Source organism: Thermobia domestica, chromosome 15 (assembly GCF_964235325.1).
Source record: "Thermobia domestica chromosome 15, izTheDome1.hap1.1, whole genome shotgun sequence".
NCBI classification, from domain to species: domain Eukaryota; kingdom Metazoa; phylum Arthropoda; class Insecta; order Zygentoma; family Lepismatidae; genus Thermobia; species Thermobia domestica.
In genome coordinates, this window is record NC_137468.1 from 88,110,830 (window position 1) to 88,182,918 (window position 72,089).

At 35.6% G+C, this 72,089-nt stretch overlaps 1 protein-coding gene and 3 non-coding genes across 4 annotated transcripts; 2 read left to right on the forward strand and 2 right to left on the reverse strand.

Annotated features, from left to right (window-relative positions):
- Positions 1 to 10,793: 10,793 nt before the first annotated feature.
- LOC145671555 (facilitated trehalose transporter Tret1-like) lies at positions 10,794 to 40,668 on the reverse strand. The gene is made up of 3 exons (XM_081740743.1): positions 40,618 to 40,668; positions 19,780 to 19,915; positions 10,794 to 13,687 (listed from the first exon to the last, which is right to left on the reverse strand). Exons 1-3 carry the CDS (start codon positions 40,666 to 40,668, stop codon positions 12,339 to 12,341), a joined length of 1,536 nt encoding a protein of 511 aa, XP_081596869.1. The 3' UTR covers positions 10,794 to 12,338.
- Positions 33,500 to 33,590, reverse strand: TRNAY-GUA (transfer RNA tyrosine (anticodon GUA)). Its single transcript is given in 2 exon segments — positions 33,500 to 33,535; positions 33,554 to 33,590. It is a non-coding gene; the product is annotated as a tRNA-Tyr (tRNA).
- On the forward strand, positions 34,358 to 34,448 carry TRNAY-GUA (transfer RNA tyrosine (anticodon GUA)). The gene is given in 2 exon segments: positions 34,358 to 34,394; positions 34,413 to 34,448. It is a non-coding gene; the product is annotated as a tRNA-Tyr (tRNA).
- A 1,851-nt stretch (positions 40,669 to 42,519) lies between the features above and the next one.
- Positions 42,520 to 42,612, forward strand: TRNAY-GUA (transfer RNA tyrosine (anticodon GUA)). Its single transcript has 2 exons — positions 42,520 to 42,556; positions 42,577 to 42,612. It is a non-coding gene; the product is annotated as a tRNA-Tyr (tRNA).
- The last annotated feature ends 29,477 nt before the right edge of the window (positions 42,613 to 72,089 follow it).

Here is a 72,089-nt window from a genome sequence, read left to right on the forward strand (position 1 = left end):
GTAAAAATAAACGTATTTATATGCAACCCGCATGACCGTGTCACTCGGCGGGTTAACATAAATGACAGGCGATATAATGTTAACATTAGTGCAATCTACTATGTTTTTTATCATATCACTTGAAAGCGAAAAAGTAAAAATTATCTAAGTAACAAAGTTTATTGCGTTCCGGGGTGACCGCAGCGAAGCGGGGCGGGTTAACATAAATGACAGGCGATATAATGTTAACATTTACTGCAATCTTCTATGGTTTTTATCATATCACTTGAAAGCGAAAAAGTAAAAATTATCTAAGTAACAAAGTTTATTGCGTTCCGGGGTGACCGCAGCGAAGCGGGGTGAACGCTGCTAGTTATGATATATACTATTATTCTAGTATTTCAACTTCACCACATTTTGCGACTTGTAAAATAAATATTACAAGACTAGTAGTTTTGAGAAATAAGCCTTCTGAGGCCTCATTCTGTGTCGATCATCGGAAAAATTTTCGGTAGCAACACAATGCAAAATATCCAACAAGCAATTGCAAATTTAAACCAAATTTGGTATTGTATTAACAATAACCGCTACGGAATGAGGCCGCTCGAATTACAATAATTTATGTGTGACCATAAATAGGTGTAAGGCATGGATCATAATCTACGGTAAATCTCTATTCTAACATCAAGCCTTGATTGCTTATGGGTGAACAGGTACAATTCTTAATGAATTACTGAGCAGTATAAACAAGTGTACTACTTTGTTCATTTTTATTATCGTTAAACTCCTAGAAAAAATCATTATTTCGTATTTTCAATCTGACAATGTGCATTATATTGTAAAATTAATATTCTATTTCTTTATTTTTTACCAGAAAGACACGAAAACAACATTCTTTGCAGTGTGTTGAATTTAAAACAATATTTCAGTTAAGTATATAAGTAATGATCTTTTTCTTTCGAAACATTAGCTGAATTGCTGCTAAATATGAATCCATGATGAATTGCTGCTACACATGGCATTAAGTACACAGCACTTTGCTCAGTGTAGGCCTGTATACTACGATAAAATAAGTAAAAATCAATAATCGAACTGAACTGAAGTGGTGTATTGTTATATTTAATGGTGGTTTTGCCCAGGAGACCTTGGTGATAGTCCCGAAATATAGAAAGAACTATCCAATACGCATTATATGTTATTGAGAAACCAGAGAAAATTTTACAGGGTAAAAACGATGGAGTCTATTCCAGAAGTAAGAGAAGACAGAATATTTTTCTGAAACTTGTAACCTGAACCTGCAGACCTTCATGCAGCAAATGAAAGAGTTACTGGATTGTAAGTTGGAATAAACTACTTCTAGATTAGAGTTTTCACTGAGTCAAATACATGCCAAAATGGAACAAATGGAGAACAAAATACAGTGAAAGAACAGATGATGTCGCAGAGCCAAATGAACTCTAAATTGGAACGACTTGAGCAATCTTGTAATGACAAACTAGAACAATTATCTCAGACTCTGAAAAGCAAATTTGAAAGTATGAAAGCCCACATAAGCACAAAATTTTACTCAAATCTCTGATTTACAAAAAGAAGTAGGCCTATTGGATTTTAAAAATAAATTTAGGACCAGTTGAAATAAGCATGAATTCTCAATCAGAGAAGATATCCCGGGCGGGAACACCATACAATATACAACATACGATACACCTGTATAACCACAGTTCGAATTTTTATTATTTTAAAGATATCTTGTAGTATATACTCATATAAAATATGATTGCTACTTACTACGCTGAAAATTCAATGATTACACACTATTTTAGATTACTTAAATCTATATATATAAAAGAGAACGCACAAAATCCTTTGTCCGCTCATCACGCTAATACGGCTGAACCGATTTCTTTCATTTTTGGGGGGTTGTTAGGATTTGGACCCTAGATGGTTTTTATCATATCACTTTAATTTTCAATTACCAGTGTCTTGAGATAATTGACCAATCAGGTGTCAATACGTACAAAAAATCCTTTGTCCGCTCATCACGCTAATACGGCTGAACCGATTTCTTTCATTTTTGGGGGGTTGTTAGGATGTGGACCCTAGATGGTTTTTATCATATCACTTTAATTTTCAATTACCAGTGTCTTGAGATAATTGACCATTCAGGTGTCCATACGTACAAATCCTTTGTTATTAGTTCATCATAGGTATAAAAATAAACGTATTTATATGCAACCCGCATGACCCTGTGACTCGGCGGGTTAACATAACTGACAGGCGCTATAAATCACTTGAAAGCGAAAAAGTAAAAATTATCTAAGTAACAAAGTTTATTGCGTTCCGGGATGACCGCAGCGAAGCGGGGCGGGTTGGGGTGACCGCAGCGAAGCGGGGCGGGTTAACATAAATGACAGGCGATATAATGTTAACATTAGTGCAATCTTCTATGGTTTTTATCATATCACTTGAAAGCGAAAAAGTAAAAATTATCTAAGTAACAAAGTTTATTGCGTTCCGGGGTGACCGCAGCGAAGCGGGGTGAACGCTGCTAGTGTACTATATTTTCAAAATAATTATTAATGCTTCACAGCAATTCAATTCACTAATTTATTATATGCCGTCCTACCGCATTATATATTGACTATTATTTATAAATAAATCTCTGGAAATGAAAACTGTTACCACAGCAACCGAATTACGACAAAAAACAATTTACCTCTAGAGACAGCAAAGTAAAACATTTACAAATCAAGATTAATCATGATAGTTTTTATAACAGTTCTTGTTCTAATTCGTAACAATTGCCAGATAAAAAAAAAAGTGCTCAGCATATTAAATAAAATGAAAGTATTAATGAGTTAATTTTGAGTTTAACGTTCCTTTCAGCAGCAAGGTTGTATGAGACGGGACCTACCGGTACTGATTAACGTGGAATCCGAACCATATGAGCTCCCGGCGGGAATCGAGCCCGGGTCTCCCACGCCGAAAGCGAGTACAAAATGAAAGTGTTAAATACATGTTATCATTGTACATATACTCCTTACACTTCTTCCAACCTCGTTTTAATAACTGAATTTCTAAAGTATGTCTGAATTACTTTCACCATTTTGCAATAGTTTGTCGGATTGTATGAAAGTATATCTCGTAATGAATTTCTCTGTTAGAATTTTCAATCTTTGATTTGAAAGATACACTGCTAAAAATTATAAAGTGTGTGTTAATTACCGCAATTAGTGTATTAATTTTACAGTATATGCATTAATTTTATTATATATTTGAAATTTCATTTTATTTCATACAATCTGGAAGTGTTTTCAAGTCTGCTTTCTTCATTTTACATATTGAATTTTACCATTGCTTTTGCTTTATTTATCACCAAATCTTGAATCTATTCTTACAGAGTAAGTGCCCTACACAGAGTCGTTTTCAGCGTTGTATTAAGAGCCTGACTAACGCATAATGCTAACTTTCATTTTTGGAAACACATTAGTGAAGTTAACAACAATTTATGTCGAAAAAGGCCAACCACGGATTTTTTTCGCAGATTGTCCAAACATATTATGAGAAATTGAGCAAAAAGAGACTTATGCTCTCTAATGTTACTAATAACTCTTAATATATCGCTAAAAATGACTCTGCATAGGACATATCATTGAGGCTGATTAAATATCGAGTTTTTGCAATTTTGTGATCGCAGTACAAGGTAATGCAAAATTTTTCTTCTTGATTCCCAATATTACTTTGAGTGTAGTTAATTATACCAATGTTAATCGTACATTTAATCCCGTGCATATTATCACGCAATCAGTGGTCGAAGTGAGAAGGTATGCGGTAGTATACCATACCGCCTCTGGTTTTTCAGTGATGAAGGCATACGCCTCTGGTTTTTTAGCTATCAAGGCATACCGTCACGGGAGAGTAGATACTAAATACCTTTAATAAATCCATTTTTATACACAGTAATTGACGAGTAGCTTGGCATGTAAAACTATTTATTTCTTATGTAGAAATAATTTCTAAGTTGACAACACCGACACTTATGTTATCTTTTTCCTACCTTTTGTTTTTAAAATGAGGTGTCTTCAAAGTTCATTTAGTATATATATATTGATGTGTCATATTGAACTGTTTCTTTCGTATGTGTGTGTGTCTTCTTGTCTTAATTCATATAAATGTCGTGTTTTGAGCATGAGCTTATTTAGGAGTTGTCTGCTGTGGGGCGATTTTTTCGGAGGTTTGGAATACCCCTCAGTCGAGTGTGGGGTCCGGAAGCTTTTCTGCAGGCGATTTTTGAGCATTTTCATGTATAATTCTCTATAATACAACATAACCGGATTTTTTTTTTTTTCAGAAAGTTGTTGGCGAGGGATCAAAGTCTCCCCTTGTAACTAAAGAGAAGCTTTCAAATTTTTTTCCACTTCGAACACTGCACGCAACTTAATATTTAACCGAGCCCAAGTGCAAGGTAGTGATACAGGCAGATATGCTGCTGTGACTATTTAAACTGCTTACGTCATACACAACTGAACTTTGTACTTCTGTCATAAATATTCGTTATGTTTCATGTTCTTATGACGTTAATTTACTCGCCGTAGCAAATTACTGTACTTTGTTGTTGTTTTGTTGCTTATATAATTATGTCTAAACATGTTTGGCGTTTGATTCAAGAGAAGACTAAGCAACAAGCAATGACCGTTCAATTTATGATGGATGATAAATTCTTACTGATCTCACTTTTTACATTCTTGACTATATCATACATATTTTAAGGGGAAGCAAAATATACATATTTAAATCATTACTTGTAACTCTTCCTTGTCACATTTATAGTAAAATCATGTCAAAGAAGATTCGTCCTATCTCTCATAATGTATTTGCATTAGGATTGTTTCGCGAGACGAAACGTAATTTATCTGATAAGATACGAGACGAAGGAGAGCTGTTCCAATAGAAATAGGCACAGTTTCCAAAACGATTCATTTATTTCACGATGTCTTTTCAAAAAGAGATGACCTCACCGTTGTGTCCTAATCTGAATATTAATCCTACAATCTTCAAACTGAACTCAAATCATTTTCATTTTTTTTCATATATATATATATATATATATATATATATATATATATATATATATATATATATATATATATATATATATATATAGATCTATTTCAATTTCTATTAACTATACTATTGCAACTACTAATACGGAGAAGCAATAGCTCAGTAGTAAAGTGCTTGCTTTTGATGCGAAAGGTCCTGAATATAACCAGTGGTGCTATTCAGCTGGTTCGTCAGAACCGGTTTTTAATATATTTCGAGTTCGCAGAACCGTTTGTTATAGCCAGACACATCAGTAAACTTGACCCAGTTACACCCAACAGTAAATTTTAGTTTCAGTATCTTTGTTTAAATTCTTACAGTTAAACATATAATCTCTCAGAACAAGGTAAACGTTTATTTCTTAATCTCAAATGTTCAGATATCAAGAATGAGGACTGGGTTCACATGACTGTAGTGGTAAGGGTTGTTTATATTTGAAACTCATACATACCATTATCAAGCAGGATTGAAACCGATTTTATCCAGTCCATACCTGAGCGTGAAGGGGGCTATAGGCCCTATAGCCTCCCCCTTGGATCCGCGTTTGTATGTCTTCTCACTAAACCTATAGTTTTTTTTCTCTCTTTGTATGTGCTACAGTATTGCATTGACAGATAAGTGCAAGTTTTATACCAAAGTACAAAGTGTCATATATATATATATATATATATATATATATATATATAAACCGGATGTTAAAAAATTAGAATAACACCACTAAATACGACCCTGTGTCAGGTGAGTTTGTGCTTGACATTATATTCTCCGTGGTTTGTCTTGACATTTTCCCATATTCTCATTCCACTTACCTTCTTCAATCATCCGTGGTCTTCTTTAGCTAATCAGTTCATAATCGTGGGATGCAAAACTACAAATTTCATTTGCTACTACTACTACTTGTGGTTAGTGTGTGCGCCTTTGGGGCACGTGGTCCCGGATTTGATTTCTGAAGAGAGAACATTTGAACAAATTACTATGCTTTGGATTCCACTTTAAATTATTAGATCCACATCTCATACAGATTTGATGCTGAAACCGGACGCTAAATTTCAATAAATAATGCCCTCTGGTCTAGGTTCGGTTTGCCTATTTCATCTCGAAATAAAACACAGACTTTCGTAGGTAAATGAATGTAATTACATTTGATAATTACAATACTCAGTTGGATTTTTAGTCGAGCTGTTACTTTTTGAATATAACATCATCCAAGTGTCCTCTTGGGGACCGTGGAAGTCCCTAAATCTGGAAATGATTTTTCCAGGACACATTGGCCCGAGTGCTACCATCGATTGCCTTGCTATGTGGGTCGTTGCACCATCTTGTTGAAACTACATAGACTCCAGATTAACATTTTTCTGTCATAGCAGTGGAAACAGGAAATATGTTAACATGTATGTGTATCTTTCCGCTTTACAATAATAAGTTCCACACGTTCATCCTCGAAAAACTATGGCCCGACAACAACGATAGCCCCCATACCACACCACACGACAAATTTTTCACTGTAGAGGGGTTTCTCATGCAATTGACGTTGATTTTCAGGTGCTTAATATCCAAAGTTCTGTTTGTTCACATATACCCTTTCAGAAAGAAGTTCGCTTCATCTATCATGAGAATTGAATCAAGAATGTTCTGGTTCTGCTTAATTAATTCCAGTATAACCTGGCAATCTGCACTTGCACTCTTATCTGCTTCCGATAACTCCTGCACCACTTTCATTTTGTATGGGTGAAACTTTAGATCATATTGCAACATTCATCCAATACTTACTGCTCCTAGGAAGATTCGATGTGAGGAAATGTCACCGTGCTGAACGTCTGAGACTTGCAACAATTGCCTACCAAATGCGTGCGATGTTTTCGGGTTACGGGCTGTTTTCTTATGCTGTATGTTTTGTCACTTTCGTTTCTACTTGTGCGCCACTGTGTAACCCACCTATGTATTGTTTTCCTGATGGCACTTTTCCTCTTCCTTGCTGGTTACCAAATGCACTTCTGAATGCTTGCAGCACAAACACAATTAATTCACGCTTTATAAATTATTCTACACAAAACACGCGCTGCTGTACCGACTAACGCTACATTGTGCATTTAATCTAAGACCATCTGCGCCTGCTGATAGGCATCTCACTCACACACTTCCCTGACGTTTCTCGCCAATGATACCAAATCAAAACTTTGAAACCGAAACTGGGTCGCCCTGTAACAATACACATTTTTTTAAAAAAAAGAAGAAGAAAGCTTGCTAGGTGTTGGATTGCATACCGAAGCCTGCCATTCAGATTTAACATTTTTCATTCTCCTCAATCCCATTTGCGGAATGTTACAATGTTACAAGTATCTTCTTTCTTACAAAATTCCTTCTAAAGTTTTTTCTTAACTATTTCCAGGGTAAAATAGCTACATAGCTGTACTTGGAAGTTAATGAAAATAAGCAAATTTATAATCTAGTTGTAAATACTAATAAAAGTTCTGGAACTGGTAATAAATCTTAAAAATATGATTATATACAAAAACTATATTACTTCTATGAGCTTATCCCTCGGAAGAAATATAATTGAGGAAGGTAAGTAACTGCACAGACAAAAGAAATGTATCCCTTGCAATTCAGTTTTGAGAAAGGATTGGGCAAAAAAGTTTCCCCAGAAATAGTAAATAAAGATATAAAAAATGCTTTATAAATATTCTGAACATTGTATTAATAAAACCAATTTTATAACAAAGTACTAAATATATGAGCGGCTCGGACAAACATCATGGTAAGCGCCATTTCCGATCAAATTGAGTTAGTAGGTGGAGTGGATTGTAATCATACCAGAGTATATGAGTAGTTTAATTTCAGAAATGTAGGCCTAATTTTAGACAAAAGAGGAAGTTTGTTTGGTAGGGGAGAGTTGCCTACTTTGAACCAGTTACCACTATTTACCATATAAACTAGACAATACACAATTAAATAAGAGAATGATGTTTTAATTTCAAAATATATTGTATCTGCTTTAAAATGGTGTGCATATTGTAACAAAAAAACTCATTATTGACATATTATTAACCAAAAACTAATTATTGACATCGGTCCATTTAAGGAAACTAGTTTCCTACGTTGAACCATGCGCTTCTTAGAATGGACCTCGCAGAGACTTTAACGAAAAAATAAATTTACTCTCAAACAAGAAAGAAAATACTTGACAATTGAAACACAGAAGTACTTGCCCAATTCATATAAATGTTAGGATGAATTTATTATCTTTACAGAACCATTACGTAATGAAGAAATAAAAATAATAATGAAAGTAATATTCACTGCTCAATTACGAAACTGAAATAAGTCTTAACACAATTTGCTATTCTGTACAAAATGAAAAGTTGCATCTGCTTTGCGTGTTTAAGAAGTGGGAGGAACGTTAGATGTTGAACAATAGTACATATTTTTTTACTTGGTTTCACCTTTGCACAACGAGTGTGGACTCAACGGTGGCATTTCAAGCACTGAATCATATCTTCTTGCCTGTTTTTCTTACATTGGGAGCAAAACCTACTGGTTAGCTCCTCACTGATTCGAAACAACTGCTTCTTCCTCTGGATCATCTGTGCACCACGAAATGCATTGTGAGCTTAGCGACTGTAGCTGCTCTGCCGTATGATTCATTCAAAAGAGCTGGAATATTTGATTGTTTCATTTGATGTATTTTGTAGGTATTTAAGAACTTTTGTTGGGCTTGGACAAAATACGTATGCAAAGGTCCAAAGAATGCAACATCAAGCGGTTGCAAACGGTGCGTAGTGTGACCAGGTAGCTGCAGTAAAATAATGCAATTTTCTCTTGCAAATTCCCAAGCCGCTAGGTCCTTGCTGTGTGTGGTATGTCCATCAAGCAACAGGACTTTATGTTCTTTTATTGCAGTTTGTATTCTTTCTAAAATGTTCAAGCCATACCACAAACAAATCAGAGTTGATGTATTGTGTATCCGAAATCTTGACAATACTTCCTGCAGGGGCACCAATCTCAAAATCACTATTCCACTTTTGGCTTTAAATATCATGGTGGGTATGTAGACACCTGCCGCACTCACTGCACAAACCATAGTAGTATTCACTCCGCGCTCTCCACTTGTAACAGCACCTACCTGACGTTTTCCTTTTTTCTATTTTCGGTAGATGTTTCTGGACAGTAGTGAATCCTGATTCATCATTGTAAATTCTCTAGCTGTGATTTGAAATTGGTCCACATTGCGTTCCAAAAGATCAAAAATATGTCCTACATTTTCTCTATTAAATCCCTTTGCTCTTTGTAATGAGGTAGCGTCTGGTTGACGCACGGAAAGTTCAGGATTTCTTCTCATAATGCATAGAACAACTTTTTTCCAGCCAAACCTTTCTCCCGATTGAACGTGTGAGAAACACCACATTTTTCTGCTAAGTCAAACGCTAATCGCCAAACTTCTGTAATCGTCAGTCCAAAAAGCACTCTTCTAATGCTATCATGTGCTCCGCAAGAGTCCTCTCCATGTCTGGGTTGAAGGTAACCTGCCTTCCTAGTTCCTTGGTTCCATTAACGATACTATTTTTCTGAAGAACATGCCGCCTAATCGTTGCTTTAGGGACTCCATATACTCTGCTGCATTCATTTAAACCATAATCTCCATTTCGATAAGCAGCAATGGCCATTTGTAATTCCTCTTCCGTCCATTGGCCATATTGTCCTCTTTGGGCCATTCCTGAGCTGAAAAAATGGAGAAACACGTCTTTAATGTATTTTCAGTTACCCAAGGTAATACAATTTATTTTAAATTATTCATAGACTCTACACGAAAATATTTTAAAATGGTTGCCTGCGATGGATCGGTCCAATTCAGGCAACACGTGCTGGTTCAAATTGGGCAACTGCTACGTTGAAACAAAAGGACGTGTTTTCAAATTTTCTATTACATTGAAATATTAAAGCACATGTATCACGTTGTAGTTAAAACAACACATTTGACGAGTGTATACTTTAAAACTTTGATAGTTACCTGTTAATGATGTAAGTTCACTTGCGATCCCAGCACTGACAGATCTGTATAACATACATGTTCGCCGTTCTCAGCTTCACTGCGTGCAGGTGGCGCGAAACTGTAAACAAACAGTTCCTGCCCTTATCTGCAAACAGTGTAGCTAACTCTTATATTTCAAATATATCTACTTTTCAAAATATAAGGCGGTCCAATCTAGGAACCGGTCCAACTTCGGGAACTCTCCCCTATGTGGTATTGTATTGAATTGTATGGAAATGGTCAACCTTCTTCTCCAGTTTACTCGGAACTTAGAAAATGTGACATACCATTATCTTTGCCCGAGCCTCTCACATATTAATAACACTTGTACAATAGTTTCGGCAAAATAACATCACCTTTATCAGACGCAATATGATCTTGTATAATTTGAATGATGAAGGCGATGTTACTAGGGCTGCACACGAGACGAGACGAAACAGCGTTTTCCTGACAAAATTCGATTCAAGACAGTTCTTCCAATAGAGAAATCTACATTTTTCGAGTCGAGACCAATTTTACAGTACATTTTCGAGACAAGACTGCCTCAAATTTTATTTCGTGCGTATCCTTAGATCTTACATTGCCGACACTGTTACACAACCTTTACTGTTATAGATTTAGTATTTTCAGTTAGTTTTATTTTTATTAATGAAGTCGAATATTTCCAAAACTATAATGAGCAGTATCCTGAATACTCATAATTTCAAAATGTTGCAAGAAATCAGCCGATAATCATGCGATCCAGGCGTTTAAAACTTTAATAACAAAAATTTTCACCAATATCTCCTCTCGTGTGTTATGTAATACATTTTTTTTAGGAGACAACTAATAAAATAAGTTTCAATAAATTCATGATAATAGGACTTTCTTATTTTCTTTGTACTATTGCATGGTATGCTATAAGTGTATCATAAGTACTTTAGATAATTGCGCGTATTATTATTAAGAGACCATAAGTCATAATCTAACTTATGATAGTTATTTAAATAAAATTACCTGTTGGAACTAGTATTCCTTTACATACTCATATATCTATTACTACATACTTTAGCAAAGGGAAGTATGGAAATTAATATAACTATACTCTGAATATTAATTTTGTTTGATACATTTTCTTCCATTATTTGTGGATCCACAATGATAATACTAGTTAATTATACTCAAGCTTTGAGAATATGCAAGGAAAATATCTTCGAGCAAATTCATTTAGTGTAAATATTACAGTATAAATTACAATTTATTTATTTATTTATTTTTGCTGCATACCGTATACTATAAGTTCTATATTATAGATTTAAAATATTCATAGTAATTACCTGGTATTAAATAAAGCCATCTAAAAATATTAAATGAATATACAAATAACTTATATAAACTATAATTACAAAATATCAAATAACTTGCAAAAGCTCATAAAAAATATTTGAGTGCGACTTTGATAGCATTGGAGATCATTTAGAACAAATGTTATAAAAATAATTCAATAAGTATATAAACGTAAACTGTCTATGTTTAAGACAAGAGCTTACTATGCAGAAAAAATTTTATTCATCTCTATACTACGAAATTTTAAATTGAAACTGGGCTTAAAATGAAAGTTACACGCACTTAAGTTTAAGTACACAATAACCCCAAGCGTATACTGAAGAACATCGTGTTGGTGGGATTTCTTGAGATTCTCCCATTTCTCTCACCGCCTTCATTTCACCATTAGTTTCATCATCATTCAACTGCATTTTTTCATCGCTTCTTTTCACCTATAGTGCACACCCACAAGATGTTAAACTGGTAATTTCGTCATATGGAGCATAATGGAGACCTTTTTTAAATAATTTATTCCAAAACACATAAAATGTCATGTATTATTTGTATTGTTTCGCCACTCGAATCTATGATTTATGACTTACATATATCTCTCCTCATGATTAAACCAGGTTCGATTCCTAGAGAAATAACATGTTGTTCGAATTACATGTAAAATCACGTCTTACATAGTCCCGTTGCTGAATTGGGATCATAAAATAGAAAACAATTATTAACGATTTACAAAGCTGAAAATGTGTTTATATATTAGATCTATATTAACTTTCTAAATACTATTTAATATAAATGCCTAAAAAATAGGATATCTTCACATACACAGTGTAAGTTAAAATATGTAGCCTCCGCCTTTAACTGCTTCTTCCCATATTAGCTTAGACTTATCTTGATTCTTTCTCTCCACACTTTACACTTCTGTACTAGTCCCTTGATATTGATCTTGTTTGGACACAGGGGCAGTTAGATGAACTCGTTGATTATTGTTATTCCGTCGAGTAATGTGTTCATGCATTGGACTCAATTCTTCAACTTCTATGTCTGACGATCTTTTACCTGAAAAATACTCTTCTATCTCCTGCAATGTTTTTCCTTTTGTTTCCGGAAGGAAGAAAATAACAAAAAGTGTACCTAATATTGACATTGATCCATAGAAATAAAATACTCCGTAGTTGTGCATGGTATCAATCATATTAGGATAAACCTTAATAATGATAAAGCTGAATATATAAGCCATACATGTTGTAAGCCCACCGGCCATTCCACGTATATCAGAAGGAAATACTTCGCCAATCATTGCCCATGGTAAAGTGAGAAACCCAATAGTACTGCTAATAATATAGAGAAGAATTGAGGCAACCGGTATCCAATTAACAGAAGAGTTTCTTCTCCTAAAAGTTCGTATGCTAAGGAGATAAAGATATGTTGCTAACACGAACATTGACAATAACATTCCAATACCTGATACTATTGCAGGCCATCTTCTTCCGAGTCTCTTTAAAGCTAAACTCACGATTAAAGTTACAAATAATCGGCTAACACCAATAAGAACTGTTAGGAGATAGTCGTTAATTATGCTCCCAGCTTGCTTCGAAACATCGACTGCATAGAATATTACAACAAACACTCCACAAAATTGTTGAAAGAAGAAAAACACGTTCATGATAATTAACGGTTTGTATGCTTCAGGCTTGGAAAAAATGGCAAGTTTTTCTTTGAAAGATAAAGTAGGTTGTGTTGCTTTGTTATGATGTTGAATCATTTGTTCCCATTCTGAAGCCAGGTCTGTATCGTTTGCTCGTAATTTTGACATTGATTTAGAAGCCTCTTTTAAGCGCCCTTGCGATATCAACCATCCTGGACTCTCGGGAAGAGCCAAAGTCACTAAGAATGCAACCGTTGGGAATATTGTACTTAGTCCAGCTACAGTTCTCCAATGCAAGTAGGACCCCATAATATAAACAGTAAGAATACCCAAAGCCATTGCAATTGAATTCCAGCACACCAGCATTCCTCTTAGATGTGGTTGACTGATTTCACCAACGTAAACGGGCCCTGGAGTGCTAGACATTCCTGTTCCAAGTCCTGTGAGAATCCTGCCGACGTAGATCATCGGAATGTTTTGTGCAGTAGTAATGAGGCACCAGCCGAGTACGCAAGGAATGTTGATGGTTAGTAGAGCTATTTTACGTCCAAAGCGATCCATCAATGATCCAATAAGGATGCATCCAAATGGAGTTGCTATTGATGCAATGCTAGCTGAAAGAAAAAATAATTTGTTTTATAATTAGTGGAACGGAAATCTTAATTCATGAAACATTTTACAAAGAGAGTACAGTGTAATATAATGTATTTAATTTGAAGAGGAGAAATAAGATAAAATATTCTCGCTATATCACAATAATGAAAAACAAACGGAAAAGAGGCAGATGGATTAGTAACGATATGCATATTTCTGAAGAATGCTAATTTGGGTTTGATACCAATTTACGTCATGTGGATTTGGAGATGTATCAACAGAGTGTACACGCTTAGGTATCTACACATTTCTTCCCACTTCATTAGTCCTCAATTGTTACGTTATCTTTGATTTCTATTCCTCATAGTCTCTGGAGATTCGAAAATCTAGAGTATGCTCTCCAGACTGTTTCTTGAAATCTAGTCACTAAATTGTCAAAATTACACAGTTTCAAAAAGAGGAATCCAATTTTCAGAACTCTATAACTCAGCAATCACAAGTCGACCGTAGTTGACATGGATATCACCTGAGATGGTACGTTATAGAGTTGTTACTGACCTATGCGTGATATCTTTTCAAATACAATAATGGCAGGATAATCGAATCCAACAAGTTTTATTGAACTCAAATCTGAACGCTTTTGTTGAGTAAAAGAGAAAAGTTTCTTGAATGTTAAGATTTATTTATTTATTTAACAATCACCAGATACAGCTCAGAGATCATTTAATACTTGTGTGACGAGGCAACATCCCATCTAAGCAGTAAAGTCAACCTAAATCATGTTCGAATCTGGGAACTAGAAAACCCAGTAGCACAAACAAGATTTTTCGATAGTAAACGCGTTCTGTGCTGTTTCTGCAACAAATGTTTACGACCCTTTCTTTTTCGAGGAAAACACAGTTAATGGACGATCTGCCTCGAAATGCTGGAAAACGGGCTTGGTAAAAGTTAATGAAAAGTCAATATATTCATTTTCCGTCAAGAAGAAGCAAAACCACATTGGTGTCAGCAGGTTTGACAGTTCTTAAATAACGCACTGATTCAATATTACGTAAGTCTCACAGGGGATTTATTTTATTTCTCAACTCTTTAATGAATACGCAAAACTCTATTACTGTCAACTCATCTACCAATATTTCCTTACACATTGATATAGTATACATGAGTGTTCTCATAATTTCCTTCAATTCTGCTAACAACTCATATATTAACACCAATTAACATATGAGAAACAATTTTAGGTATAAACAAGTGGCTCGTTAATACCAGTTCCGCTCATACAAATAATTATCCAGTAGATTAGTACTATCGCGCTGAAAGTGACCATAATATAAGAGTGTTTTTGAACCTCCATTACCAACTGATATGGATAATCTGAGAAACAGAATCATAGTCACAGTGAATTCAGAGGAAGAAAACACTCTGGTGAGAGTTTGGAAAGAATTCAGTAATCGCTTCGACTTTGTCCGTGCGACAGGTCGAAAGCACATAGAGCTAGAGACCTGCACGGGCCGGGCCTGGCTTGGGCGGGCCGACTCTCTTATTTCTTTGGGCCGGGCCGGGCTTGGGCGGGCCGACACTGTTATTTCTTTGGGCCGGGCCGGGCTTGGGCTGGCCGACAGTGATTTCTCTTCAGGTCGGGCCGGGCTGGGGCCGATCAATTGCAATTCTTTAATAATTATTGACTCTCGTTAAACGATAATTGGAATAAAACCAAACGTTGAAGAAGTGTGTCCGTGAAAAATGTTACAAAGAATGCAATAGCTATTTACAGTTTGTGTTGCTCCACTTTCACTATAGAGGATTGCAGGCATTATGCGGTAAATTGAGCTCTGACCTTGACCTTCACTGAACTCAAAATATAACAAGAAGGGGTGGGAATGTTTTGCCTGTCGCTAAACAATATTGCCATCTTCACTTTATGCTAAAAATCAATTTTTGTTACAGGGAGTGGAGATTTTGTTCTTTCGATGACAGGCAAAGTTCTAGGAGGCAATGGTGCCAGGTTGCAAGCGTCAGGTTGTAAACCAGAGTTTAGTAAATGTTTCTGAGGTTAGGTCAAATTTAGTACTAAATTTTGAGAAAGATTGGGGCTCGAGCTAATATTTTTTTAAAAAATTATCGGGCCGGGGTCGGGCCAAAAACTTTTAAAATTTATCGGGCCCGGGCCGGGCTTGGGCCAAGAATTTTAAAACACTTATCGGGCCGGGCCGGGCTCGGGCCGAAAATCTCCAAGATTTTTCGGGCCCGGGCTGGACCGGGCCTAGGTACGTTCGGGATGGATTGGGCTCGGGCCGAAAAATTCGGCCCGTGCAGGTCTCTACATAGAGCACTTATAACATGAACAGTAAAACTTGGCGACTCACTAAACTATTTGTAGTTTGTTTTGTAATTATAACTTGAGTCGCCCAATTCCAGAATGCCTCTTGTCCATTGTTTGGAATGTGTTACTTTTCTTTTAAAGGTTTTTGTTTTGTTAATACATAATTTTACATCATTTATTCCATTTAACGTTTTCAAGTATTTATTTTAAATTTTATAAAAGTTATTTTGCTTATTTTCAGGGATAGAAATTAAGATAATAAGCAAAAAACAAACTAATTTGTCAAAGATTTTGTATAATAGGCAAGAGATGCTTCGGAATTGGGCAACACACTTATTTTATTTGCACACTTAAAGTCTTGATATTAACTTAAAATCTTTTTTATAATCCAGTATTTACGGTATTTATATGTATGTAATTACTTATGAACTAGCCTAAGTCATTACATATGCATTTTATTAAGCATTTTGTTTACACTGCTGTTACTTTCAATTAACGTTACGTTTAAACTGGATTCCCTTAGATATATTTTCATTTCTGAATATTTCCCGAACGAAGAGTGCAATTTTTATACATTAGAGTGGTCGAAAAAACCTTTTTCCCATCTTCGATGATGGGTAGTGAGGAACGGTTCATTTGGGGGTGTTAAATTTATACATAAAATTTGAGATTTTTATGTCAATTCCTTTATTTGACAAAAATGCCTTGAAAGAGTGCGGCCAAGTTTAGCCCCAATTTCATCTCCCCATGAATTTGCCCGAACGTAATTACAATCGATAGCTTCCAATGCGTAGAACATACCTGTGAAGGAACCAGAGTGCTCAGATGCACCATTCCTGAGATATCGCGTTCCAAAGGTGTGGGATGCCACGAGATGACACCAGCATCGAGGTTAAGTTCGGCGTGGCACTTTAATTTATGAAACTCAATCAGAAACATTCTCATCATGGGAAGCATTTTCAATGCGAAGAGAAAAGTTGGATAATCGATGACCACGCACAACAAACTCATGGTTGTGGCCGTAAGAGAAGTACCAAATAATGGTGGCTAGGTGTGATCAACATCCTACTTACGTTCTCCAGATTCGCACGGACAGTAGTAGGCAATGATTGCCGCTCTACCTGCCTTCGCCTTGTCCATCAGCACAAATATGTAGTGCTCGGTTCGATTGCGATATCTCGACTTCATTTCTGAATTAACCAGAATGGGCTCCGCAACGTCGAAGTCTCTAAAATCAATCTGAACACCAAGCCTAGCGCGGTAGTCTTTCATATTGGCTGATAAAGAAAACATCTTCTTGGCATGTTGTGTGCTGGGCGTAGTAGCCCAAAGCGTTGCGCAATTGGAATGGGCCCAACGTTATTTAAGCTTCTCCAATGACATTTGCGGGAATTGCGCCATCTCGTAGCACTCCACATCTTTGGAATGCGATATCGTAGGAACGGTGCATCTGACCACTGTGATTCCTTCACAGGCGTTTTCTACGCATTGGAAGGTATCGATTGCACTCTAGTTCGGGCAAATTCATTTGGAGATGAAATTGGGGCTCCAGGCTAACGCTTTGTTGGCCGCTCTCTTTCGTTACAACGCTGATTTTTAGAAAATATTTAACAATATGTTTTTTTTTTTTTTTTTAGCTTCATTTGCGTGTACATTCTTGTTTAGTGTTTCAAATGCCAAAAAATCTCTGATTAAGTATTACTTAGGGGCTATGTTCCTCCTAACTTAGCTGATTTTTTAATCGTCTCATTACGTATAAACAGGGAAAAGCTATAAGGTTTGTTTCATTTCAAGCTAGTTTCCTTCTTTGTCTGTTTATGTTCCTTACAATTTCCTACTTATTTTGTTCTATTTGATGCGTAGATATGTCATATTTTTTAATGATGTCACGCAGTACTCCCTAATTACAAATCCAGAAGTGCAGGATAGTGTGGGATAAGGTGGAAAAAAGCGATGTTTCTGCATAAAAACAGTCAATCAGGGCGTTTCTCCTGTGCTCAGTTAGACTGCGACATTTGCTCTGTAAACACTTCACTTTTACAGGAAACTTTTTCAAGTGCGATACAGTTCTTTTGCATGTTATTATGTGAAAAACTTTGCGCACTGCGTTGTTATTAAGAGGAGTTTACGAATGGCTAGTGAAAAGGGCCATTATTGTCAAAACGCATGCAGTAGTGAAACTTAATCTATGCTGGCACCGTGAAAATTAAAAAAACATCCAATTGTCAATTTATGCAGGCATCATACTCAATTTTGAAAATGAAACGATTATTTCCCATTGACCAATTATTTTTTTTAAATGTTGATACGTACTCTTTTCAATGCAACTAAACAAACGGAATATCCTTACTTTAAGATGAAAATTATGACTTACGAACGAAAAAAAGAAAGAATAAAAATAACCGTAATCACTATTAAGAAACTATAAAGCAAATTGTTTCAGGTGACTCTTTAATACTCAATCTTGATTTGTCCTTGATATTACTACTTCTAACTCAAACAAGCAACACCATTTTTAGAGTGATACACAAACTTTAAATATTTGAAAGAATTGTAGAATAATAAGTTCTAAAACATATACCACTTTGAAGATAACTTTGGCAATACCGGCATATCATTCGTTTGCCAAATCGTTTGATTCAATATATTTTCATTTCTGATTCATTCCTACAGATTTTCGGGCATTGTAACAATTTACATATAATTAATTCTTACATATTTCTTTTCTAAATTTCTTTCCTTTTTTTCGAACGTAGCATGGAGACGAGGAAGAGGAAGTCTATTGTAGTAAATACTGTACAGTATATACCAACTGAGTTTATTAAGAATGTGAGAACATATAAAATAGGAGGGTGAACAAGAGTCTTTTTGAAAATATTAATGATTACATGGACTAAGAACTAGAATTTATAAGAATATGAGAAGTACAGAGTTCTATGCAACGAACAAAACTGTATGTAAAAACCAATGGGAGAAGTGATAAAGAACAGTTTGAGTTTGAATGGGATGTTCTTGATTTATTAAGAATAATCGCTAGAAAGTTTATTGGATAAGGAAGGAGATTAACGTTGTGTTCATTGGTCTAACAATGGTTTTTGATCAGGTCTACTGGGAAATCTTCGTAGGAGTGCTAAAGAAGATTGGGTTGGATGGAATAGAAGAATCGAAGACTCATCACAAATTTACGCATAAACCACCGGTTAAGAGTTAAAGTAAGGAAAGATATGTGAAGGAAGGCTGCAATTGATAGAAGGATTAAGAGGTATACGATTTGCAGTTGATACAATTTTTGTTATTCGAACTGAATAGATAATAAATTTGCCGTTGGAAAGCTTGAGGCGGAATACTAATGAGAAAATACTACGAATAGTAGGAGAGAAAATAAAAAATACTTAGAATATTGTCTAAGAAATTGTATTTTAAGTGAGTGTAATAGAAGACATAAAGGAGGAAGAAATTAAGAGAGTTGATAGAAGATTACAATATGTGTGGTATAAGGTCACGTAATTTCTACGTTAGGAAGAAAGAGTAGCAAAGAGGTATATACATGTAAAATTCTCGATTTACAACAAGTAGTGTATCAATTAAAGCAGAATATTTACAGTGATGGCAAGTTTTTATAATATTGAATCAGTGTTTCTCTCGGAAAAAAAATCTCTGACTTGTCATAAAGTTACTAGACAAATATATTTGACTTTTTACAAACCAGCACATTGCACCACATAAAAATATTATGAAAATTCATTAACAACAAAACTGTTGGAAGATTTAATGTATTACCATACCTACCTATCCAAGAAGCTTCCTCCTCACCCACTTGTATGGTGCTGTTAGAAGTTTGCAACTGGGGCAGTGCTACTGCCGAATAACCAAGACTCATTCCAGGAGAAATTCCGGCCAAATTTGCTGCAAATGTTGCCAGAATCTGCAAAAATATATATTTATTTAATATGATAATTTGAATGGATCGACGTATTAAGCTTTGAAAGAAACAAGCAAAATAGCTCAATCAGTTTCTGTGTGATATTCAATGAAACAAATGCCTCAAGTTGGAATAATTAGTTTTATTTTTTATTTTTAGAGTTATCCCAGTGTTAACGCTCTTAATTTTTTGAAACTATTACGCTTAGATTTCCTACTATAATCTCCTAGGGCAAACAAAAAAGCCTAAAACTTGAAAAAATGAACCTCCATAATCCTACGAATCAAGTAGTTATAAATATCAACCTTGAAAAATTTGATTTTAATATATTAAGGTTGGTTTGTTGAAGTTTGGCTTCTCTTTCCAGCACCGAAGCTATATGAAACGTGGACCTAATAATTTTAATTTGGAATCTGAACCACCAAGTGCATTCAAATTTCAAGGCTTTCCCACCGAGAATCAAATCCAGAACCCCGTCCACAGATGATTCGCGTAAACTAGACACTAGACATTACTCTGTGAAAGGCAGTAGCTTAAGGAGTTATAAATATTTAGCTATCAGTCACTCAGTCAATTATGAGTCTATTAGTTGTATTTTAAGTTTACGTAACAGATGTTTTAACAGTACTTTAGTGCAAATCTAGCTTTAGAATAATTTACTTTAAATGTTAGCATATAAGGATCAGCTTTCAAGAATCGCATAGTAGAATTACGAAAACAGCAATGGCATATTCGGGGTAGAAATATAGTCTAATGTTACTAATATCAACAGCAAATCAGGACATAAGTCAAGTATACTTTACTCATCGGAAGATTTTTCCAATCCCATTTCAGACGGATTTATAATTCATTGAGATTATTAGGAAGTCAGATTCTTTCAATACTATCGCAAAAAGAAAAGTTTGAGCATTATCCTAAAATCAGAAACAAATGTTTGAATTTATTATAGCTTCTTATTCTCAATTGAAAGCTCTTAAGGTCTCGTAAACTATGTTCACGGAAAGCAAAATTAAATTATTCAAACATCTTTATGATTTTGCTTCTATTTATAATCTTGTTATAAACTGATTATTACCGTCTTGATTTCCAGCAACAGCTACTACTTTTGTAGTTTGGTTCCAGACGAGAAATAAATCAATGCAAGTTCGTATATATGTTCTACTTATATTTTATACAGCATTTCTATGCACATTAAGAATCATAGATCATTTATATTGGTATTGCAGGGAATTTACTTAATTATAATTTTTATTACAAAGCTCCGAAGGGCTTATTCTGACTCAGAGGCAATATTAACTTTTGTGATGTGTAGTGAACACTGCCCAAGTCTCATTGTTATTATTGCTAGTTTCTTCCTCTATGTTAGCAGCTTCTTTCATTCAAGTTGCTCCCCGATCATTTTATGATCTTCGATTGTTCAGTCATAGCCTGACCTCTTGTTCTAGAGCATATAAGGGAGCAAATGGTAATACCAAATGGCGGGGATTTCCGAACGCACTAGTTTTGAGAAAATGTCGACGATGTCAAGCAAATCTGCAATGTTCAGTAGTCTCTTCACATAATGTACTTGTGCGAGAGATGTGCATGCGCAAGTGTGAGAGCATTGAACCAATTTCATGCCTGTATGCTATAAGGGTGTGAATATTTGTAGCTACATAACACTAATATCATTTCGATTTGTGTAATATGTTATTACTAGATATGTTGAACATGGACCTAATAATATGTAACATCATCTCGACTTTGTTCTTTCTTGTTCAGGTATAAAGTGTAAAATTCAATTTATTTTTCTAAGTAGTCCTTATATTCATCAAATAGTAAATCTTTATTTTAAAATTCTTCTTAATTTATTTTGGTTTTTTACAACACGCTTCTTTTTAAAATTTGCTTTTAAAGTCTAGCTCATTCAAATCGGCGTGTGACACTTTTATAGAATACATTTTAGACCAGAAAACAACTCTTTCTTCTAATATTGTTTCTTTTAATTTATCTTTCAATTTAACGAGAATATTACCATATCTAAGAGAAAAGTAAAACATCTTCCCCGATTGTATCAAATCATAAGCACCGATATATTTTATGTAGAGGAGGTATGTTTAACACCGAACGGTTAAGAATTTCAACTTATTTTCTGAAAGACTGTAAACTGACAAAAGATTTGCGTATTGGTCCAAAAACGGACATACTGCTTGATCATTATAAACAGTAGAGAATACATAGCAAGTCTGAAAATTCGAATTTATTTTACTAATGAGGTACTGTAAGTCGGAACGCTCTACCTATAGTAACGAAATGTATATCAGATTGTCGAAAACACTTTGAGCCTATAATATAATTAGTTAAATAATAGAGTTTATATAGAACATATTTAATCAAAAATATTATGATTCATAATTTAATCAATTTAATTTAATAATAGACAATTTGGAGTAATATTTTTCATAACATGTGTTCATGCAATTTTTATGTATAGAATGTTTTAAAAATAGGAACGACTCAGAAACCTCCAATACCTCATCTACTCACTATATCGAAATTATTATTTGATATTTAAACATATTATAATTTCCAGTATTACGGTCACGGTGAATTTCCATGCAGGTATTTAGTATTCTCTGCACTAACTTTTAAACCCATGTCCGTGCAGTTATTAAATAAAACATGTGTGCATTATCTCCTAGTAGCTTGACGTAATCAATATAAGATTCCTTAAGATTGCTGAAGTCCAATCTTTAATTTTTCTTATACAGTACGTAGAGTACTCCAGAACAAAATTATATAATATTGGTGACAGCGTATCTCTATGTTTTATCCCATTCTCGACAAGTAAGATCGTGGACGAGTATTTTCCAACTTCGACTTTATTTGAATTTTAAAGCTCTTTATTAATCTAACTTGCTTTTTTGGTTCACAAATTCGGCAAGAATATTTTATAATGTTTCCTTTGTAACTGAGTTGTGTGTGTTCTGAAATTACCGGGATTTTGTATTCCATTTCTTTTCGATTTTTGGCTAATTGTAACTGATTGGTAGATGATCAATTTTACCTAAATCCACATTGATAATCTCCAACAATATCATCTGTGTATGGGGTCAATCTTGCTAAAAGAATGTTTGAAAGGATTTTATAGAATGTTGACTTAAAAAAGTGATGCCTCAATAATTATTACATATGGTAAATACTACTTACATATAATACTATTGTCATAAATTGTGCATACAACGTATTAACAACGTAGATAGGATGTTGCTTATATTTGTAAATAAATTACGATGTTGGGTTGTTATTGATAAATTACGAAGGTTCTACGAATGAAAGGATATGTGATCATGTTTAATATGTGTTAGTAATTAAATATTGTGGGAATGTATAATAAGTGTTTTACGATGTAAATGCGAATCATCATTTGAAACTGAGATGTGATATGTGCAGCACTGTAGCCAACACGTTTTTTCTAGAGAAAAGGGGCTAATGTAAACCAAAAGCCTTTTTGGTTACGCAAGCAACCATACATATGTTCATATTATACACATACTCGTATGTACCATAATCCCCGTAGAAATGCTAATATGAAACTACCTAGGTCCAGGGTTGATATGTTTAAAACAAAATGTTTAAAACAAGTGTTTACAACATGTTTAAAACGAGGGCTGTTGTTTTATTCAATTTGTTTTAAACGTTTTAAACAAATTGTTTTAAACGTGTTTTTTTTTTTTCGATGGTGGTTGAACATGTTTAAAATAACTAAAATTTCAGATTGAGTAAGTTAATTTAATTTTCTATCAAACAACCCATCCTTCGCAGGATTTGTGCATGGAGTAAATTACAAGCAGAGTTATATTCTTATTATAACAGCAATTACTGAACGAAATTCTGCACATCAATGTGCGTATAACTAAACCAACAGAAATTCAAATGAAGTATTTTAACATTTCTTAATTTCCAAGAATAACGGAGGTTAAACACACTATACACTATTCTAAGCTCCAAATTCACAAATTCAAAACTTGGGTATTTTTTGATCACTATCATTTCCATAATAATGAAGAGTTCTCACATCATAAGCTAGAAGAAATGCTCTGACAAATACAATACAACTCATAGAAAAGAGCAGTGACTAGCCTACAAGGAGCAAATGACATATTTTAACTAAACAGTTTTCAAGATACATCTCTATCTGCAACATGGGTAGCTAATAATGGTTAATGTCTACAGCATAATAACACATAGACGCCCGACAGGGATTTTAACAAAATGGTAGACTCTCACGTTCGGGGCTCTGGTGACCCCCCTAATTATCACAGAGTCATGAGTTATACACCATTGGAAAGCTTATAGACCCCAAATTCCAATGAGGTAGTATTCGTGAAATTCCCGCCGTATTCGTAGAAGAAAAAAAAAAAACAGACATAAAAATCATTAAAAATATGAAAATATTAACTTTGCGGGGCCCTGGCAACCCTTGCAGTCACCCTACGCTGACAAAACGATGAATGTGTAGGCCACATACTTGTGACAATAATATAAGAAATGGTAGCCATTGCTGCCATTGCGTAATGAATTCGTTTTAAGTAGGAAATATTAAAAAAAAATAATAATAAGCGCAGAAAATATTCATGGAATTAGACATTCTCTCCCCTCCTCCACTATAGTACCACGTCCGTATGCAAATCATTTTTGCTGCACACATCATGTATACGAACAAGAATTATGCTTCTAGACCACTTCAGTGAAATATATCTTGTGTTATATGGGACCGTCCCGAAAATAAATGTAAATTAACCAAATTTGACTCCCTCTTCCTCTATAAACAACAAGTACACATACAGGTTACTATCATGTAGGGGACTACTTCATTGCTTCACATACCAATTTTTATGGATGTACCACAAAGGGGGAGGAATACCCGCCAAAACCTGATGAAAAAAATTTGATGAAAAATTAAAAAAAAAAACTTCATCGTCCCTCTCTCGGCCGTACATACGTACCCCCTATGTACATAAAATGCAACTGACGGAAAGCTTCATCCCTCAAAAACACTTTGGTACCAAATCATCTTTCTAGCTTAATTAGAGGCTGAGCTATTGATGTTTGTCGTAAAAATAAATGTAATTTACGTCAAAAAACTGAAACTACAAAAATTGTCTAACTTTGCCCCTTTCCTGCTCCCCCATATAAGCAAGAAGTACAAATACACGATATTATCATGTAGTGGCCTACTTCATTGCTTCACGTAACAATTTTTATGAATCTATACCCCAAGAGGGGGAATGACCCCCCCAAAAAACTGTTAAAAACAAAAAAAAAACACGATATTTACCCTCCTCCCATATACATAAAATGCACACCAGCAAAGCTGCATCTTTCAGGAATAAATTGGTACCAAAACCATCTTCCAGCCTTAATTTGAGGTTTAAGACTGAGCCATTGAGGTTTAAAGCCCTGACAGCAGTTGCGTCATTGGGCGTTTAAAGATTAAGAATGGAGACGACCAGTAGAACGTAACACAAAGAAACTAAGCTACATATTCCGTGAACGGAGATCGGGAAAATCCCGATTTCTTTTTCCGAAATTGAACATTTGGACCGAGATTAGGGAAGTTCCCGAAATTTGATCTAGCGGTTGAATATAGATGGCAAGCAATACCTAAGAGTGTAAAAATGTAATATATATGCCTATTTAGATCATTGTTTTAAACAAAATAAACATTTCAAACATGTTTTTTTGTTTAAAACAAAGTACTTTGTTTTAAACGTTTAAAACGTTTTAAACAAAAAAACATGTTTTAAACATAAAAAACGTTTTTTTCAACCCTGCCTAGGTCTATATGACTTCCTTTACACAGAGCTAAAGACTTAAATATTTTATATTTTCAAGTGTTCATTCAGTTGTCTAATGTTTTTGATGGAAGAATTGAGAATGTAGGAAAAGAAAAAAATCAAACTTCAATTTTCACTCGTGTAGACATTACATTGTTGAAATACGGATGTTAACAGTCTATATACCTACTTAAATTCAAAGATTGTAGGAAATACTCATAGCAATGAATATAGGCAAGGGCGCCAATCAGGGGGGGTAAGGTGGGACGCTCGCCCCCTAGAGAAAATTGTACTTCAGAATATCGAAAATCCAATAGAATTTTTACATTAGTTACAGCAAAATTTGAAACTATTTTTGAAACGTCACTTATACTTGAATTCCCTTGGAAACCACAACATGGGCGCCCTTGAATATAGGGGGGAAATGTTTATGGACGTCCATTTATTTGATTTTGATCTTATATGAGTATAAATGGTATTAAAAACTCGAAGAAAAAATCAGATCTAACTCAGTCGCTGTTATACAATAGTATAGTTTATAAAAATCTCATTAGCTTTGTGTTCTAAGAGTTTGTCTATTCGTTATTACAGATTTATTCATTATTCAGCAACCCATAAGAGAACAGAGGGAATTAAATCCAATACTGCCTCTGCGGGAAATATTTTAAAAACCTTAGCCTTGAAAAGTTGTTAGAAAATTAGCTCATATTTAATTTCTTACCTATCCCCGATTATCTGTTCATGAAATCTGGATTGCTCTGTGCTTGACATTGGAAAAGAAATGTATACTCAGAAGAAAACGAAGAACAAATGACTAACACTTCCTTTCTTAAAAGTAAACAATATAATAAAATGTTTTATTATAATGTGTGATTTGTTTTGCTACAGTTACCTCCTCCCTGTTAAACCAACAGGAAGATATAAACGAAAAAGGCTATAGGCGAGGCATTACATTGATAAGCTACTCATACGGCATGTTCAAACAAAAATAAAAATTACGGCATAGCTATTTTTGTTCTTCCACTAGGTCATCAGAGCTATTCACGTTCATGTGAGACTTTCCCAACCTATTGACAACAATGTAAGTTTATACATGTATATATGTTTGTACTTGTATATACAGATGGTTATCAAAACAATGGAAGCATCTGTATGGAATGTAAGGTAATAACATTGAAGATGCGTGTGCAGTCCATCGTTGTTGCATGTAATATGTTAGGTAATCATGTTGCATATGAGGCGAGGTAGAACCATAGATGTTCATTTTACTTCGATCTCACTCACCCTCGCCCTCGCAGTGGCAGTTGGCCCTCGCCCTCGTGCTGGAAACTTGTCCTCGCCCTCGCGAAGGAAGTTGTCCATCACCCTCGCCCTCGCAGTGAAAGTTGGCCCTCGCCCTCGTTCACCCTTGCCCCCACAAAGGGAGTTGTCCATTGCCATCGCCATCGCTCGCCCTTGCCCTCATATCATTGAGGGCGAAGTTATTTGAGGGTGAGGAAGCCCTCACGAGGGCCTCCCTCGCGAGGATCAGCTCCTCAATTTTCCAGCCTATTTCCTGAATTATTTTCCTAACATACGTCCTTAACAAAGAAAACTAAACATACCATTGTATAACTTACTCCGGATCACCTAAAATGGAACAAATCTTTGACTACTCCACGCTTAATATTACCACGAATATGTTTAGACAAAATTTGAATAGAGTTTCCGTTACATCTTTCGGTGCAAACTAGTGTTGCCCATGAGACGAGACGAGAAATAAGGTTTATCATCTCGTCTCGTAAATTTTATAGACATATCGTCTCGTCTCAATTATCGGAAACTTCATTATTGTCTCGATTCTCGACGACTCACTTCTCGTCTCGTTCTGTAAATTTACGTACAAAATGTGTTCCGATATATACGAGGGCTGCTATATATATTTCTGGCCTAATAATGAAAATACGAATATTTATCAACGAAAATGGTTTTATTGTTTTTCAAAATATTCTCCATCAAGATTTATACACTTTTGCATGCGCTCAAACCAATTTTCGAAGCACTTTTTCCACTCCGATTGAGACACCTCCAAAACATGGTTTTTGAATGCTTCAACAGCATTTTCTGGCGACGAAAATCGTTGACCACGCATTTTTTTCTTGATGTGTGGGAATAAAAAGAAGTCATTGGGTGCCAAGTCAGGGCTGTACGGCGGATGACCCATCACTTCGACGTTTTGGCCGGTCAAAAATGCGCTGGTTTGAGCCGATGTGTGAGAGCTCGCATTGTCATGGTGCACAATGATTCGTCTTCTCTTGTTCATTTTTCGAATTTCTCCGAAGACTTCAGGCAAACAAATGGTGGTGTACCACTCAGAATTGACCGTCCTACGTTGCTCAAGCGGAACAGTCGCCACATGACCAGTTATGCCGAAGAAACAGGCGACCATTTGCTTCGAAGTGCTTCTTCCACGAACAACTTTCGTTGGATTTGGCTCGTCTTGGAAGACCCACACGGTCGATTGCTGTTTTGTTTCGGGCTCATACGCATAGATCCATGATTCGTCACCTGTGACGATCTTATAAACGTCTTTTGAAGCACCGCGATCGTATTTTTTCAGCATTTCTTTACACCAATCCACACGAGCTTTCTTTTGAGCGATTGTCAAATTGTGCGGGATCCAACGAGAACAAACCTTTTTTACGGCCAGGTGTTCATGCAATATCGAATGTATGCTGGTGGAAGAAATGCCTAGGCATGCCTCTATCTCACGGTAAGTCACATGACGGTCTTGCATTATCAGTTCACGTACGGCATCGATGTTTTCTGGCACAACGGCTGTTTTTGGACGACCTTCACGGAATTCGTCTTTGAGCGAGCGTCGGCCACGATTGAATTCGTTGTACCAGTTTTTCACAGTGCTATAGGATGGTGCTTCGTCGCCATACAAAGATTTAAGTTCATCGATGCACTCTTGTCGTGATAATCCACGTCGAAAGTTGTGAAAAATGATCGCACGAAAATGTTCACGAGTTAATTCCATTTTTTTGCCAAGTTGATTTCTTCAAGTACCTGTAAAAGAAAAAAAAATTGTCGTAAGTCAAAAAGTTCTGAGTACATTTATGCTACAAAATGTCAAACTTTCCAATGGAAATGTCAGATTGCACCTGGCAACACTTAGTGTTGCCTAGGCCAGAAATATATATAGCAACCCTGTATATATATATATATATATATATATATATATATATGTGTGTGTGTGTGTGTGTGTGTGTGTGTGTGTGTGTGTGTGTGTATTTGAGCATATAAAACTTGGTTTTGGGTGGGAGAAGAGGAAAAAATACACAAAGAAATCGCACTGAGGCTATACCATCCGGACGTTCATGGACGTACCGTATCACTCAATATCTATTTTTGCAACAGGAGTAAGAAATAAACTACTGCTCAATCAACTTCAGAACATATTACTTGTTTCCACAACCTTCACGCAAACAATTCACTTAATAATTAAGGGCGAGCCTAAATGAAATAAATGAGCGCGAGCCGAACTGACAATTGAGCCCGAGTGCGAGCCCAGTTGAAAGAAATGAGACCAAGCCCGAGGGAACGCGAGCCCAGTGCAAAATGGCCATCTATGAACAAAAGTCATTCCATCAAGTCTTTTTCCGTCTGATCTACTGCATTCTGTTGGTTCTCTCACTGATTGTGTTTGTTCAGATATCACCGCTCTTAAAATTATGTCATTAACTGCTGAATGAAGTGAGTGACTGTCTGTCTACCAGTACTCTTTAGACATGACAGGGTAGACACTTTTTATCTAAGAAGTTTCTAGCACAGGCAGGACAACAAAGAGGCACACTCGCTTCTAAACGTAGTGCTATTTCTATTCGGAAACTTTCATTAGAAACATGCAAATATTATATTCATTTGCATTATTATTTTTAATAATTATGTAAAAATATACAAGAGAAATTGTCTACTGCAATTAAATGAAAGGAAGAATATGACCAATCTTAATCTTCCTCTGACATCAACTTTTCATCTAGGGGACATGGCAGATGTTATGTTAAATGGACAACAGCATATTCAAAATAGTTGTTAAGGAAGCTTGTCCTTCTCCCTCGCGAAGGGAGTTGTCCATCGCCCTTGCCCGCCCTCGCCCTTGTGCTGAAGACTTGTCCTCACCCTCGTTCACTCTCGGCTGAACATCGTACTCCAATAGACCAATCCACGGATGCGGAAATACAAAATACAAAATGTTTTTGTCAAAGTTACTTGTGATCCGCCCATAGTAACTGAAGTCAATGACTCCTGTTTGTCAGCTATTGTTTCTGACCTAGAGGAGACATCCAACAAGACTGCTTACTAGTGTCCACTCTGTACCTTAACGACGAATACTACAGTATTTCATACAAGTAGAAACAATGTTACGAGGAATTGAAAACTTGATTTTTTCAAAGGACTGTACTTGAAAAAAAGTTTTCAGATAAGTGTAGTATCGAATTCCATTCATGGTTTCTGATATATGTAAAAATTATAATACCGTTCACAATAATCTCAAACCATTCGAAAAATGTGAAAAGAAAATTTAAAATTTGATATATTGCTTAAACCGGAGTATATGTGGGAACTTTTTAAAACAATTTCTTATTTACTTTGTTTCTATAACATTCAAAAACGTCTTGTGGTAAGTGTAGTTACAACAAGTCCTCGGAATTACATAATTTTAAGCAGTGTTGCAAACTTTTACAGTGTTTACAATATCTCCAGAACAGTTTGAGATATCAAATTACTGTAAATGGCATTGTGATGTTCACAACTATCGAAAACCATCTATGTAACTGGATGAGGTATTTTAGATGTAGTTCTTTTTTAAATAAAGTTTTTCTTTTAAAAAATCAAATTTTCAATCCATTGTAACATTGCTTGTATCCATTCGAAATTCGTCATATCATGCTCATAGTGTTAGACACTAAAGTTCTTTGGATGTACATTTCTCCGCCTGTCTCAAATGTGGAGGCCACCAGAATTGGGATGTTTGCAATAATGTAGCGTCATTAGTTTGTAACACTGCATAATAAGTGTGAAATCGTGTTTTTTTTTTTTTTTTTTTTATTCTACATGTAGATTTGAACTATGCAATAACCTGACGTAGTGACATTTGAAAACACACAACTTTATATTGGATTGGCAATACTGTTAACATTGTGGTACGACAAAGTGTCCCTCTAGTGACGTTTGCATGGTACAAAATTTCAGTGCTTTTTGTCTATTAGTTTAAAAGTTATAAAGCCTTATCTTATACGCGGTGTCCAATACAAATGCAACTCGGAGTTTGGGATAGTAGAACTTTTGAACCTGAAGCGATACATAAATAATGGTTATACCAAAATGAAGCTTTGTTCATATGCATATTTTTAAACTAGGAAGCAACGGTTGAGGTACACTAGGAACTACACCGTGTTGCAGATGTAGTCAAAGTTTTTTTTTTTTTTTTTTTTTTTTTTGCAAAACATGTAAATTGACTCATAACTCATACATGTGGATATTCTGTCGTTAACTTTCAGTTTCTTTAGTTGGAGTAGCTTGGAAACTATGGAGTATAAAAAAGGTTTTTCATTTCTACCGATAACTAATTGGATGAGGCCTCAGTAAGGGCGAACTAGGAAAATCGTAGTTTTCATAAATTAATACTCTGATTTGGTAGCACTGCTGATATTTTAGTGCATCAAAAGGTGTGTTAAGGATCTGTTTACATTATGCAATTCCTGAAAACAACGAAAAAGAAAATTTGAGATTATCGTGCTAAAACTTTTACTTACATGCACCCGCAACACTGCTATTCATTTCTATGGGGATACTTAAAGCAAAAGGTATACAAGAACAATTCTCGAACTATACAAAACCTGTAAACGAATATTCGCAGTGCTTCGAACATTTCTACTCTTCGTAAAGTTGCTGCCAGCCTGGTGAAACGTGTGAACCAGTGCTTGAATCAAAAGAGGGAACACTTCCAGCATCTGCTGTAGAGCTGATAACTGATTTCGTGATAGTAGCAGTGTTGCGGGTGCATGTAAGAAAATGTTTTATCATGATAATTTCAAAGTTTCTTTTTCGTTATTTTCAGGAATTGCATAATGTAGACAGATCATTAACACACCTTTTGGCGCACTGGAACATCAGCAATGTTGCCAATTCAGAGTGTTAATTTATGAAAACTATGATTTCCCTAGTTCCTCCTTACTGACGCCTCATCCAATTAGTTATCGGTGGAAATATATATATATATTTTTTTACTCCATAGTGTCCAAGCTACTCCAACTAAACAAACTAAAAATTAACAACAGAACATCCATATGTATGAGTTATGAGTCACTTTACTTGTTTTGCAAAAAAAATTGATTTACACCTTTGGTTACATCTGGGAACACCGTGTGGTTTCTAGTGTACTTCAATCGTTGCTTCCTAGTTTTAAAATATATGGATGAACAAAGCTTTATTTTGGTATAACCATTCATTGTGTATCGCTTCAGGTTCAAAAGTTCTACTATCCCAAAGTCCGGGTTGCATTATATATTGGACACCCTGTATCTGTTTCTGCAGTTTGTTTATGAACAGCTCGGGAAAAGACAGTGATAAGTCACATTTTCTAAATTTCGAGTAAACTGGAAAAGAAGTTTCAACATTCCTATGCAATACAATGCAATGACACATACCTCCATAAGCTTCCCTTCCATCTGAAGGTACATTTCCGAAAATAAACTACCTACATACCGTTCTGTGGTCCTATCCCGATCCATTCTACCAAGTAATTCAATTTCACCGGAAGTGGCACTTACCACTGTCTCCCCCCGAGCCTTTTTTTTTCAGACGGCCTTTACTGAACACTTGTAACTGGAATAGTATCTGGATTAATATTGATAAGATTTTATTTTCCCGACTTGTGCACGTAGTTTATGGTTTCGTATTGTTTATGGCGTAATTACTGGTAACCAACGAGTGATCACCTCTCACATAATGCGTGTTCCCAGTATAGCCAGCGGTTAAAACTGTGTCAAGTTTTGTTATCATTTGTCGGGTGTCTCCACAGTATTTTTACCCGTGGTATTATCTCACGTGATTACTGTTGGTATCGTCAAACTCGAAATAACGCTGTATCTTGGTTTATTGGTCATGCACCCACTTAAGGCTCGCCGTTTGCGAATGACTTTTTGAAACGCACATACTAGAAAACATTTATTCAAATACCTAGGTACCTGTACGTTCACGTAATAAGTTCGCTAATTTTCTGTCTCCTTTTAACGTCATTATACAATTGGATTATGCGTGTATATATGATAAATCTAATCTAGGATAACAGAACTTTCTTGGAACTCTGTGTCATCTATAGAAAATATTATATGTTTATCAGTGTGCTTTATTTTGGATTTCGTTTTTAGTTAATAGTCCTATCCCTTTCAACAATGACGCTAAATGAAACGTGGACCTACTGCTTATCATGGAACCCGAACCACATGAACTCCCGCCGGGAATCAAGCCCAAGGTTTTCATATCAAAGACGCGTACGCTAACAACTTATTTACGAGGGAACTCAATGGACTTTTACAACTTCTTAAAACTAACTTTTACAGAAATTAACAAATTTTAATATAGTGGTTTGAAAGGTGCAATCACTAATGCTACATAGTGTTCTGTCGTCCGATCCTAATCAATTCTACTCCAAAAATACTTTTTTTTTAGAACTCTTCGTTTACGGCTTTAATTTCCAAAGAATGATAGCAAAATGTTTTCCGCCGGGCCGGATTTGAACCAGCGACCTATGGATAACTGTTACATGCAACCACTACAGTCCACCGCTCTACCAACTGAGCTACCAGAGGAATTTCGCACAAGGTTTAAACATGATAAGCAGAAATAGTGCTTGTTCAATCATATTTATGCCTCAATTCACGTGATATAACCATTCTGCCGTGCGATCATTACACTGTTTTGTACTCCCTCCTCCCTTTGCCTGACTGAACATATTCGTCTTTGTACACATATAACCTTAGGAACATGGACGCCGATCCAGGTGGGGCCAAGAGGGCCCGGGCCCCCAAAGCTCGTGGGCCTCATGTATTTTTATCGATATATATTTTTATTTGTATTTTTATTGTTATATGTATTATATATATATATATATTTATGAATGCCCCCCCAAAGTTACAAAGAAATCGGCGCCCTTGCTTAGGAAGTAAAAGTTTATTTGTAAGAAAAAAAGCTTCGTAGAGCGATGGTCTGTACTGGTTGCATACAATAATGATCCGTCGGTCGCTGGTTCAAATCTGACCCGGAGGGAAAATATTATCATTATGCTTGTGAAACCGAAAGCGTACTTGAATCTCGTCTCCAAGCCTTCGTCTCGTCTGTACACTAGCATCATCTCTTGGGGTCGTGAGAGCTAGCGCAGCTAGTGGCAAGTATTAGCTTAACTGAAATATTGGGAACTTGTGTGACTCACACTGTGAGGTGTCTTGCTTTTATAGTAAGGATGTACTGCGTACAAGCCGAGAAGTGATCAAAGAACGACATATCACGTGAATCGAGGCATAAATATAATTGAATAAGCACTATTTATGCTTATCATGCTGAAGGTTCGTCTGTAATTCCTCTGGTAGCTCAGTTGGTAGAGCGGTGGACTGTAGTGGTTACATGTAGCGGTAATCCAAAGGTCGCTGGTTTAAATCCGGCCCGGAGGAATAAATCTTGCTATCATTCTTTGGATACCAAAATGGTACATGAAGACAGTTTTAAAAACATTATTCTTTTAGTATGAAGCATTCTTTCTGTAACTTCATCATTATGACACAACCGTCAGAAGTCTAGTATATAAGTATTTGGGGACAAATTCAAAAGGATTTGCATAGCTCAAGAACTACAATTTGTTGCTCCCACAGTTTGAAATTTTAGTCAATGGAAAAACATGAAAATCTACTTAACTATTCGGAGAGACTTGTTCTCCTCCCCCCCCCCACACACACACACACACAAACACTCACCTCCAAGCGAAACCTAAAACGACGTTACTGATTTAAAATAATAAAATGTAAAGCGACGTGAAACTTGTGACTTTACTCCTTGTGACTACTTCCTTTCGAAGTTCCTGAAATGAAAGGTCTACGTAGGTAAAACCCAAACAGTGAGAGAACTTACGGAGGCAATTGAATGTGTTATCAGCTATATCGGTGAGCAAGTGTGTGTGAAAAAGTGATCATAAATTTCATGAAGAGAATGAAGTCTGCAGAATAAATCATGGAAGGCATACACCGGATGTTATCGTTGATTCTTAAATCGGAATATTGCCCGCTTTATAATAATGTAACAAAATTCCAGGAATATCACTTTAATCTAGGGTGACCAAATCGTCAACTAGAAAAAACGGGTCAGTTTGGATAGGTTACTCCCCTAAATATATATTTTTGCCTCTCCGTCCTCTCTTCCTCCCCCCCTCTCTTTCTCTCTCTCTCTGTATCTCTCACAAAAAGGGCAAATTTACACTTTTTCATTTTAAAATCTATTGAAAAGGTTGTGGAATTAATTAAATAACAAGTAACTATCAGCAACTAACAAAAAATGAAATTTTGAAAACATTACTAAAATATATAAAACATTCATCAATATCTGTCAATCAACAAAATCTGTCCCCGGCCGAATTTATAAGAAACTACTCTCAGCATCGGATTCCAACTCCCTTTATTTGCTTTTTCTTACTTTTAAATATTATTTCACTTACAGCTAGTTTTCTTTTTGCATTCACTTTTATATTTCTATACTTTTGTTCCCCTTTCGTAAATGACAGTATGTTACATCTTAGTCAAATCACGGAAACACTGTACTGCACTGGTGACAGCGCCTCAGTCTTCCACCTCCCGAAACAGAGAGTAAAAACAGTTCAACCCCTTGCACTGTCGTCTGCGGAGTGGGAGTCTTGGAGGGGGAGGCCTAGGAGGGAAAACAGTGGAGCCACCACATCTAATATCGCAAATGGTCAATTCCGCGGTAAGTGACCCTACGAAGGAAAAATTTGAAGTTTCACCTTGGCCTACATAAGTATTAAAATTATTTTTTAAGAATGCTGATTTTTTTATATACATGAACAAGATGATACCAACATTGATTTGTAGATGGCTCTGCAGGAGGTAAAATATGGCCACTTTCATGTCGCAGAATATCGTACCTACGTTTGGATTTTAACACAAAGTTTTTTCCTGCTAATTCCTGTAGGTAAGTGAAGATCGCATATGGTATTTATTAAGGTAATGTTTGTGTTTACATCAGTGACATTGTTTTGCACATAATTCAATAATAGCATGAAAATTAAAATTGATTTATTCAAGTAGGCTGTCGTGTAAGTCACAAGAAAACATAAATAAGTTTATGTATTTATATACATAATTAAACAAAAAAGCTGTTATTCTAAATTTTCTTCATTTGGACAGACGGTAATCAAAGGCTGTGCAGAAAGTCCTGAAATAATACGCGTAACTCTTTTAAATACAAAATATAATATGTCGTGTAAGTCACATTTCTTTCCCTGTCGTGTAAGTCACATTATGCGTGTCGTGTAAGTCACATTTTGTTGCAGTGTTACCACATTGCCAATAGTAGCTAACTGCAGTAAAACGTATAAATAGTGAATTGATAACTCAATTAATGTATTAAGTGCTATGTTTAGTGGAAGAGAATGAAAGATAAGGAAGATAAAAGCCATATTATGAAGTATGGGTGTAAAATGTACTTGACTGGACTATAAATGTAACAAATGAATGAAAAGTTAAACAATATGAATCAATGTGATCCAGAAAGAAGTTTTAAAAACGTGACAGGAAGTATCTACCGTCTCTGGAACAATGCCGGCATATGTGGTTCCGAAGTTTCTAACCCAGCTACTTTTAATACCATTATTAGTTTTCTCGTACTCTTTCGTTGTTTTGAAAACATGCTTGTAAATTGGTATTTATTGCCTTTAGAGATCTAAAGCTCAGGTCGGTATAGGACGGAGGTGGGCATGTGGGAAAGGATTCGTTCAGATCTATTGAAAGTATATCATCTCGGCATTTGCCTGGTGTGAATGAGGAACACCTCAGTTAGGATTGCCAGCTATGTGTTTTAAACCTAGAACCTACAGAGCCAAATCTAGCACGCTACTACTCTGTCACGCTTCCTTGGTAGAAAACATGCTTACTCAAACGAAAATATGTAAGTCACAACAAAGTTTACTTAAAGATTATGAAATTAGGACATGTCAGATATGTAACACTCATCTTTTCTATTGCATTTTCAGATGTGCCTATTTCAGAAGCTGAATGGAAGCGGAAATAGATAGAGAAGTTGAAAAGAATGATATTACATCAAATGGATTTTTAGTGGAAATTACTGTTTTATGTACCAAGAAAAGATACAAACCGGTCACTGGATATCACACAGTTGTACTACGTAAACTGCAATAATATATTTTCCTGAAGAAAAGGAAACCACAGAACATGATTCGTGCGTAATTATATCTGATTGTATGCATCAAGATATGTTTCCATTTGCTTATTTCAAGTCTACACTTATGGAAGATTTTGAAGGGTGTCATCCGGGTTTTCCGATCAACAATGTGAATATCAGTCGGATGATTGTGCACAACATTATTCACTTTGTTCAATAACATTGCAGAAAGTTGAAATGTCTTGGCATTTTTCTGCTACGAACTATGGAAAAGGCTCTCAAAGACAAATTGATCCTCAATCTGCTTTAGAATTTATTGAGAGAGCACGCAAGTTATGTCCGAACATAAATGTAATATACTGCAGTAAAGAGTATTACTTCAAAAATTTGAGTTGATGCGCCAATGGAAACTTCATAAGAAAGAAATATGTAATATTCCAAAAACACGAAGCTAGCACTACTTTCATTGTGTTTCAGCGTATACTATTGAATGTTGTCTCATCTAAGATATTTCTTCACCACGAAGGAAGTTCGATTTCATTCCAGAACTGTTCATTGGCGCATGTGAAGGGAATAAACGCAGCGAAGAAGTGATGGAAATACTCTACTGGAGACAGGGTATTATTACCCTTCGCCGAAAAAGAACTATTAAATATTTGTTAGATGTGGAGAAAAGAATCAGAACAACTGTATGTAACATTTCTTCGCCATTACCATCAAGATAAAGAATTTTATTGGCCGCAACAGAAAGAATAGGCCTATGTTGCATTAACAGACGTCTATCACAGATATAAATTAGAATTTGACAAATTTTGCTCCAATAAAAGAACTGTTAACTTCTTGTTTTGTCTGTTAACTTCCTTTTATCTCTCTAAATCATTAGTGCCACTCTATCCGCCAATAGATTTTGAAACTGTAATTAAACGAAGACATGATGTTAGACTTGTCGTGTATGTCACAAATTTATGTCGTGTACGTCACGTTATATTTGTAGCATATATTTTAAAATAAATACAGAAAATATTATAATTTTCTTTTGGTCTTATAGCTTGGTATCTACTTAATATATGTAAAAAGTTTTAGTTTTCTTGCAGCAATAGAAGAACAGAATTTTCTTATAGTTAACCGTTATTCAAAACACGATGTCTCCTACTGTCGTGTAAGTCACGTATATATTTAGAGACTTGTTTCAGCCACTTTGTTTACATATTTAAATGCTGCAAATAAAAATGAATGAAGGACTTACTGCCCCTTATTTATAACCTAAAACTTGCCCATGAATATATCTTATAATTTTTGTAATACATAATATTTACTGCCGTCTGACGTCTGTTGTCGTGTAAGTCACAAATGGAATTAGCCAAATGTCGTAATGACGTTGTTCAGTAATTAGACATATTCCAATATAATCACATAGCTTAGAAAATAATAATATTAGTATTTTCTAAGCTATGTGATTAGAAAATAATAATATAAATTAGGAAATTTTAGATTGGAAAGCTTTCTTGTACCTAATGTACGTAAATACGGGACATTTTGGCGTCCCGGGAAAATTTTTGGGGACACTGGGAATGGTAGTGAAAAAACGGGACAATCCCGTTTTTACGGGACGGTTGGTCACCCTACTTTAATCTCATATTGTATCCATTATGATTGACTTAAATATTTGCATCATCTAGAACATGATTTTTTTATTGGATAATATTGTACAACTATTAATAATATACTGTAAAATAATTAAATTAGTTTGAGATTACATTTAACCTTTTCTGAAATCACTTTTACATTATTAAAAGCGCAATTAACATTTGTTATTATGTTATTGTTCAGCTGTTTATGTTGTACTACAGAAGAAACACCTTCTCCAGCTCCTTTCCGGGGAATATAGTACGGCATTTTTGTAAATTTGACGTTTTTGTAAATAGCTATGCAGTATTTTCTTGACCATATTAAATCCGTCTCTCTCCACAACGAAACTACTTAATAACTTAGATCAGTGTTGCCACAGTCCTATCTCTGGAGTGGGCTGAAAAATAGTACCAAATTGAAACAAAAAGGGCTGAATTCATTATTTTATACCAGTGTAATACATGGCTCTATAACAGGAAACTAAAAGAGGTAAAGTTCTAGAACACTCCCACTCCCCTCTTCCAAGAGTGCAAACCAAGAAAGTACTCTTTTTAACCCCGAACAACCGTGGAAGTAGATGAAACTTTTATCGCACGTAGGAAGTTTAACAGAGGACGCAAATTAAAAGGGAAAAAGTTATCATTTTCGGTATGTATTGTAAGGAAATCAAACACGCCTTTATTTCTAAGTCGCCAATAAACCAGGGCATATATAGTGAAAAAAATCCATTTTCCGGAAGCGTTATATTGTACAAATATACGTAATCCTCTTGCTTACTACAGAAATCATTATGGAGCATACGTTATCCGTATGCCACATACACACTGCCCTTAGGTGTTACATCATGCCGATGCAGGATGCCTGGATCTAACAATTTACCGTATATCACATGCATATACTTATATTACATTCCTCAGCTATATGTTATATAGTCCACTTGAATGTGAGATCGTGACCGCCTATATTGTTTCATATGGGAAGTACGCATAGATAGAACACTTATACGGAAAGTATTATGAAACATACGTTTTCAGTTACACGTCTGCTGTACGTTAAGTGCAAAAACTACAGGAATTGCGCATGTAACCTAGCTTTCTAAGTACGCCACCTACAATTTTTTTCTCAGTGTATGAGAAAAACTAGAAACAAATCAATCATCGAGTTTGTGTGTAAATAGTAGACCCCTACGTTATAATAAAATATTAAAATATAAATTAATGCTCCTTATTCTTGTTCATTTCACGACCGAAGGAGAATAATAGAATGTAAGAAGAATATAAGGTAAGTAAATTGACATTTGTGAAAAAAAAAAAAATGTAAAACCGGTCCAGGTACGACAGATGGGAATTCCAATCTGGTTACACACCGTCACTAACGGGTGTCCGCGGTCCGTCGTACAGGGCTCTAGAACCTCCCCTGAAATACATCAAAAGAAAGAAATGTAGGGAAAGTCTTACTGACACTTTTGGAAATGTGACAAGTATTTGTTAAATGGTGCTGAATTGCGTAGAATAGTACCAACTTTTTCACAAAAGGGGCTGAAAATGCCAGCGTGGTACCAACGGGCCGATGAATGACAAAAAGGGCTGAATTTGGTATAATTGTACCAAGTGTGGCAACAGTGACTCAGATATTTTGAACATTAAGATATCCATACACGACAGTAGGCCGAATAATCTAAGCACCATCGACAGTATCCTTTCTTGTAAGATTTGAAGAAAAGAAATGGCGTTTATCATGTTTTACCCTTAAGACTTTTCAATTGGGATTTGTAAAATGGTTACCTTTATGCTTTCTTCCTATTACCTGAATTATCACAATTTTCTTGCCGCCATTAGATGCTGAAGGTTCATCCATTGTTGTAACTTCTAGAAATCTGTGGAAATAAAGTTAGTATGAATATTGAAATTGGACTTTGTAATAATAATAATAATAATAATAATAATAATAATAATAATAATAATAATAATAATAATAATAATAATAATAAAGATTGGTTTAGATATTGGTATTTATGAATCTAAAACCTGCTTTATAAAATCATATACACGGTGTTTCAAAAAAGACTACAACTTTGAGAACTCATATTGATTTATTCATTTATCTAACAGACATGGTTTTGGTGCCATTTTGTAGCAAAGTGCATCGTTTTGACTTACGTAGTACACTAGTTCAGAAACAAGCCAACACAAGCGCTAGCGGTAGTTGCAGCAAAGGTGGCTGTTTTTACTGGTCCTGAGCGTGCAAGCTGTGTGTTTTGGTTTAAAGAATGCAAGCAAGGATCTTATAAAATAGAGGATCTGCCCATACAACAAAATCGTGAAGCCATACGTCACAGCTTCGCCACACCTACTCTACCCACTCCGCGCCACTAAGATCGCAATGTTTGGAGCCAACAATCATGGCGGAAACGAGAGTAACCAATCAGACGTGCCGGCTCAGATGATGCTCGGTTGTTTTTTTTTGTCTTCATTGAGTTCATATGTTGAAGATAGGTATGGGCAGATCCTCTATTTTATAACATCCTTGAATGCAAGTATGCGACAACTGTGCAGCGCAATTTTCGTACAAACTATCGTAAAGACCTTCCCAGTAGGCCTACTATTTATCAGTAGCATAAGTGTTTTATTGAAATTGGATGTTCGGTAAGACACAACAAATCTTCAGATCGTTCCCGTACGTCTTAAGACGTTGTAGAGCAACTGAGATTTCAGATGGAATGGATGCCGTTTCACTAGAGACGAAACTTTTTCGCAACAATTTTGATATTTTATAGCATTAACTACCACAATCTTCGCATTCATGTCGCATTTACTTTTTTTAATGTAGCACAAGTTATATATATATATATATATATATATATATATATATATATATATATATATATATATATATAAAGTATGGAACTTTTAAATAGTAGGCCTATATTTTTGGTAGTAAAGTGTATATCTAATACAAAACTGAGAATATACCCTTGATTAGGTGCACATGCTAGCTAATGTATTCACTGAATCATAGAAATTTATGCAAAAATTTAAACTCTTCCTCTAACCTCATCCTTAGTTAAAGGATAACATGCAATCAACACATTACCAATTCTTCTTTTAAGTTTGTTCTCTGTCAGTAACAATCCTGTTATACTTAGAAAAGAATTTCTCGGCATCAACACTCGAGACTGGCAACCATATTGAACGTAACGAGCTGACATCAAAAGACCGTGAACTGTTAAACTGTTTAACAATGATGCAATGTCAACTACCTTATCCTCACTGTTGAGTACTTCAACAACCCCGGTCTCCCACGCCAAAGGTGCGTAAGCTAACCGCTTAGGCATTAAGGAGCTCATGAAGTGATTAGTATTTCTGTTTTCTGTGTAAGTTGCCTAGGATTTGATCCTCGATGAGATGTGCTTGTGCCGGATAAAAACCAGAGTAGTGGTTCGGACCACAAATCCCAACCAGTGACAACGCTATAAGGATTCAAAGGACTGTGTTCCTTATTATAAGACCTGTTATAATGTAATATAGGTCAAGTAATATAAAATTATTTTCGGATTACAAAAAAAAATGACCTTAAAAAGGCTCCTACCTACAAGAAATAAAAGCTGGCGTCGACATCAGCCGCAACATGTTGAATAATTCCGAAATTAAGCAGCTTCGGTCCTGGTCACTACTTGATTAGATGCATGGTAATTGTAGCATTTACATTCCTCTGGTAGCTCAGTTGGTAGAGCGGTGGACTGTAGTGAGAAGAAAGCAGTCAGTATTCCATAGGTCGCTGGTTCAAATCCGGCCCGGAGGATATGTTTTGCGGACTTTTTTTTAACGTAAATAATACAGTAAAATTTGTATTAGAAATGAAATGAAATCTTTTAGTTTAACGTTCCATGATTATACCTGTTAGTCTATGGGGAATTACGATTAAAGTAAGTTAATGTTTATGAAAGAATTAATGGAATAAGAATGTGGGAGGAAACGGGAGTACCCGAGAAAACCCACGGACACGATATTGTCCGCCACAAACGTACTTGACTAGAGATCGAACCAGGGATCCCACGCACAAGAGGTAAGCATTCTACCACTAAGCCACCATGCCCCCACTTTTTGTGTTAAAATAATCATTTAATGTTCGCAGATAACTTCTCTGAAACGCAATAGCTGCGACCCCTACACCAAACAACTACGTTACCATTTCCAACAACAATCAACATGAAACCAAACGGAAGGCAAAGGTAAAAACACCTTCCAGAAATGAAAATCGTCAAGAACCAAGGACGTACAAAGGAATTTATTTCGGAGGGAATAGAAATTCAATATGATTATAAATTATATTAAAATTGTAAAATTACCCCGAAAGTTTTTTTTTTTTTTTTTTTTTTTTTTTAGAAAAGTTGTGATTTTAGGGGTCCGGATCTCCAGAACCTACTCCCAGCATATGTTTCTACCAAGAACTGTGTGTCGGACGCTATTTTTAAAGGTAATTCTTTCTTCATAGTGGTGCTGAAATGGAGTCTTGAACGCTATTGACGCCTAAAGAAGATAAACAGTTTGCGTATTGTTTACCAGATCCTATTGTGATATCTGATTTAAAAACATATTTTTTTCTAAACACATACAAGCCCAAAAACAAAGGTTATTATCCCAATTAAGAGTCTGCAAGTGTAAATCACATAAAAAATACATATTTTTTGAAAAAAGTTATGTAAATAAATATTTTGGACATTTTTGTAATAAATACATTTTTTAATGATTTTCTGTGATTTTATTTTAAATTTCACAACGAATTATTTTTTTCCTTTCTCTCGAAAGAAATTAATATCGGGAAAAGAATAGGCTATATGAATCTATCCGTCGTTTTTATAAGCAACTTCGCACCTGCAGAAACAGCGTAGTCATAAATTGTGCTCAGTCGATGCTACATCCATTGAAGTTGTTCAAAATTTAGTAAGTGACAGTGGCTTGAAATGTGGCTTGGCTTTCATATTTTCTAATTTTGGTTTCTTGACTCACTCTATAAAGAAACTAGAAATACGGGAGATTTATTGAGTACTTCGGTTAAAGAAGTACAGTGCCTTTAAAGAAAGCTGAATGTTCTTTCTGCTTCGAAAGCTGAAGTGGTAAGAAAAAAAAATAAGGTTCTGTTTGAGAAACACCTTGGCTACAATACTTTATATAAAATATCTGAAGTATTGGAAGGCCAAACTACAAGTAAAGTTGATGGTGCGAATATTCGTGATTTGCCCACTTTCAAATACGCGAGTTTAACATCGTGTGATGTAGAACATTTTTTTTCCTCAATATAAGGCATTATTCCGTGACAATAGGCATGGCTTGACGATGGGCAATTTGGAAAAGATGTTAGTAATTCACTGCAATGCTCACGAAATTTTGACATCTGATGAATACACTGAGTAAAAAAAATGTAGGTGGCATACTTAAAAACGTAGGTTACATTCGTAATTCCTGTAGTTTCTGGACTTAACGTACAACCGTATATAACATCCTTCAGCAAACGTATAGCTGAAAAAGTATGTATTATACGTACTGTCTGCACAAGTGCAATGACGTCATTCGTGTGACGTTATCTGCAGTAACAAGTATATACGGAGGTAATATCTAGCTTTGTGACGTCAGGGTCGTATGTAGCATGTGGGTTAATAATGACGACATACACTGACTATCAGGACGGAGCATGATTTCAAGAAGTATGCAATATACGTTCTGTACGTATGTTTCTTGCGTTCAACCCCGAGACAGCATCTATATTGTACTTGTGCCCCATACGTACGACTAGATACAGTATACGTATTGTACGTATGTATTATACAGATTTTCCTTATGTCGCACACAGCTTGTCCAGATACAGCATACAGAATATCCGTATGCACCATACAGAGTGCATATATGTAGCTTACAGACTGTCTGCATGCAGCATATAGATTATACGTATGTCGCGTACAGGTTGGCCATATGTAATGTATAGATTGGATGTATATAGCTAATAGGTTGTCCATATGAAATATACAGATTTTACCTGTATCGAATACGTATTGCCTTCTTGTAATGTATGGATCGGACATATGCAGGATCTAGAGTGTACGTATAGTGCACCATTATTAAAGTGCTGCAACATACTGCAAAGTGCATGATACATTCTTACTGTAATGTTGTCAAATATTGTTTTACTCTGTATGAAAACAAAAATAGCTTAAAATATGGTTGATTTCCTTTGTGCCAATAATAATAAAATTAACAATACTACACTTTTCAAATCTTAGTTTGGAGCAGTGAAACTGTCCAAAGAAATGTATTTACCTGCAGGGTGTCCTATAAGTTTGGGCTTCCTGCTAATTCGTTGGAAAGCTACTGCAAAGTCAAGTGTTGAAAAGTGACACAAGCGTTAATTTTAAAATTATGGGCACAAAGCAGGGGCGGATCCAGGACGGACTTCTGGGGGGTCGGTCGGCGGTAATACTGCTACTTTTAAGAGCTCCAAACTTGTTATGGATGGGTTTATTTATATATAAAATAAGAAAGTTTCCTCTTGTGGGGGGGGGGGGGCAATCGCCCCGATCGCCCCCCTCTGGATCCGCCCCTGGCACAAAGGAGGTTAACCATATATTAAACTATTTTCGTTTCCATACAGAGTAAATCAATATGTGATATATTACTGTAAGAATTTATCATATGGTTTGCAGTTAGTTAGTTGCAGCACTTCAATAATAATGCAAAATGCACAGCCTTATACAATCCTATATTCAAACTCAAACAAGATTTACGTACAATCATTTATTAAGCTGTTATCATCCATTGCTTGTACGATATAAAGATTATTTTACCTCATTCTTTTCCTTAATAGTATCTTCTACTAAAGTGCAGTTGTTACCACAAGAGGCCTGAATAGAATTTTCCAGAAATAACTTCTCTGTACATTTTAATTAACAGGTATGTCTTTTTTTTTTTTTTTTTTTTTTTAATGTCGCAATAATTAAAAGTGTGGTGTCAGCCAGAAACGTATTCGCTTACAATATGATTCCTACTCAGTACTCACCATTAAAAATGCAACACCAAGAAGGAGACTGGGTAGATGCGCCAAAGTTCCCAGGCCGATACCTAATAGTAAGTGCAGAATACTCTTAAACGTCCGCTGTATTCGCTGTGTGATAGCGGAGGCGTTGTGCAGCCATCGACTAAACATATTTATTCTTCCCTGCTATAGACATTCTGCAAATTTGGACTTTCCTGGATGCATCCTTCTTAGTGCAACATTTTAAGGAAAGAGCAATTTAACAGTCTCATACATTGCTTAAAGAAAGAGCAATGATTCTCAGAATTACTCGGAAGATATATATACACAATAATTTAAAACGGTTATTTCAAACTTTGCAATTCAAAGCACGAAAAGAACTATAGATAAAGGAACACTGATTTTAGCCAAATAGTAATTAGTAAACTCAATCACACTCAGTACCATTAGTTGCTTGGTGTTATCCGTAAGTCAGAGATCACGGTATCTCATTTCGTGTAGATTTTTGCATTTGTTTAACGCTAAAAATGTATTTTATCGCTAATTGAACCCAGTACCATATATATACCGACAGGACGTACCTTAGTCACAAGGTGACATGAGTGAAACACTAAACTATTCGATTGACACCTGCGGCCTTGTCAACACTAGAGAAAGTTACAAAGTGATTAAGTAAATACGGAACATAGTTCATACAAAGTATAGCGATGTATGAAGTCTCCGTTTCATACGACTTGGATAAAGGATACATCTGAAATAGCAACAAAGAAATATATAATGATTTCTCTGGATAATTTGGATTAGTCCAGAATTCGAACACACACACGCTGGTAAGTCCAACATTTTTTTTTTTTTTTTAGCTTCTTTCTTCGGATTCCCAATAAAGTTGACTACTGAAAAGCTGAGTTATAGATTCTGTATTAAAACAACACCTTCGCTAGACATGTTCAGTATACACATTGTCTTACATACAGAACAATACATTAGTTATTAATGCATGTCTGAAATAATAGTGCTTCGTATAGAATTTTACTTCATCCAATCGCAATAGCACAAAGATAAATAATATTGCTAGGGATAATGTTCTTATTACAGAGAAAAAGAATTAAAATGACTTAACATTAACAATCATTTTCTTTAAACAGAGATAATATTTTATTATAATTTATGGAAGAAAGAAATAATTTGTAGTACAGTATCTTTATTAGGGTTATATATTCGTACAAAATAATGTAAGTACAACTGAGTCTGTCTTCAGAAAGGGCGTACTTTTAGCCACAACCTACACTGCTTCTTTTGACTGTCTTTCAAGCAGAATCCTGGTTTGATGCACGAAATACCTGCAACAAAAATCAGAAAATATTTAAAATGTTATATTCAGTGTGCTTAATTTGGTTGTACTTAACAATACAAAGTATCTTAACATTTTTGAGATTAAATGGACAAAATCTGTTCGGTCAGGTATGGACTTTTGGGTTGCACGTAGAAAAACTATGAAGTGTTTATTGATGCTGAACAACAACTCAAAATGTATTACCATTCAAAAGTAAGTGGGTACCTCAATGGTGTTCGGGCTACCATGGGGTACCTAATGTCTGTATTTTTTAGATATATGAAAATATATGTCTCTAAAATGTAAGGAACTGACATCTGTTTACCGAAAACCTCAACTCGGTAAGCCTTATGGATATCGAGATATGGGAAAATAAAGAGCGACACTACAGAACTGTGGAGTTTGCGTACTAGATGGTGCAGTTTCGGAAACGTAATTACGAGGGCTTACAACAACCTCAAAAGTAGTTTCAATTAAATACACTACACACACGCCCTGATGGGGGTTTTCGGGTACCATGATATTCCCAGAACTCTCATTTCTAAATATTCTAAAATATGTCTTAATAACGTTTTAAAGAACGTTAGAGGTGTGTGTTTACCGAAACCGCAAGTCGGTACGCCTAACAGTTACCGAAATATGGTGAAATAAAAAGCGACACCATAGGTACGTGGAGCTTGCTTATTAGACAGTACAATTTAGAAAATTAATTAAAATATGACTATCAAGATATTGTCAAATAAAGGGAGGATCCATATAGTTATGGGGTTTTCGTGTTAGGTGGTAAAATTTCCGAAACCGGTCATGTAAAGTTAATAAGCATCAGTAGCAATTTCATCTTAAAATAATTAGGTATTTCCATGGAGTTTAAGAACAACATGGGGTCTACCAAGATTAAATTTTAAAAGTTTTGTAAAATATATTTTGACATTTGTAAAGAGTATTAGAAATATGTATTTACCTAAAAGTTCCAGCTAGTACATCTAGCAGCTAGAGAGACACCATACAATAAAAGCGTATTAGATCTTGAAATTTCAGAAAACAATTATTGATCCTAACAAAAGTTAAATAAGATGGTACTTATATGGATTGAGTGAGTACCTCAGACTCGTCAGTACAATTTCGATCGAAAGATTAATTCAGCTCTAAATTTTCTTTGGACAATTCCAAGCGTTCATCGGGCTCTGAAATAAAGTGAACATTTTTTGTCAATATCTAATATAGCAAGCGAGATATAAGGAATTATGCATTTTATGACGTCGTAAAAATAGAGACCCACATGGATTTGTACTTTTGAGTATTTGCTGTAAGAAGAAGAAATTTCAGAAAACAACCGTATATACCTTAATAGACAATTAAATGGGCGAGGGCACGATGGCTTAGGGGTAGAGTGCTTACCTCTAGTGTATTGGGTTCTTGGTTCGATCCACGGTCAAGTCAGTTTGTAGTGCACATCGTATTCGTGGGTTTTCTCGGGGTACTCTCTTTCCTCCCACCTTTGCATTCCATCAATTCTGTCAACAACATTCACTTGCTTTAATCATAATCTCCCTGAGACTAAAATGCATAATCGTGGGTCGCTACACTGAAATATTTCCTTTTATTTAATTTTAAAATTAAATAGGGAGTTAAGTATGATCGTATCTCTACAGGTTAAGTGAATACTCCAATAGTTTCTGCAAAAAAAGATTAGTTAAATACCCTACCACTAAGCTACTGTGTCCCCGCCCACTGAATTGTCTATTAAGGTATATACAGTAGTTTTCTGAATTTTTTTTCTTATAGGAAAGAGCCAAAAGTACAAATCCGTAAAGATCTCTATTTTTACGTCATAAAATATATAATTCCTTATATCTTGGTTACTATCTTAGATATTGACAGCGAATTTTCATTCTTTTGCACAGCTCGATGAACCCTTGGAATTGCCTGAAGAAAACCTAGGACTGAACTAATCTTTCGATCGAAATTGTACTGAGGTACTCATTTAACCCATAGAAGTACCATCTTATTTAATTTTGTTGCCACCAATAATTGTTTCCGAAATTTCAAGATCTCGTACGCTTTTATTTCACAGTGTTTCTCCAGATGTTAGATGTACTAGCTGGAAGTTTTGGGTAAACACATATTTCAAATACTGTTTACAAATGTCAGATTATATTTTCAAAAGCTTTTAAAATTTAATTTTGGTAGACCCCATGATGTTCTAACACTCCATGAGGATATCTAATTACTTTAAGATGAAATTACTACTGGTGTTTATTAACTTTCCATGACCGATTTCGGAAATTTTAGCATCTAACACGAAAACCCCTTAACTGTGTTGGTCCTCCCTTTATTTGACAACATCTTGATAGCCGTTAGTCATATTTTAATTCAATTTCCGAATTGTAGCGTCAAGTATGCAAGCCCCACATACCTATAGTTTATTTTCTCATACCTCGGTATCCATAAGGCTTACCGAGTTGCAGTTTTCAGTAAAAAAAAAAAAAAATCAGTTCTTTACATTTTAGAGACATGTATTTCCATATATCTAAAGCGCAGAAATTAAGTACCGCATTAGAACTCCATTGGAGTACTCACTTACTTTTGCATAGCAGGGTAAAAACGCCAGTGGTTCTCACTTTAAGGTTGAAAACATACTATTTTGTCTCTTCTCTGAGCATCGTGAATCTGTCGGAGCTGTACCATAGTTGGAAAGACTCACTGATCCTTCCTATAATGACCATGTAGTTAGAATTAAAAAAGGAGTAGCCGTTGGAGGAAAAACAATATTTTAAAATCCTTGCACCAGTAGTCGTCACCTTAAAATCAAAATGTTTCAGTAGTAGTCAGGATTTTCTACCAGTGTTCGTCACTCAAATAACTTGACATAATTTATTCAAAAACGCACTGTGTATCAGTTTAGGGTTAAGAATACAATATAAAGTAGTAAGCTTAATAACTTTGCATCACTTTTAGCACTCAAGAAATAAAATAAAAACGTTTTTACATACTTTTTAAAGCAATTTCAGAGAGAAAAATGTTAACTGAATTCAAAAGTTAACTGTATATCACTTCCACGTTAAGAGTACAATATTAAATACTATGTTTAATAACTATACGCCACTTTAAACTCTCAAGAATGAAAATAAACGTTTGTACATACATTTTAAAAACAATCTGAGAAACAAAATAAGTTAACTGAATTCAAAATTTAATTATACATCACCTTAAGCTTGAGAATACACTATAAAATACAGAGATTAATAAAAAATGAAATCTTTAAGTTTAACGTCCCACGATTATGCCGGTTAGGCTACAGGAGACGGAGATAATGAGAAATGAGTGAAATGGTGGAATGAAGAAAGTGGGAGGAAACGGAAGAACCCCGAGAAAACCCACGAGCACGGTGTTTGTCCACTACAAAGTCCACACGGCGCGAGTTGGGATCGAACCAGGGACCCCAAACACCGGAGGTTAACACTCTACCACTGAGCCACCGCGCCCCCCTGAGATTAATAATAATGCATTACTGAAGAATGAAAACAAAAATGTTTTAGCTACCTATATTGTATTTACATGTTACCGGAATTTCTCATTAACTTTTTTTTTTTTGATACCTCATGATCAAGTGTAGGGATGCGCAAGAGAAAAGATTTGAGATTGTCTCCTCTCGAAAAGGTGCCGCGAAAGTTATGTCTCGTCTCGAAAACTGGATCCGTTTCTATTGGAAGAGCTCTATCTCGTCTCGAATTTCGTAACAAAAATTCTGTCTCGTCTTGTCTCGTGCGCATCCCTAATCAGGTCCATAGCCAAAAACTTCATTTCGGAGGGGGTTCGATAGGGCTTTGGGATATCCGAATTTAGATAAAGATAATCGATATTGACAAACTATCGAAACTTGTTCGAAATATCGAAAAATACAGCAATATCGAAATATAAACAATATCAAAAATCGAAAATATAGAAATATGAAAGAGATCAAAAATATGGATATATCGATCAAAAATGGATATATGATCTTGGAATACGATTTGGTGGAATAATGAGGGAGAAAAATAATCATTGATTAAATATTAAATTGAAAAGAAATAAGAGCCTGACGCTCAAATACTTATCTATCCGGCACCCATCTTGATCCCCATAAAATATCATGAAGTGCTTGATTGATTCTAAACCCAATAATAGTAATAGTAATTTAACAACAAACACAGAATATATAATTTACGCACCTTGAAATGTAGAAATTAATGATTGTAATCCCCAGCTTTCCAATAGACGTTTGATTTCTCCAAATGAAGATTCGGATATCTTGTTTCTTCTTAAGCAATAATGGGTTACAATAATCAGTTGCAGTCCAAAGCCAAGTCACTAAGTTAAGGATGAAAATAAAGAATTCATTAGTTAGATGCATACAAAATCCTACGCATATAAATCCGAATCTACTTGTATTAAATTGTAAATTTAAACAAACTAAATTATACTACTTTGGAAAGCGTCTCCAAATATAATGTTTTCATTCTAAAGTGAAGGAATTTTTAAAATCGAATGACCCGTTTGCGCTGTACACTCGCTATGCGTCCAATGTGAAATGAAAATGCAACATTGCCATTTACCTGGACCCACAACGTAAGTGAGTGAAGTTACTGTCTTTTACGCTAACATGTCGATGGCCAGCCCCCGTTTCAAACAGTAACTTCATTCACTTATGTTGTGGGTCCAGGTAAATGACAACGTTGCATTTTCATTTAAAATTGGGTGCATAAAGAGTATACAGCACAAACATCTCGTCCGATTTTTTTAAAAAGTGTTCACTTTAGATTGAAAACGTCATATTTCGAGATGTTTTTCCTCTTACATTTTGTTGTAACTCTGATAATAACAGAGTTATCCTATGTCAGGGAACGTTTGAGACATCCTGTATACATCATAAGAAGTTCCTTTCTAAATTCTACACGGATGTGGTTTCATTGAATGTGAGGTGGGTGATACACATTAGGCCTTTTGGGAGTACGTCACACGGACGACCGTAATTTTGTGTTTAAAATTTTTATGAATTGATGGGATATGTGATACATATGGCCACGGACTAGAATTTTCTCAGTATGTCAAATATGCAATCAGATTTCATGCAGCTTAATTTGGTGAAAAGCTATTGCCAATTGAACGTTACATTTACCTCTTTCTTGCAGATGTTGAACCATGCCGTTAGCACGTGAGGAATGGATTGAAATAATCAAACTGTGGGGCGGGAGGAGTATATGTGCAGTGGTTGCCGATTGCAGTCATCCACAATGTGACTCTGTGTCACATGTTTCAGTGTCACAGTAATTAACTAAATTTGAGAAGACGGGGACATTCGTGAACATACATCGTAGCGGTTCAAACTCGCGGAACCTTTTTTCTTCCCCATTTTGAACCGGTACATGAAAATGCCATTTTCTCCATGTTTGCCTGCGCCGATTTTGAAAATTCCTTCACTAATCGATTTCTCTCGTCGAGTACTACAAGAAACAGTTAAAATCTCGCGGGCCCTTTTTTCTTCCCCATTTTGAACTGATACATGAAAATGCGATTTTCTTCATGCTTGCCTGCGCCGATTTTGACAATTCTTCACTAGTCGATTTCTCTCGTCGAGTACTACAAGAATCAGTTAAAATCTCGCGGTTCTTTTTCATTCCCCATTTTGAACTGGTACATGAAAATGCGATTTTCTCTATGTTTGCCTGCGCCGATTTTGAAAATTCCTTCACTAATCGATTTCTCTCGACGAGTACTACAAGAATCAGTTAAAATCTCGCGGAACCTTTTTCCTTCTCCATTTTGAACCGGTACATGAAAATGCCATTTTCTCCATGTTTGCCTGCGCCGATTTTGAAAATTCCTTCACTAATCGATTTCTCTCGTCGAGTACTACAAGAAACAGTTAAAATATCGCGGGCCCTTTTTTCTTCCCCATTTTGAACTGATACATGAAAATGCGATTTTCTTCATGCTTGCCTGCGCCGATTTTGACAATTCCTTCACTAATCGATTTCTCTTGTCGAGTATTACAAGAATCAGTTAAAATCTTGCGGCCCTTTTTTCTTCCCCACTTTGAACCGGAACATGAAAATGAGATTTTCTCTATGTTTGCCTGCGCCGATTTTGAAAATTCCTTCACTAATCGATTTCTCTCGACGAGTACTACAAGAATCAGTTAAAATCTCGCGGAACCTTTTTCCTTCCCCATTTTGAACCGGTACATGAAAATGCCATTTTCTCCATGTTTGCCTGCGCCGATTTTGAAAATTCCTTCACTAATCGATTTCTCTCGTCGTGTACAAGAATCAATTAAAATCTCGCGGTCGTCTTTTCTTCCCCATTTTGAACCGGTACATGAAAATGCGATTTTCTGCATGTTTACCTGCGCCGATTTTGAAAATTCTTTCAGTAATTTATTTCTGTTGTCGAGTACTATAAGAATCAGTTAAAATCTCGCGGGCCCTTTTTTCTTCCCCAAGCCAATATTTTTGTATATTTTGAATGTATTCAAGTATGGAACAAAAGTATTATATAATTCCCTTAGTAGGTTTCTCAACTTCATATTTTTCAACTTAAATTTTATTTATTTTAATTATTTATTTTCTTGTGACTCAATATTTAATTGCAATCGTTCATTGGGGAGAAGGGTGGCCATTCTCAAATATATAAATATAGTATTCTTAAAATTTATGTGTTCTCGTACTATTAGTTTCTTCCACTAGACCTGGAAATTGAAAAATTAATACCTGGAAAACCTGGAAAATTCAGGGAAATTGAGTTCCATATTTATGTATGAACACTGCTATTTACAATTTTTTTTTCGAATAGGGAGAACTGTACAAAAGGGTGTTTTGGGAATGGTATAACAATAGGTTTCTGGGAGTGTTGTTCGAAATGAAATCTTTAAGTTTTACGTCCCACTATTATGCTGGCTAGGCTAAAGATAACGGGGTGTTGTTCGCAGTGTTGAATTCAGACATTTACACCCGGGGGGGAATGTCAACTGCTCGGGGGAGGGTTATTTTTCTGTATTTTTTTCAAGAAAGCAGCATATTTAACAATTCCATTCACATACACATCTTACCTAATATTGAGACTAATTGCTGATAAATATTCAATGAGATTATAATTTTAAGAAAACAATCGTTTGATTTCATCTAAAACATTAAATAAAGACTGGCAAAAATAGTTTACACTAAACTTTAACTGCTATTTACAGTAACTATTTTTATTATTTCCTATATTCAGTAATTACTGTTTGTTACTAATGTAAAAATTTTTAAAAAGATTTAAATTAACTGAAATATTTTTTCTCCTAAAACAAACATACTTAGGAATATCTTAATAAAAAGTTATCATTCTTTCTCACACTTCTGATTCTAAATCAAACATATTAGCCTTGGTTTCTTCACTGCATATACATCAATAGTTTAGTTGACGAAATCTTCAGTAGGATTAGTGCCGTGTCGTGGAAAATCAGCGCTTGGCGCGAGAGTATACGACGGCATCCCCGTATATATGAGTGAGGTCGACAGAGCAGCCGCCAAAGGTGGGAAAATTTTAAAAAGTAAACCCTGCTTTTCCTTGATTTTGAGCACTTTTCATTACTTTTTTCCTTTCATTTTATATATGTCTACATGTATTTCATTCCTCTGTTTTTCTTTCCTTCTTTTCTTTTCTTTTTCCCTCCCGAATTTTTCACCCCTTACTTCGGCGCCCGGGGCCGTCGCCCCGCTTGCCCCTCCCCCATGGAACGGCACTGAGCAGGATCTTGGCCACCTTCAATAGCAATCTTTCACTTATATACTATTATCATATTGATAAATTCTATATAAGTCTCTAATCAAGGAGGGATAACTGTTCCTCCCTGATCCCTCTAAATGACGCCCACTGAATCTCACCCTTTAACTGAATTATTTTTAATTAAAGAAAGATGTGTTTACTTTAACAATCGTAAAACACATTTACGTCTGTTACTTCCGATGCGAGAAATGGGATTTAGGCGCCCTATTTCAAATAATGTAGGAACTGTATATTTTCAAGAACTGAAGTCTGCTGACATGAGAGATTATATGGAATGATCGAAAGATCTTCCCTATCTTTCCTTTCGTATCTCAACCTGTGCTAGTGCTACCTACTAATATATAATATAGGGCGAGAGTATAGTTCCTACTAAAATACAAACCTTTCTTCAACAGTTAACAATTTCATGTTCTGCCAAACTCAGTCATAGCGTTAAGAAATACAAGTTTTATTCACTATTTGGTATTCTATCTTAGATGTTACATGTTAACATTTATATAGAATGGGTCTGCGTCATTTATATGTATATTGAGAGATCGGATTTCGTCTGCACGTACACGGAAAGAAAAGCAAATAATTGGGTGAAGTAATTTCTACATTTTGTGACTGAAATTTTGGGAGTTTCTCCGGGGAGGAATGAATTTTCTTCGGGGGGGAGATTCCCCCCCGGGCTACCCCCTGAATTCAACCCTGGTTGTTCGGTGGGGGTCAATGTTGCCAATTTTGGGTAAAGTCGCTAAATAAGGGGAATTCGACCTCAACGATAGCGTAGGTTGACCATAAAATTTTCAGTTAAAAACGGGACAGGTTCTTGCAACCCTAGACTTTTAGATCTACCTTTGTTCTTATCAGTGCCTTGATATCAGATTTCCTCCTCTCTCTCTTTGTTACAGAGCGGGTACTTATGAAAAAGGAAAGACACGTTGAAATTTGTTCAACACACAACCAACTGCTAAAACCTCTGCTGCCTTTCGAGCAGTACTGCGAACTATAGAGTATGTTTAATATAGGGAATTTCAGTTCAATTTTTGCCTCTTTGTTATTATTAATTATTAATACTTTTAAAAGGAGTAAAGATACTGGGTTTGTTATTTACTTCATTCATTTACATAGAACGAGACGAATACTACTTTTTCCATCTACTGACGGGACGGCCGGGACACGCCACTAAAACGGGACTGTCCCGGTCAAAACGGGACGTATGGTCGCCCTACGATAGCGACAAAAAATATTTTTTTCCGATTGGAGACTTTTTTGGGTGATTTTTAAATGACGATTTACCTACTTACACATTTAGCGACTTTTTGCTCCAAACAAAATGTTCATCTGTAGAGAAGCATTATTAGTTCAAAACAGTTTTTACGTTCTTTTTTTCTGTTTGTTTGTTTTAATCAGCGCAACTGATGAAGAGTTTGGAAATACAGCATACTCACTGCCCCACAATCCTGCATTGTTATGTTACCCTTGCCCTCTAACGAAGAACAACTACAAACTTGATGTCCTTTAGTTCGCAGAGTTTCCGTTGAGAAACACACGTAATACATCATTACCGATAGCAACAAGATTAGCTATAGATTGCGTGAATAAAGGCGAAGAAGATGTTTGTTATATTTGTCCTTTGGGGTCTTTTAATTATTCTGCACTTTTTCTTTTACAAAAAAATTGCTTAACGTAAGTACTGTAGTGTTAATTATTTCGGAACTATTTTGACCACAATATGAACAAAAGTACCCGAAACAACCTGAAATGATCCCTGAATTAAAGGATTGGTTGCGCCCTATTTACAAAGATGTGAGTAGAACCAGCGGCGCTAATCTGTCTTCAACATTGGGGGGGGGGGGGTAAGACCGTTACCATACTTTTTTTGGCGATGTCCAAAATACTTATGAAGTTGAAAAACAATGTTGTGGAGGATCAGAGTTGTCTTCAGCGTTGGGAGGCTGCAGATTTGAGGCTTATTCTGGGGGACATCTATTTTATCTCACGTTCCTTTGTAGCAATCGGACAAAAATAATCAAATTTCTCCCAAAAAACACATTTCAAATCGGATTATTGGGGAGAAGTCCCCCTCAGTTCCAAGATTGGAGGGGACATGTATCCGTCATCCCCCCCCACGGATTTGCGCCAGTGAGTAGAACATATTGTTTAGTTTACATCTACAACTTTAAAACAATGCTTATAGACAATGAATTTCTCTATTATTTTTTATAGCGACTTTTCACCCAAAATTGGAGTCGTCATATCCCGTTTCGCAAACTTATTGCCAACATTTTGGAAACTGGTTGCGAAGAGAGCTACAATGGATGAGTCGAGTTATTTCGTCGCTTCCGCTGTGAACATAAGTACAAGATTCCAAAGAGATTAAGAAAAAATGAAATGAAACCTTTGAGTTTTACGTCCCACAGTTATGCCGGTTAGGCTAAAGGAGACGCTGATGATAAGCAATGAATGAAATGGTGGAATGAAGAAAGTGGAAGGAAACGGGAGAACCCCGAGGAAACCCACGCACAAGGTGTTTGTCCATCACAAAGTTCATTTGACGGGGGCTGGGATCGAACCCGGGACCCCAAGTACCGGAGGTGAACGCTCTACCACTGAGCCACCGCAGCTCTTAAGAGATTAAGAGTCGCAAACATAGTCACTTTCAATTTTGTAATATATATAGGTCTATATATTGCATCACTGACTAATAACTAAAATCCTTGGATTGTATATATAAAAGTCGCTCCCTGCCCGTAAAAAGCTTCATTCGAACTCGGAATCGAACAATTGCATCTGTAAAACAGTGCTGATTTGATTTTAACGTTCCTTTCAGCAGCAAGGCTGTATGAGACGTGGACCTACAGATTAACGTGGAATCCGAACCACATAAGCTCCGGCCGGGAATCGAAAAAATGAAATGAAATCTTTGAGTTTTATGTCCTACGGTTATGCCGGTTAGGCTAATGGAGACGGTGATGAGTAATGAATTAAATAGTGGAATGAAGAAAGTGGGAGGAAACGGGAGAACCCCGAGAAAACCCACGCACACGGTGTTTGTCCACCACAAGGTTCACTTGGCGGGGCTGGGATCGAACCCGGGACCCCAAGCACCAGAGGTGAACCTTCTACCACTGAGCCACCGCGGCCCCCGGCCGGGAATCGAACCCGGGTGTCCCACGCCAAAGGCGTGTTCACTAACCACTTAGCCACGAGGGAGCTCATCCATAAGGCAGTGTAAGCAAACAAAAAAACGCACACTGGATGTTTACGCAACTGAGGATCAAAACATTCTCAATGGAGTATGAGAAATAGTTAACGCCAATCAAAGTGTGCTTTTGCTTATTTATTACTTCGTTAATACTTAATTCCTTCTAGAAATAGTGAAACTATACTATGAAGAAACAATAATAAACTAATAACAATTACGTTGTATTTCTTACCACACCACGACCATTTTTACCACCCATAGAATTTGAACCTAGTACTATACTGCATTAGTCACGCCGTAACGAAAGATGAACACCTGGCACTCGTACCTCACAGCCCAAAGCCAGGAAACATCACAGACAGAAGACAGGGGCACAAGCAGTGCCTGACACTTCACGAACTCTAAACCCGCCAAGACTCAACTCAACATGACCTTCAATTACGTTCTAGAAACCAAACCAATGCTAAGGCACAAACTTACCAACTTCCTATATGAAAACACAAGAAAAAAAATCTAACTTTTTTGGTTCCAAAGTGATGACATAACAATAATACTAAAAAGGTTTTAATTTTCAGTAACCCAAACATTAATTAACTAGGGAACATAACAAGCAAAAATAAATAAATAAAAATAAATTAAATTAAAAAATAAAAATCTGACAAGTAAACTCTCCCTGACTACTTTTTTTTTTTTTTTTTTAATTTCAGTGAGGCTGTAAAATATGTCAGTATCTTCGTAAAATATATATATTTCAATGTAAACAAGTTCTTTAAACAAAAGAAAGCTTTGTAGTAGAGCGCTTACCTCTGACGCGTTAGGTCCCTGGTTCGATTCCTGCTCCCGACAAATAGCCTTTTGGTGAACACTGTAGGTGTGGTTATTCTTAAGACTTTCCAGTTTCCTTACATTTTCTTGATTCCACCATTATCATGTATCTCATTGTCACCTTCTCTCTTACATTGATGTACAATCATGGGGCGTTAAACTAAAAGCAAAAAAAAAAAAAAAAAAAAAATTTGCAAATATCCTAGTAAAAATGAGTTTTCTAGACTACACAAGTGGCCCCGCGTAGGGTAGTCGCTAGCGCTCTCGCCTTCGGTGCGAACGGTTCCGGGTTCGATCCCGGGGGAGAACTCGGTCGAAAAAGTATCAAAAGATTTTAAGTCCAGCCATCCTGAATGAGGTTTCCTTGGGTTTTCCTCATTCACAGCAGGCAAATGCCGGAGTGGTACCAGACATATAGGTCCCAGGCCGTTTTCTTCCTTCCCCAATCCTTTCTTCCCTTCCTTTCCCCGGATAGTGTACTCGCCGAGGAAAGTCATCCCTCATATGGGGTAACAAGGCCATTGATGCCGAAAGCCCAGAAATCTAAATCCTAAATCTTCACTACACAAGGAAATTTCCGCGCTGAAAACGGTTTATTAGCAATTATGTTAAGCAGTCCTGTAGTAAATCTGCACCAAATAATAAATCGTCACATATAAAATGGAATGAATAAACACATAACATTCATTTTGCTACCTTGAAACATAACATGTTTCAAAACATTAATATTCAAAGTTTTTTCAAAATTCAGATTCACCCATTCCATTCTCCTCAATCATTTACGAGTTACAATAGTAAGAATTGTAGTCATAAACTACATTACTTACTTAGTACTATATTAAAGCAAGTTACACTAAAAGAATATATAATTAATGGAATATTTAACTAAAGTAATAGTTAACTAGTGTACTTACCCAAGCATTTGTTTCCTTCCTCTATTCTTTTCCGTTTGTAAACAACCTCGTTTCGCAAGCAAAAGACGGTAGTTCAATGACGTCAGCCATTTCGAAAGAAAGAGTGTCTATAGGCGGTCTGGATCTCACACACAGATGGACGTATATAACATATAGCTGAAGTATTTAACATACGTATACGTATGTAAAATACAGAAGATTGTTAGATATCAGACATCCTGCAGAGACATGATGTAATATCTAAGCGCGTAAAAGGCAGTACCTATGTAGTATATGGATAAAGTACGCTCCGTACAGATTTCCTTAGTAAACATAACGAATCCTTGTATTTGTACAATATACCGCTGTCCGGATAATGGATTTTTCTCAGTGTAGGAGCTATTGGTGAAAATCAGCATTTATTTTTCTTATCTTGGGTATTTTACCATACGTTTCCTTGTTGTTTTTTGATTAATATTTTTTTTAATTTTTAGCATTTTTTTATTTTTAGCACATAAAAATAAATATTAGTTTTATAGCACATAAAAATCCGGGCCCTACTGATTCCATATTATTCTCTTCTAATAATCACATCTTAACTGTGTTACATTTTTTCTAGTGTTGTTCATACAGTAGACTTGAAGTAAGTTTTAAAATTTTATTGCGTTGAGCTACCACTAGTTTCCCGTGCCTGCTTTTTCTTTCCTTTCAATGTAGCCTATCTCTTCCTCCTCTCTTCTCAGTGTCCATTCATTTATGTGCATTGATGCCGAAAGCCCAGAAATCTAATTCCTAACAGAAGAAAAAGACTACATATCAGTGAATTAACTGTCTGGAAACTCACAACCCTTTATAAGCAGTAATGCTAAATACTTTAGTAAATATTAGATCTATTATTACATTAAAAATTAAAAAAATGAAAATGAATGAAAAATGTATAGTTTAATGTCCCATGGTTATGAATTGCGTGAAGCTGGCCCCACCTATTTTGATTCATTTTTAAAATCTTAGTGAAAAAAAAGTACTCCTCAATATCAATACTAATTATAATATGCTATCGTGGAAAGCTCCGAAATTAAGGTCTTCTTGTGAGTGGGGCCAGAATCATCCTCAATCTCCCACCACAACCAATTGGTTTCGTGCCTACTCCCCCAAAAATGCCCTAATAGTATGTTCTTCGATAGCAATATTAATTTGAAAAAGTGCTATCACCAGATCCCCAAAATGAGGGTTCTTTTCGAGAGGCACTAGTTGCTGGCCGTACCCACTTCAGCACATTTTTTTAAAACCGACTCAAAAAAATAAATGTGCTATTCAATCCAATAATTACAAAAACATTGTCATTACGGAAAGCCCTGAAACTTAAATGTTTTTTCTGAAAAAGCCACAATCACGTGTAGCTCGCCACTTACAATCAAGCAGTCTCTAACCTAATAAATAAACAAACAAAACAAAAAAAAGTACTAATGTGTGTTCCTTTGTAAAAATATTTTTAAAAAATGAGCTATCACTCAAACCCCCAAAAAGATCCCTTTTGAGGGGAACCTACCTACTTCGGCACGTTTTTTAATACCCAATCCAAAGACATGTGTTTTTCAAAATCAATAATTGCTACAACAACGACAAAAATACTATCATTGAAAGCTCCGAAATTAAGGATTCTTTTTGGTGTGGGGCCAAAATTGCCACCATAACCGATTGGTTTCCAACCTACTCCAGAAAAAAATATCCTAATGGTGTATTCTTCGGTATTATTTGTATATGAAAATGCTGGGTTTATATGTTTGTCTCCAAAGAAAAGTTTATGATTTGTCTTGTATCCTTTGCCTCATACTGCATGCAAGAAGAAAGAAAACACTAATCATACATGAATTAGAAACTCCAACCGGAAGTAGGCTCAATCTTGGAAACAGTGCGAGATATTGAAAAAATAATCGAAAAAAAATCTCCGCTTTATGGTGCCCCTTGCTGATTTTTATCAAGACGTCTTTTACTTGTGTCTGTAAAGGGACATGTACAGATGTTTTGAAGAATGGCAAGGAGATTCATGCTCATATGTGAATGATGCGCTGTGTCAGCTAGATAGTTTAAGAAAAATGTGCTATCACCCAAATGTTAGAAATAAGGGCCCTTTTTAAAGTAGCCTCAATAATTGGCCCCACCACTTCACGATATTTTTCAAAATCCAGTCCAAAAACTGTGCTATTCGAAAAATATATACGTATAGTTTCGTGATCAATGAAATAGCTAGCTGCAGCAGAATAAAGCAAAATTTTAAACTTTGACTTCTGAAACCCTAAATATAGCATGAAGATAACTTTCACTTTGCTTAGGACCAGCTTACATAATGAAAATACAACTTTTAATTCGAATATTTTAGTATATTTGTGGGTAGAGGTCTTTTAATCTATTGTGATAGCATTTTTAAAAATGAATATTAAATTTAAAGAACACAATCCACATGTTTCCTGTAGGTTAACAATCGTTTATTGTGGTGGTCAGTAAAGCGTATTTATGGCACTACCTACCTTCAAGGAACGTTTGAGTTTACCCGTAATGATACTTTTTTTTTTTTGTTTCAAAGGGGCCGCGGTGGCTCAGTGGTAGAGCGTTCACCTCTGGTGCTTGGGATCCCGGGTTCGATCCCAGCCCCCGCCAAGTGAACTTTGTGGTGGACAAACACCGTGTGCGTGGGTTTTCTCGGGGTTCTCCCGTTTCATCCCACTTTCTTCATTCCACCATTTCATTCATTATTCATCATCGCCGTCAACATTAGCCTAACCGGCATAACCGTGGGACGTAAAACTCAAAGATTTCATTTTTTTTTTTAAATATATAAAATTCGAGAGCACAATTTTTCTAATAGTTTAAAACCAACTACTTTCTCCTTTTAGAATAGGACTTACTTTGGGGATTCGACTGATAGCATGATTTCTGTTAGTAGGCCTATTGTTTTCGAAGAACACACCATTAGCACTTTTTTGGGGGAGGGGTAGGTTGGCAATCGGTTGGTTGTGGTGGTGTTGTGGGCTAAGTGTGCAGACCCCACCCACAACAGCTCTTAATTTCAGGGTTTTCCGTGATAGCACATTTTTTGTAAGACAAATATTCGGATCCAAGAGGAACTGAAATCGGGAATGGCGGTAACTTAATAACGAGGAACTACATAATTTATACGGTTTACCAAACATTGTTAGGATCATCAAGTCTAGGAGGCTCAGGTGGGCAGGTCATGTAGCCATGATGGAAGAAAGTAGGAACGCTTTCAAAGTCTTAACTGAAAGACCAATCGGAAAACGACCATTAGGAAGACCTAGGCGAAGATGGGAAGACAAATATTAAGATGGGTCTGGCAGAAATAGGAACACAAAGTAGTAACTGGATCCAGTTGGCTAAGGTTTTATGATAGCGGCATTGAACCTCCGGGTTCCATAGGCTATAGAGTTAATTAGTTAGCTATTGATTTTAAAGAACACTTCTTTTGGGGCTGGATTAAAAAAAAAAAAAAAAAAAAAAAAAAAAAAAAGATGTGTGTTTAAGTGGGTAGGGCCCGCTTCACGCGAGTGAGTTTGCCATTTAGGCTAAAAAAGACTGTTGGAGCTGAATTGGAAGTAAATGATGGTGAAAGAATTGGTGCAAAGAGAATTGATACATAATTCTCAACAAGTTAAGAATGTAACCGCTAGATGGCAGAACACTCCAGTTTTGTTCCGTTCTTAAGATTCCAATGAATGATTGTATCTGACATCTAGTGAAACTCTGTTTAACTAATATGTAAAATTCCCTTCATCTTAACTTTTTTTTTTTTTTTTTATCACATTCTGATTTCCAAATCAATCAAGTTTTCTTTTCTGCAATTATGAAAGTATTACAATTAATACTACTTCGCTAACCTGTTCATTGATTTTATTCGTTGGCTTTCAGATGGCAGCAGCTGTAGAAATATTTATTCTCTACGTCATTGGCACCTTTGCGAACTTTGCATGTGCTATATATCGAGTATTTTAATAACGGACTCATTATATAGATCGGTCCAGTGATCCAGTAGCTCCTCTAATTGTAATTTTATGACGACATAAATGACGAGAAAATAATTTAGTATTATTGTGCGATTAAATGGAATTTTAAAATAAAAGTAATACTGTTCTAATTGTAGTTACATAAGACATTGAAACACTGAAATCTTAATTTAAGACAACACGATTAAGTCCTTTAACCCAGTAGACCTTTTCGACCCTAGCGCTCTATAGATCAATGTGAGCGCTGCCGTTGTCTTAACCCAATCCACCCATGCATAAAGTTGAATGTAAGACTTGCACGAAGCGAGGCTATATAAGACGTGGGCCTACACCTTAGCGTGAGATCCAAAGCACATGCGCTCCCGAAGGGGAAGGGGTTGCAATTGTTATAGTAAGATGGCCATATCTCAAAATTCCTTAAGATTAGAGATACGCTATTAGAAGGGAAGAAGAAAGGCGGGAAGAATAAAGTGCGGGGGGTTGCAATTGTTATAATAAGATAGCCATATCCCGAAATATCGTGCCTAATTTTATTGTCAAACGTATTGCTGTACTATAGATAGCTCTGAAAGCAAGTATTAAAATTCTTAATGTACATTTAAATTATACCAACTAGTTTTATTAGTTTACGGAAAATGTTGATGTAGAAGTTTTCAATGTAGTGTGGAGACGATTTTGTTTATATATATAACAGAATTAAGGGCTTTTAATGAGTTTAGAGATTTTAATAATTGGTTTCTTGTTCATTATATTTATTTCTTGGCTTTTTATACTGGAGATGCTGGCTGGATAATTTCATTATGTTACTTGTTGTTATAATGGTGTTGTTGTTGTATATAACACCTGAGATATTTGAAAACTTCATTTCAATTTTAGATAGTGAGTTTTATAATTGTTATTACTTATGTTTTATCTTTCATAAGTTGGACTGTGGTGTGCTTGATAATAATTGACGTGTCTGTATGATTAAAACTGTATTTTATTTAGGGTTGCACAACTATGAGTATTAAAAGGTTGTATGATAAGTGTTGTAATAGAACTAACAGTCAGAAAGATGGTGGAAGAGGGAGAAAGGAAACTGAATGGAGTTATACATAAACTTATCTCGTAGATTTCTGTTACGAAGTACCATTGTATTTGACTATTGTTTGTGTATATATAATGTGTGTTAGTATAAATGTATGTATTGATTTTTAAAACTGAATAAAGATAAAAGGGGATAAAAGTGGTTCCTAAGATGTTTAAATTTTTACCAGCTCTGGGAATGCCCCTTTGAGTCTTTATGTTAGAGATACGTTAGGGATATGAAAAGCGTAGGGATGGTGACGTAAAGTATTAATACCACTAAGGAAGGACTTTTTCCTAATTTAACATTTGGAGAAGGCAATTATTTTAGTAAAATGTCCATATTTCCGAATGTTTGAGGGTAGAGACATGAAATTCGGTTTATGGACTTCCAATTCAACACTTTAGGAGTGGAAGTGGCATATAAACACACAGCCGATTGTTCTGTTTGTGCCTGGTGTGGTATATAGACACAACATCTGGACAGATAGATCAGGTGTTGTTAATAATCCTCAGTTGCGATTAATATGTCAAATAAATCACTGAATGCCCAATCATGAGCTGGAATAGCCATTTTGGGGGTCCATTTTTTATGGCCGCGAAGGGTTAAAATAATTAATCGATTCTTTGCATTCTATTTCCTTCTAAATCTACCCTTCGTTGTCGCTGCAATATACATAACCAGGTTTCTCTTAGAAGGGAAGAAGAACGCGAGTAGAAAAATGCGAGTGGGGGGTTGTAATTGCTAAAATAAGATTGTCTTATCTAGAAATCCGTAAAGATTATAGACAGGAAATTTGGTATTTAGACTTCATATAAGGAAGAAAAGAGGTGGGATTGCAATTGTTAAAATACCATGGCCATATCTCGAAATGGAGGGATATGAGAAGTGCGAGGATCTGGGGCGAAGTCCCCAGCTAACCGAAAGCTAGTGTGTATATACTAGCCACTAACCGAAAGCTAGTGTGTGTGTGTGTGTGTGTGTGTGTGTGTGTGTGTGTGTGTGTGTGTGTGTGTGTGTGGAGTTTGGTGACTGTATTGGTAATTTTTAAATGGCGATTAGAAGACTATCTTACAAATCTAGCAACGTTTGCGCTGCCAATAACTTGTCTCTTATAATCAAGCGCTGTTAATTTCAAGTAGTTTCGATATTTCTTTTGTTTTCTTTTTTGTTTGTTTTAATAAGTGTAAACGACAATGAGCTATGCAAATTTATAGGGTGGCCACTCCTTCACAATCTCAATTGTTTTTGTTACCCCTTGTTCTTTGTCGAAGAAAAGTTCATAAATTTACACAGTTTAGTTTGGGATGATAACCAATGCAGCATTCACAACAAGCAGATTAGCTGTAAAAGCGTAAAGTGAAGTGAGATTTAGATGTTCTCTCCTTTGTTGACTATTAAGCATTAAAAAATCTTAAAAATAAAATCTGACCAAAGTAAATCCTTTATTGCTAATCTTTGCTACAGTTTCGGCAATATGTCATTGCCTATATCAGAGACGTTATCTGAGCTATACTGCCGTGTCATGACAAAACGATGTAACTTTGGCGAAAAAGTTTTGCGAAAATGAGCCTTAAAGTTTTCATCCGAAAATGTGATCTGTATCGTGTAGAACCAGTGTAACTAGGCAATAATGGTCAACCAATCAATTTTCACCAAATTTAATCACACAACATGCATTTACGTAACATTACATGTGACCACGTGTTTCCAAAGTCAAAATACACTGGTTCTATACGATACAAATCACATTTTCGGATGAAAACTTTAAGGCTCATTTTCGCAAAACTTCTTCGCCAAAGTTACAGCGTTTTGTCACGACACGGCAGTATACTTATTGCTAAAACTGTAACTCAGGTTAGTAAGAATAAGTGTTTGTGTTAGTAATTGTGTTAAACTGTAACTCAGATTAGTAAGAATAAATGTTTGTTTTGTTCGTATTGATAAATTTGTAAGTCAGATTAGTAAGAATAAGGATTTGTTATGGTGATATTGTTAAAATTGTAACTCAAATTAGTAAGAATAAGGATTTGTTATGGTGATATTGTTAAAATTGTAACTCAAATTAGTAAAAATAAGTGTTTGTGTTGGTAATTGTGTTAAAACTGTAACTCAGATTAGCAAGAATAAGTGTTTGTTTTGTTCGTATTCGTAAAACTGTAACTCAGATTAGTAAGAATAAGGGTCCATTTTGGTAATATTGTTAATCAACTTTTCAATCTAAATTCGAGTCCTTTCATCTCTCGTTTAGACATTTCTTACCTCAGCGTTTTGGCAACACTAGCACGAGCGATTTGCGAATCCCCATTGTGTGGGAATTTCATATTAATTTTTGCAATAGGGACAAAGGGAATTTAGGATTTATCATATTTTTGATTTATCATATGTAGGATTTATATGTTTGGATCAACGCCAGCAAAATTCTTTATAAGCAGGAAGTAAGCTAATGACGCTTGAATAAACGTGAAATGAGTGCTCACTAGAACTCAGATTACTAAAAACAAGTGTTTCTTTTGGTGATATTGTTAAAACTGTAACTCAGATTATTAAGAATAAGTGTTTGTTTTGGTGATATTGTTAAAACTGTAACTCAGATTAGTAACAATAAGGGTTTGTTTTGGCCAGATTTTATTTCTGATTTACACATACATAGTTTCAAAGATAAAATGAGAAGTATTTTTTTAAATCGTATAATGGAAGTAATTTCTATTGTGAATTGCGTTGGAAAACTTATGGTTCCAATCGTTTGCAACTTTTCAACCTAGATTGGAATCCTTTCATCTCTCGTTTAGACACTTCTTGCCTCAGCGTTTTGACAATACTACCATAAGAGATTTCTTAATCCCATTTTGTGGGAATTTCAAATTAATTTTTGGAATAGGGACAATGGGAATTTTCGTCAAACTTGGCGGCATATGTAGCATATGTAGGATATGTTTAATTCATCAACGCCAGCAAAATTCTCTATGAACAGGAAGTAAGCCCTAATGATTATTGGTTGAACGTGAAATCAGAGCTGATTGTCAAATTAAGTGCATGTTAGTGTGAAAATGATTTATGTAGGAACTTGTGAATCTTGAAAACCAAGCAACAAGAAACGTAAATTGTAATGTAGAGTTTTAAAACATAACAAAAGAAAGTAAATTACTACACTAGTTGGGTTGATTTTGAGTTTAACGTTCCGTTCAACAGCGTGACTATATGAGACCTGGACCTACTGATTAACGTGGAATCCGAACCACAGGAGCTTCTGCCGGGAATTTAATCGGACCTCACACGCCAGAGGCGCGTGCGCTAACTGCTTAGCCACGAATAAGCTCAAAAAATGACCACATGAGAAACAGCCAATTTCTAAGAAATCTAACATGGAATAACTGAATACTGAAGTTTGTGTAATTTCATTATGTTCAGTAGAACATCATGGCACAAAAATGTGATGAAGATACTAAATTCTGACAAGAAAATTTGTTTGTTTTCATCAACAATTTCAATACTTTCTCTTAATTAAAGAAAATACTTTTTAGGAATTTAAGAATTTCATATTTTATAAATATTGAAAATTTTGCTATTATAACTCGACAAGTTTCAAACCAAGATGCGCAGATCGCTGCGGAGCACTTCGTATTCCGCCATCCTCCCCACTACTCTTCCATCCACTTGTCTGGCTTTGAAAGTTCCAGTGATACTAACTCAACAAACTTATGTTACAACAAATATCACCTGCTAAAATGTTTAAAGTCCGAATCCTACTTTTATTAGTAGGTAAGCAACCTCATGGTAGAGGTCTGCACGAGCTCGGGCCTAGGGCCGGGTCCGGGCCGTAAAGTTTTAAATAAACAATCATATTTCTCGGGACCTTTTCGGGCATAATACAACGATATTTTCTGGAGAACTTTTAACGCACACCTAAATTTGTAACTTAAGACGCCCACACTTAAAATCACTGTGCAATTGAGAGAAAAGCTGTGTAATAGAGAAAAAAAACTGAAAGTAACAGAAATAAATATGCTTAGCTTGTCTGAGTGAAAATACTGCTTCTTACACTGAATTAAAGGAACAAGAACATTGGGAACAACGTGTCTTGGTTTTTTCTTCAAAACAATGTCAGTTTATATTAAATGAGAATTTATATAATGACTTTTTTTATATATAGAAAGAGAATTCATAGTTAACTAAATGTAAAGGATAACCTTTATTTCCTTGTTGTCTCTGAATCATGAAAGCTTTTAAACTGGAAAATTAAACATCTAATTGTTGCAAATAAAAAAATACAATTTTGCCTTAATTGTTAAGTTTTTATAATTCGGGCTTATTTCGGGATCATTTGATTATCACATAGGGTCGGGCCTAAATGCTAAAACATATTTCTTACTCGGGTCGGGCCTCATATTATTAATTCACGGGCCGGGCCCGTGCAGACTATCTCATGGATACACCGTAAGCAGTGACGCTTTCCGACGGGGCGATCCCTTCACGCCTTCTGAAAGGAAAATTTCTCTTTTTGTTATTATTTTTTCATTGGTACGAACTGGCACAGTCAATATACAGCATTTACACTCAAATGTCGTAGAGGGGGCCGCGGTGGCTCAGTGGTAGAGCGTTCACCTCAGGTGCTTAGGATCCCGGGTTCGATCCCAGCCCCCGCCAAGTGAACTTTGTGGAGGACAAACACCGTGTGCGTGGGTTTTTTCGGGGTTCTCCAGTTTCCTCCCACTTTCTTCATTCCACCATTTCATTCATTATTCATCATCACCGTCTCCTTTAGCCTAACCGGCATAACCGTGGGACGTAAAACTCAAAGATTTCATTTTTTCAAATGTCGTAGAAAATCCTCAGAACATTCCTCTCCTTGCAGATTGCAACACTGCAAAACATCATCGTCGCGGAGAAGGGAGTGGGGAAATGTAGGATTAGGTGCGCAACAGCTAGGCTGCAGCGTTCTGTTTACAAACTTTTTTACTTATAGTATAATGCGTGGAAAAATTTAAGAACAAAATGGGAATTTTAGCTTTTCAAGATGGTATTTTATAAGCTTCCAAGTTGGCATCACTGTTTCAGACTTGACAATACTGTTTATTTGTTGACTTCCGCTCTACGCCCTACTGACTTCAGGAAGGGCATCGTATTTTTCCCCTGATATCTTATTATTTCTTCATGTGAGTACAGAGAGGCCCCATTGTTAACATTATGATATGAACGCAGCAACAACAATACAAATTGCTCATTATTGAAAAGTGCTAAATTAACCTTTTACCTATTTCTCAGAATCATTAAATCTTTAGCTGATTGGAAATTATTATTATTATTATTATTATTATTATTATTATTATTATTATTATTATTATTATTATTATTATTATTATTATTATTATTATTATTATTATTATTAAAAGTCTGAACTTCTGATAATTTGTAAAATGCACAATGACTTTCGTCCAATAATAAGAAAGAAGTCTTAGAAGGTCATTCCTGGGGGCATTAACGCCACCGTTGAAATCCACTGCTTTAAGATATAGATGATAGATGCATAATAAAAATGATTGTGGAACAACTGGGAGAATGAGAATGTAAGAGGAAACTGACGAGCACAATGTTGTCCACCAGAAACGCACTTGTCCTGGGATTGGACCAAGGACTCCTTCCGCCAGTCGTGAACCCTTTCCCTTGTTCACGAGTCGATAATGAGTTCTTATTTGGTTGTTGGGAGTTTAGTGTCCCGTTCACCACCAAAGATATACGAGACATGGACCTAAAGCTTAACATGGAATCCGAACCACTTGAGTTCCCGACAGGAATCGGACCCGGATCTCCTGCGTCGGCGTTTCTATTTATTTGCATTATGTTTTAAGTTAAAGATTTCAGTCAGCCCAAGGATATCGTTAGCAACAGAATGGGGGAATTGGGAGTCTAATGTATCGGACTACTGTCAGCTCACGATTAGCCTGTAACCATAAATTCGACCCACTATTGAACCGAAGATAGCTTTCTCATGGGAAATGCACTTGGTCACTATCTTCACAAAAGAATTGTGGTTTTGTTTGTTTGTTTTTGAACCAAAATAATGTTCAGGGCTAGGAATAGTAATGTTTTCTTTAATTAAAATTTGTTTCCTATAGCCTCGCTGGTGAAAGACACACTAAATTCAAAATTCTAACCAATTTTGACCAAACTGAGGAAAATAATATGAATCTTCCAGAAGAGTTTTGGATTCGATGCAGGGAGATATGTAAATTTAGGCACTTGCTAAAATTCGCAATCCTTTCTGAAATTGGCAATTTATAGTGTTATTACTCTGCTAAATTAGCCGCTATGTCATTTGGACAGTTTCTTTCGAAACTAAGGGTAGCCAGCTTAGACAAATCTCTGTACTATCAACTGTAGTTACAGCCTTTAAGAAAAGTTGAAAATATGCACAGTAAATTATATGGTTTCCATCTATTAATCCTAGAAATGTTCTATAACCTATTCTCTTGCAAGTGAAGTCAAGTGAGTTGAATTGGGCACCACCCTGTGGGTCAGTGAAAATGTTTGTTTTTCTACATATAACAACATATAAGAACTGATGAGTTCCTGAAATTACAGTTTCTTTTTCACAAATAATTTGTTAAGATTTCATGCCAAATAACTAACTACTTTTCCTACGGGCTAACGAGGAATGTATTGATCTCTAACAGATAACAACCTGAAGCTGTACGAAATTTAGGAAACTGAATAATAAAATGTATATACAATGACTGTACATACAATATGTAGAGGGTTATGGGATAATAGTGCTTATCAATATGATCTTTTACTAGTGAAAATTCGAGCACTAAGGAAGATACATATGAGTGAAATGACATTTACACTATAGATGTGTTTCAACTATTAATAAGAATCTCAAACATAAGCATGTTTCTCTCAATAAGAATACCCTTCATAAGCCCATATATCAAATTGAACACAATACATCCATATTTCACCTCCAACATCTTCAAAATATTGCCGCCACAGATTAACTTCATTTTCATTATTAGGTGATTGGGAATACAGTGACGTAATATCTTCTTCATTGGAATTTGGGAGTTCTACAGGACCTGTTGGAAGGAATGCCTGCAAAATGAAGTGGCCCATAATCCTC

What these genes read in the sequence shown, in the direction of transcription:
- LOC145671555 (XM_081740743.1), bottom strand. Translation starts at nt 40,668, where the DNA reads ATGGATGAACCTTCAGCATCTAATGGCGGCAAGAAAATTGTGATAATT. An exon ending in AGAAAATTGTGATAATTCAG is followed by an intron (nt 19,916 to 40,617) that starts GTAATAGGAAGA and finishes ATATTTTTGCAG; the next exon opens with ATTCTGGCAACATTTGCAGC. An exon ending in GGAGGAAGCTTCTTGGATAG is followed by an intron (nt 13,688 to 19,779) that starts GTAGGTATGGTA and finishes TTTTTCTTTCAG; the next exon opens with CTAGCATTGCATCAATAGCA.